This window comes from Malania oleifera, chromosome 7 (assembly GCF_029873635.1).
Source record: "Malania oleifera isolate guangnan ecotype guangnan chromosome 7, ASM2987363v1, whole genome shotgun sequence".
Classification (NCBI taxonomy): Eukaryota; Viridiplantae; Streptophyta; class Magnoliopsida; order Santalales; family Ximeniaceae; genus Malania; species Malania oleifera.
The window spans coordinates 68943279-69015367 of record NC_080423.1 but is presented as its reverse complement, the minus strand read 5'-3'; the positions used below and the strand labels follow the sequence as shown (position 1 = coordinate 69015367).

The 72089-nt window shown below is 36.0% G+C and overlaps 1 long non-coding RNA gene across 1 annotated transcript; it reads left to right on the top strand.

The window, feature by feature from the left end:
- Positions 1-15750: 15750 nt before the first annotated feature.
- On the top strand, positions 15751-46586 carry LOC131160308 (uncharacterized). The gene is made up of 2 exons (XR_009137987.1): positions 15751-16084; positions 46223-46586. It is a non-coding gene; the product is annotated as an uncharacterized LOC131160308 (long non-coding RNA).
- Positions 46587-72089: the final 25503 nt, after the last annotated feature.

Below are 72089 nucleotides of genomic sequence, written 5' to 3'. Positions count from 1 at the left end.
TGACTTTATTTTCTAAATAAGAGATTTTCTTAGTTTTCTTCTCAAGCATTTTAATAGTCTACAAATATTTTTGTTTTAGTTCATCATATGAAAGCATGTCATTCTGATTTTCTGATTTGCTGATTTGAGATTGATGATTGTACCTCAAGGTCATCATGTGCCATTAGACACAGATTTGCAATCTCGTCATCATTGTATTCAAATTTTGAACAGCTTGTTTTGTGCATATCCCAACTGACTTTTAGCGCCTTCTTTTTTTTCTTGGAGGCTTTCATTAGTTTGGGACACTCAGGCTTGATGTGTCCAACCTCTCTGCAGTTGTAGCATGTTGGTGGATCTTCCTTCTTTTTCTTCATGCTTGACTCTCCTCTTTTTGATTTTAAGTTCCAGAATTTTCTGTTGAACTTCTTATTCTTCTTTAAGAACTTCCCAAACTTCTTTGTTAGCAAGGTCATGTCATCTTTTGTATCAGAATCACTTTCTTCACTAGAGTTGTTTGACGATGCCTTAAGTTCTATCGCTTTCTTTGCTTTACTTTGCTCATTCTTCCTCTCATTCATTGTCAGCTCATAGGTGATAAGCGATCCAATAAGTTCATCAACCGACATCTCGTTGAGATTTCTTCCTTCTGCTATTGCCATATCTTTCGCTTCCCAAACTAGAGGTAGTCCCCTAAGTATTTTCCTAATCAACTCATGAGTAGGGTAAGATTTTTCAAATGCATTTAAAGATTTTGTGATGTGTGTGAATCTAGTGTGCATGGATTTAATAGATTCATTAGCAGTCATTCTAAACGCTTCATATTCACTGGTGAGCATGTCTATCCTATTATCTTTTACTTCCTTAGTACCTTCATATGTAACTTCTAATTTTTCCCAAATTTCTTTAGCAGAGTTACATGCCATTACCCTATTAAATTCATTTACATCTAATGCACAGAAAAGTAAGTTCATCGCAGTAGCATTTATTTGTACCGATTTCCAATCTTCCTTTGTATACTCATCTTCAGTTCTAGGTACATTAACCTTATCAACTACTTTCATAGGGACATAGTTTCCCTTGGAAACAATTTTCCACACTTTCCAATCCACGTTTAAAAGGTATATACTCATCCTTCTTTTCCAGTAGGTGTAATTTACACCGCAGAAAATAGGTGGCCTAGTGGACGAGTGTCCTTCACCGAATGGAGTTACACTGATGTGTGTCATGTGATCTTTTTACAAAAGAACTATTAAGTCTATCTAAACCCTCTCTGATACCAAATGTTAATTTAGGTGAAACCCCAACAAGGGGGTGAAATGGGTATTTTTAAATTCTTTCATATTAATTGCCACTTAATCCCAATTTCTAAGTTTAACAAATTAAATACAGGAGTTTGAGGCTGATTTAAATTTATTTTATCAATGAATTCTTTTTACCCAATTAAGTGCGTGTGGAGTTATTCAACATACACATGCAAGCTAGATATTGAAATGTGATGCTGAAAATAAAAAGATAAGGGAAGAGCGAAGGAAAATGTGATTTTACGAGGTTCAGCCAACCTGGCATACGTCCTCGCCTTGAGCAACTCACTCAAGGATTCCACTAAAATCTCTGCTCCTTAAATTGGGATGGAACTTCCTTTACATCCGCTGCTTACAAGAGGCACACCTTCCTCCTCACCCAGTTCACAATCCGAATTACACTTTCAAATCTGCAAAAACAACTCAAAATTCGCTTCTAACAAAGCTAGTGAGTACAATTGAAATTCCTAACACATATCCATATGATTAAACTTGAAGCTCAATATGTATGTAACGATGCAATCGTTAATGAATGAATATGCTTCACCAAATTTCTCTTTTATCAAATCTTCCAAAATATTTGTATGAGTAATAGCTTTGAAGACAAGACGCACAAATATCAAATATGATCTTGTTAAAAAGTTTGTCTTGAATATTATAAAGATCTAAATCAATAAGCTTTCTCCCAAATTTTCAACCACAATATGATCTTTGTAATATGCAAATTAATATATATATATATATATATATATATATATATATATAGTTATGAACTTCTAAGGATATTTGATCAAGTGGTTTTGTAGTATCAAAAATATCAAGTGTTTAACTAAATACACACTTGAATCAAAACTGCTTAACCAATGGAAAAAACCTTTCTCAAGGAACGATCTTGTCAAAACAATCTCTATATGTATATGAACACTCAAGATCAATCTCTTTAATAGTATTCAATAATAAATGATGAGATGAGAAACTCTTGAAAATAATAAATGGATTTACCAAACCTTAATACCAAATAGAAATCAAGATGTGTATATGAAATCCCTTTATTTTTCTGAGTTGATTTGCCCAAGCTTGATGAGTATAAGTTGGAGTGTAGGCAATCGTATAGCAATATGTTCAAATCTCTCAATTCTATTCCAAAAGGATGTTCTCTTCTCTTCTCATTGATCTTAGCTACAGTACTAGGGGTTTAGATGTTCATTATATAGGTGTCTTCCCCTTAGAATTAATCTTAATCATTGGATCAAAAAATAGTTCGCGTGTTCTCTCATTAAAAATTAAATTTTTAAACTTTACCACAGGTTCAAACGACTGAGGGTTAGGGCCCAGATGACTGAAGTTCCTTAGAGCTTTAAACAAATAACCTGGACACAGGGTCAGACGACTGAAGTTGGGGTTCAGTCTTCTGAAGTGTCGGCTTCAGATGACAAAAGTCTGAGTTCAGTCTTCTGAGGTGGTTCTACCAAGTTCTGTGTTTCACCATTAATTCTTTAGGCGACTGAACTTAATCTTCGGTCTTCTGAAGAAATTCTTCAGACGACTGAGTTTAATTTTGGTCTTCTAAAGTTGCATCTTTAGACGATTGAACGTTGAGTTCAGTCTTCTGAAGTGACCAATTCCTAGATTTTTCTTTTAAGTTCAAAAAATATGCTTTGCTCTCTTTCTTGGCTCTTTTATAAAAATATTTTCTAGGGTTTTAAAAATATTTCTAAGTCCATAAATATCCCTTAATGATGTTCATGAGATGCATGAGTTCATTCTAGGGTATATGTTGAGCCTCAAATTAAATCATATGAAGTATGTGAATACATAAGTTCTAAGTACCCATTCCCATGACGATCTTGAACTTGCCGCTTGCATCTTCATTCTTCTACTCTTTCAGTTCTATGGATTGTGCCAAGATATGTATGCTTTAATCTTCACAGCTTCCATGACTTGTCATCCTTCCGTGCATGCTATATATTCTTCCTATTCACAATCTCAATGCACAAATCAAATAACAAGTGATTTTTCATTATCAAAATAGGATTGGACTCATAAAGTCAACAAACATCCTACCTAAGGTTGGCTCATATGATCATATTTCCTATGTCGATTGCTTTGTTCTATGGTGTTTACTAAAGGGGAAGAAACTTGATCTCTCTAGCCTCATTTTGAAATGGATGTGGGGAAAATTGGAAGCTACTAGAGTAACTCCTCCTTATTGAGGTGTGTTGAGAATTATCTTTGCTCAACTCAATGTCACTACCCCTACGGAGTTATTCATCAAACATACTCAATATGACCTTTTCACCTCCACAGCCCTCAAGAAAATGGGTTATGAAAAGTACGATCAGGGTTGGTTCTTGAAAGGAGGACGATCTCAAAGGCCAGCTCCTCCTTATCCTCCTCCTCCAGCACAGGACCAAGGACACAAGCTGACACTCCCTCTTGGGTTATTCCTTTCCATCATGAATTCTCTACGTTCAGCAGAGATATGCGATCAAGACTTCACTCCCTTTAGGAGAATGTCTCTTCACTTCACACTACTTGTTCTTCACTTGATCAACGTCTCACTCGTATCGAGAAGTATCAAGCTAGCTCATCTCGTGGTGTTGAACCTATGGATACTAGTTCTACTCCTCGGAGTGATGCTTCATCTGATGAAGAATCTGAGGAAGGTGATGAAGAGGAAGCTGAAGAGGATAATGATGATGCTAATAACTGATTTATTTGTCATTTTGTGTTGTATTAAGAACTCTCTATGTATTGGCTTTGTTTTATGTTGCTTTGTTTGTTTTTTGTTTGTAGTTTGGCTTGTAACTCTATTGCTTATGACTTTGTGTACTATGACTATGCTCTTTATGTGCTAAGTCTCTTTGTGCCTATGCCCCTCATTTCTTTTTGATTGATGTCAAAGGAGGAGAGAACAAGCAAACATGAGAAAGAAAGATGAGAAAGCAAACATGAAAAATGAGACCATAGCAAATATGTAAAACATACTCTTGACATAAGATATAGCATAGGGGAGTAAATGCAAAAATAAGAACTTGCAAAGAATAAGACTATAAGCATATATGTTGACATGAGCTATAATGCAATTTATAATAAGACTATAAGCATGTATGTTGACATGAGTTATAATACAATTTACCTGATTGTGATTTTTTTTTTTAACTTACTCATATTTGAAATCATCATTTTTTTCATATTTGTTAAAAGGCATGCTTATTGTAAGTGGAAACCTTATCAACGTTCTCTCATCTTTCCTTCTTATTTGTCATCATCAAAAAGGGGGAGATTGTTGTCCTAAAATGGCTTTCTAATCTCATTTTGATGATAACAAATAAATGTTGGTTTAACATGGTTTGTTAAGTGATGATATTTCAAGAAAGCTTAAATGATAAAGTTCAAAAAATCAAAAGAAATGCAAGTTCAAGATCATTAAGTATTATAAAGCACACTCATCTTCAAAGTGATCCAAAGAATGCTCAAATGGACCAAAATTATCAAAGCATATGGAAACCTAAAGATGACTCAAGCTCAAGTCTAAGAGGATTCACAGAAAAGACACATATGAAGAGTTCATATTTAGAGTATTTAAGGCTTTAGGGTGAACTATGTAAGTACTTCATACTAAATATCATGATGAAATGTTTTGAAGCTCATTAGAGGTTGTCATGGACTTAGAGACCATATTTTAAAAATCCCAAAAAATATTTTTTTAAAGTAACAAAGCAAGATGGATGAGAGTTTTTGATAAATGAACAAAAAAATAGAATTTATATATGTTCACGCAACTGAAGATTAACCTCAGGTGCCTGAAGATTTTCCTGAAGTAATTCTGAAGAGGCAGTGTGGGCTCAAGCGACTAACCGTAGTATCCTCAGGTGCCTGACCCTGTTTTATAACTAAAATTACACAGTTTTAAGGAACCTCAGGCGACTGACCCCAAGACCTCAAGCGCCTGAACACTATAAACAGCTATATTTTTAAAAAATTTTAAAATTCAAATTTATGTTTCTTGTGCCCCAAATTTCGTATAAACTTGGGAAAGACTCCAAGTAACTAGGCAACATGAATTAAACATTTTGAGCCTATAAATACATGTTTTCTCTAATCAAATCCACACCAAGCATTGAAAATCTGCTCTCAAGCTAAAATTGCTCTTGCTCTCTCAAAGCTCTCTTACTCACTCTTTCATACTGAGAATTGCTTATATATTCTGAGCTGCTAATCAATTTTCTCTAAGCTCTAACATCTGATTTACTGATTTTCATCAAGAGAAATATTCTGGTGAATTAGTTCTTGAACTTCAATTCAATTTCTTTTGACATTAGTTTTGAAGTATATTAGTGCTTTCAATTGTACTACCAGCTCTATCTGAGAGCATCGATTGTACAAAAGAAATTGTTTCTTATTTCCTTAATGATGCAAGTCATTATTGTTGTATCAAGCGCGGGGTATCGCTTGGAGAGGGGGCTCCACCCTAAAGGAGGGTTTGTAAATGGTTTGTTCCACCTGCAAAGGAACGTGTTAGTGGAATTCTTAGATGGTCTTGCCTAAGGAGAGGACGCTAAGGATAAGTCGTACCTCATAAAAAATCTCGATCTCACTCTCTACCCTTTTCTATTTAAATTTTCAGCATCTATAAATTGTGTTTAAGTGCAGGTAGTTAAAATTGAGATTGAGAAGACCTTTTAATTTAAAAAAGTACGTTGGTTAATTTTTTGCAGAAACCTTAAAGGGAGTACATTGATTAATCGCTTACAGAAATCTTGATTAAAAGAAGCACATAAAAATCATTCAAACAAGGCTTTAATTAAAACTCCAAACTGAGTTTTTGCAAACGCTGAAATAAGGAAGTGTTGCAGCTCTTAAAAATTGGTTGTAGCTCTCAAAAATTGGTTAAGTATTGTGTGGTTGATTGTTTTTAAAGGTATTTGGCTTGTGTGTGAATTGTTGATTGGTTTAAATTGAGCATTTAAAATCAAAACATTTTTATGTGTTTGCTTAAGTATACAAAAGGTTGTAAATTTGTAAAAAAATTTATAAACCCAATTCACCCTCCCTAGTGGGACTATACCTTGACTTTCATGGTCAACCAGCCCTTGAAAGCAGTCAATCGGATCACCCAATGAGACCTAACTAGTCATTAAAGTGAAATATCAAATCGTTTGAAGCCAAAACGATAGGTGAATGAGGAGACTCCAAAATATCAATCCTCAATTCTCAAAATTTTCACATTTTAAAAATTTAAGACCAATTAATCATTGGTTAATATTTAAAATTTTACAGTTATATTGGTCTATTATTATTAAGTTGTATTTATAAAAATAATAATTAAAGAAATCATATACTTTCCTTTAATTGTTGAATTTTTTAAATTTAAATTTTTTTAATCAAAATTTAGATTGGTTGAACCCCTGAGTTCTTGTGGGTTCAAATAGGCTCCGAGTGGGTCTGGTTTTAAACAAATGGGCTTGGGGGTTTTTTAAAACATGGTTGGGCCTGAGTCTTTTAAAATGTGGTTTGGCCTAGTTCTAAAAAAAATGTTTGGGCTCAAGTCCCTTTTTAAAATGTAAATCTTTAGAAAGTTAGAAACATACCAATTTGATTCTTTTAAAAATTTAAATCTTTAAATTATTTATTTATGAATTTAGTTATGGAAACTTTAAATCTTGAAATTTTTAAATTTGTCAAGTGTCCCGCCCTCTCTCCCCAATTTTCTAAATTTTCACATTTTAAAAATTTAAGACTAATTAATCATTGGTTAAGATTTCAAATTCTACAATTTTGTTGTTCTATTATTATTAGGTTGTATTTAGAAAAATAATAATAATAAAAAATCTTATACTTTCCTTAAATGGTATAACTTTTTCAATTTAAAATTTCTTGACTATATTTAAATTGGTTGAAGACTGAAACCTTTAGAATCGGGATTAGTTAGAAACATTACCAATCTGAACCTCTTTTAAAATTTAAATATTTAAATAAATTTATTTATGAAATTAATTAGGGACATTTTTTAATCTTGAAATTAATTTATTGAATCTGCCATACTTTCTTGTGAAGTTCAAGATATGGATACTTTAATCTTCTTCATCATCTTTTTTGCTGTCTTCTTCTTTTCGATTTTTTTTTTTTTTGGTGTACGCACCAATTTTTAGTAATTGTTTCTAAATTCTATTTGTGGAAATCGAACCCAATTAAACAACTGAAATCATATAATTGCTAATTTTTGGATTCCAAGCCAAGGCATGTTTTGATTTAAGGAAGCTATACCACCTAAAATGTTTTGATTTCATTTATGCCTACAAAACAATTTTCTAAAATACAAATTTGGTAAAAATTTTAAGGCTCAATTCAATTGTATAAAAATGTTTTTTTTTTTTTTTTGTAAAATTTTTGAGATTATAAATGCAATGATAATAATGATGATGCACATGCACACCAAACATTATCGCTATTCTCTTGGATAGATTTGGGCATATGAAAATGTTTGCCTATCTCATAGCAGATTTGAGTAATTTATATTTAAAAACCTCATCCTACGAAGAGCGTGAAAGTGTTTATGTCTATCTTAGAGCAGATCTGGATAATTTAATTTTTCTCTCTAAATATTGGACATTAGATTGCATTGAACAAGTTACTAAGGTCAATGCCTATGTTTTTGTATTTGTAGGAAATGGTAGGTTGATTATTTATTTATTTATTTATTTATTTATTTATTATGGTTGGTTGTGTCGATAATGGCTTTTGTAGGTAATGTATTTGTTAAAATTTTCCACTAATTTTTATTAATTTATTTTGTAGACAATCGATTTCATAAATAAGGAAAGCAATCTTGCATGGAAAGTTATTAACGTGATTCCCTTTATTACTTGTATAATCTCCATTGCCTAAACATGCATACATCTTACTAAACTATGTCATACACATAACATAGCTACACTAGATTTCAATGTGGTTATTCCCAAAAAAATTAATGGAATATTCTTTTGTTAGAAATCCGACAATCAATCCAAGAAGAAAAAGGAAATCTAGTGTTATAAATGTGGTAAAAAGGGGCATGTTAAACCGGAGTGTCCGAATTGGAAGAAGGGAAACGCTAAAAGGCACGAGGAGGTTTCGAAATTAGCGAATGTGGTACAAAAAGGAGGTTCAGTTTGCAGCGATGGTGATGTTCCTTCAGTTTTATCATGAACGAATAACTTTACGGATTCTTGGATACTGGACTCGGCTTGTTCTTACCATATGACTCCAAACAAGGAGTGGTTCAGCACTTATAGGTTAGTAAATTCAGGTTTAGTTCTTATGGGTAATGATGTTTCTTGTAAGATCATTGGCATAGGAAGTCTTAAGATAAAAATGTTTGATGGTACTGTGAGAACCTTGAACAATATAAGACATATATCAGGGTTGAGGAAAAGTTTTAATATCACTTGACACTTTTGATTGTAATGGTTTCAATTACAAGTCCAAAGGTGGAGTTATGAAAGTTTGGAAAGGAAATCTGACAGTGATGAAAAGGCAAAAGTTAGATGGGAATATCTACATATTGTAGGGAACTACAGTTGTAGGCGGAGCTGCAGTCGTAGATGATGAATATGATGAGACTGTCATGTGGCATATGCGTCTTGGGCATATGGGGGAACATAGTATAAAAGAATTACACAAGAAGAAACTCTTAAAGGCTCAAAATAACAACATTTGTAAAGGAAAACCCAAAATAACTCACTTACCCTGATTTTGGGATGTTTCCCAAACTCTAAAACCAATGATCAGCTCCTACAGCCTTGTAGAGAACGATCCTACGAACCTCGTGGCGGTTCCGAATCGTCAAACCGGGTCAAATCCGGCCCAAAATCGAAGAGAGAAGGTAGGAAAACCATTTTTAAAGAGAGAGAGTGAAGAAGGTTCGTGAATTACGCTGAAAAATGAAGAACAACTTATTTATAGACAGGGCTTCATTGACGAGACACGTGGATTCATTGACGAGGCACTATAGAGACTTCGTCAATGAGAATATACCTTCGTCACCGAAATTCAGAGTTCCAAAATATACTCTCTTGGGAGTCCTTCGTCGATGAGTAACAAACTTTGTCGTCAAGCTTAGAAGGACACTCGTCGACGAATACAGGACATTCGTCGATGAGGCCTGCTTTTTTTAAAAATCCTTCCTTTCTTCCCCTTATTATCCATTAATCCATTTCATTTATTATGTTTTCTATTTACTTTAATTTCTAGTTCATTACATTCTCTCCTCCTTAAGAAATTTCTTCCTCGAAATTTTACTTTATAATCATCCTTTTAGATGACTTAAACTCATTTACTAATTACCATCATAAAATTCAACATACATATCATCACATAAATCATTTAACCATTAAGTTAAATCACCACTTTCTTAAATATAAACTCATACCTGCCTCTCTGATAGCATCCTCCTCAGCCCAGAGTGTGTATAGTTGGGGTGGACCACCTCTTCCAAGCAATACCTACTGTTTCCCCCAATCCTGATTCTGAACAACTACCATAGGTAATGGTTCTCGGCAATCTTTCTTTATATTCCCTAGCTTGCTGCACCTATAGCAATTCGGAGTGCCAAACTAGCATTCGCCCCTATGCCTCTTATCACACTTTGGGCATACAGAGCCCATTGCTTCTTTCCCTTTCTTCGCTGATCCCTGACTGGCCTCAGACTAATAATTAGATGGTGCAGGTCTCTTCTTCTGCTCTAAAGGCTCAGTGCTGCCTTGGATACTCTTTTCCAACACCGAAGTCTTATCAACTAATTCTAAAAAGTTCCGAACCTAAAACCCAACCACCAATTCGTAGATTTTGCGCCTTAGGCCTTTCTCAAATTTCCTAACTTTGCTTGCTTCATTTGGGATCAGAAATGGAGCGAAAAGCGACAGTTCCACAAATTTAGCCGCAAACTCCACAACTGTCATATTCCCCTGGGTCAGATTAGTGAATTCCTCAATCTTTTCCTCTCGGACAGATGAAGGAAAATATATGTCAAAGAATAGCTCCTTGAATCTCTCCCAAGTAAGAGCTATCCTTACCACCCTCTGATCCTCTAGCAGTTTCGCAAAAAGCCACCAGCGCTTCGCCTCTCTAGACATCTTAAAAGAGGCATAGCGGACCTTCTATTCGTCCGTGCAATCGAGTACAACCATAATCTCTTCTATCTCCTATACCCAATTCTCTACTGCCATTGGATCAAGTCCTCCTATAAAGGCTGGAGGGTTCATCCTCATAAATTCTTTTATGCTCCCTATCCTTCTTCATTTCTACTTTAACTTGATGGACAATACCTCGCAGCACCATAGAGGTATCTATTTCTTCCTCGCTAGAGGTCACTGAATCCTCCCTTCCTTCAGCCTCTACATTCTCATCTCCAGAATCCATCCTGAAAATAGGATAGAAAAGAGATAAGAGTTTCATATCATGACTTCAAATATCATAATTATTAACTTAAATCCAAATAAAATCCAAAATATTTATATAAGGACCAGTCTCACAATTTAGAAACAAAAACATCTAAGGTTTACCATGGCTTTTCTAAGGCCGTCGACTACTTTAGAAAAATCACAGGAAATCGTCGACGTATTTTCACCTCTAAATTACAAAACACAATCCTATACTTCCCTATACCAAACCTATTTCTAAGTACCTAAACTATTCATCTAGTATCCTTATCCTAACTATTTCCTATACTCTGGTATAAATCATTTCCTAAATCCTCAAAATCTCCAAAATCATTGCTCTGATACCATAATGTAACGCCCCGGTCCCTTAAACTCGGGTCTGACGCGTTATACCTAATAAAATTCCTGATAATCCATAATCCAAAATATATAAACGCAGCAGAAAACATAAACGTAATCTTCTTACAACATATACCATAATACCGTAATACCAGAGTTTTCTATTTTCTATCTATAAATCCATAAAAAACCAACCATCACCTGCATTTCCATAAATACATACATCTCCAGAACATTTCAGTATTTTCACAACCATCCTTACTCAACAGCCATAAAACATAAAGACATAAAACATAAACATATACATCCCCAAAATATGCTCAACATATACCCTTTCTTATATAGTCCTCAAAAATGCTAAAATACCCTCGAGCTCCTAAGCCCAACCTCGAGAATGTCTTGAAAAAGAAACATTCATATTTGGGTAAGACACATCTCAGTAAGGGAAGAAACATACATACTAAAACAGCGTGTAACCAACATGAGGTAAATAGATATCATTTTTATTACATTTGCAAATCATCATGTAACATTGAAATCATTTTTTGAACCTACAAAATCACATGCAAATATTTAACTCATGAGATTACCCAAGGATAGGGGTGATTACCCGCCCATACAAGTAGAACCCCTCTGCTCTAATACTTAGGTAACCCTAAGGTCACAACTAAAGCATACCAGGGCACTTACCTTACTCAGTAAGCCCTCAAATGTTAGATTAATCTCGTACTCACACAGTTCAACAATAGCTTACTGGCAAAGGCACTAAGGATAGGGAAATCTACCCACATATACAAGTAGGTTCCCTCTGCCTTAATACGTTATGCAGCTACTACCACATCTGAAGCTACTAGTGCACTTGCCTTTCTCAGCAAGCCATCAAGCGAAGAGTATGCCTCGCCCAATCGTAATATGTTCTACGTACATACGTACTTCTAATATCATAATACGTTACTCTTTCGATCATTATTCAATCATTCACATCAATTCATGTTCATAGCTTAACATTGCATTGCATTTCACTTTAAGTGACTCTTTCCCATTTGTGTCATTCACGTTTCATATTTCATTTCATTGCATTGTCATTCCATTGTCATTTCATTGCATAAAGTTTTCATTTCATTCCTTCGTACTACAACTGGTCTTTAGCCATCATTAGTTAGTCCACATAGAAATGCGTTAGAATCTGCTATAATTAGTCCACATAGAAATGCACTAGAATCTGCTAACATAGCTGTCTTTCAGCTGTCTTACATTTACATGGTTGCATTTAACATATACAAGCAACATTGTCCATGTCATATTTTATTCATAATACTTTACTTGCTTAGCTCGCATCTCATACATTTAACATATATTTGCACAGAATCTCGTGTCACACAATTTAGCAATAAAATTCATACATATTCTTGTAAAATAGGTCAACCAACATTTAACATTTATATGTTGAAAATACATTTCATTCCTTACTTCCTTAGAAAATACCTTTCACTTTCATTCGTTTACTTTCACATATGCATAACCATATAACACATTCCTAGGCTCAGAAAACATGGTTTTACATGGTTTCCATTTTAAATTCACATAAGAACATATATATATATATATATATATATATATATAACATATAATCCACTTTAATTCATGAAAAACCTGATTTAATATATAAATTTCCCCCTTACTTGACTTTCAAACTACGCCTGTAGGATCCCCGAACTGATACCCATAGCATTCACCTAGACCCTGAATCTAAAAATCCTAATTTAATTAAAATAAATTCCAATTAACTCAGATCTTAAGAAAATACTTACTTACTACTTCCTAGGCTCCAAATAACAACATTCGTAAAGGAAATCCCATAATAACTCACTTACCCTGATTTTAGGATGTTTCCCAAACCTCTCAAACCAATGATCAATTCCTACATCCTTGCAGAGAATGATCCTACGAACCTCATGGCGGTTCCGGGTCGTCGAACAGGGTCAAATTCGGCTCGAAATCGAAGAGAGAAGGTAGGAAAACTGTTTTTAGAGAGAGAGAGAGAGAGAGTGAAGAAGGTTCATGAATTATGCTGAAAAATGAAGAACAACCTATTTATAGATAGGGCTTCATCGACAAGACACGTGGATTTGTCGACGAGGCACTGTAGAGACTTCGTCGCCGAGAATATACCTTTGTTGCCCTAATTCAGAGTTCCAAAATATACTCTCTCGGGAGTCCTTCGTCGACGAGTAACAAACTTCGTCATCGAGCTTAGAAGAACACTCGTCGACGAATACAGGACATTCGTTGACGAGACCTGCTTTTTCTAAAAATCCTTCCTTTCTTCCCCTTATTATCCATTAATCCATTTCATTTATTAAATTTTCTATTTACTTTAATTTCCAGGTCATTACAGATTGAGGAAATGGAATTACTACATAAAAATAAATCATGGGATTTGGTGGAGCTTCCATATGGGGAGAGATCGATAGGTTGCAAATGGGTATATAAGAAGAAGGAGGCAATTTCAGTAAAGGAATAAGAGAAATTCAAGGTACGGTTGGTGGCAAAAGGATACTCACAGAAGAAGGGGATAGACTATGATGAGATCTTTTCACCTGTGGTCCGATATACTTCTATCAGGATTGTGTTGTGATTGGTAGCTCATTATGATCTTTATTTGGAACAAATGGATGTAAAGGCAGTGTTTCTTTACGGTGACTTGGAGGAACAGATTTATTTGATATAGCCAAAGGGATTCAATGAACCAAGGAAAGAAAACTTAGTTTGTAAATTGAAGAAATCTCTCTATGGGTTGAAATAGTATCCAAGAAAATAGTATAAAAGATTTGATTCTTACATGATCAAGATTGGCTACAAAAGGTGCGAGTATGACTATTGCGTATATGTGAATAAACTTGATGATGATTCTCATATTTTCTTGTTATTGTACGTCAATGACATGTTGATAGCTACAAAAGATTTAATTGAGGTGAATCAATTAAAGGAATTTTTGCATAAGGAATTTGACATGAAGGATCTTGGTTCAGTTAAGAAAAAACTTGGGATGCAGATTCGCTGGGATAGAACTGCAGAGAGGTTATGACTATCTCAGGGCGGTTATGTGTATAAGGTGTTGGAGAAGTTTAGCATGACTGATGCAAAACTGGTGTGTACACCTCTAACAAGTCATTTTAAATTGTCTACTACAGATTGCCCAAGTTTGGATAAGGAAATCTAGAACATGTCAAAGGTCCCCTACGCTAATGCAATGGGGAGTTTAATGTATGCCATGGTGTGTACGAGGCCAGAATTGACACATGCTATGATTGTGGTGAGTAAGTTTCTCTCTAATCCGGGAAGACAACATTGAGAAGCCGTCAAATGGATTTTCAAATACTTACGGGGTACATCGGAATATGGCATTATGTTTGGCAAGCAACATGGTTGTCCTTTAGTTATGGGGTTTGCTGATGCTGACTATGCAGGAGATATGGGTGACAGAAGGTCTACAACGGGTTATGTCTTCACCCTTGTAGGAGGACTTATATGTTGGAGATCCATGGTTCAATCTCTGGTAGCATTGTTCACAACTGAGGTGGAATATATGGCAGTTGCTGAAGTTGCAAAGGAAGCCTTATGGCTTACCGGTTTGGTCAAAGAGCTGGGATTACAGTAAAATGGAGTGGTGCTGCATTGTGATAGTTAAAGTGCTATTTACTTGGCAAAGAATCAGGTATACCATGTTAGAAGAAAACACATTGATGTGAGGTTCCACAGGGTTCGAGAGTTGATTACTTCAGGTGAACTTGTATTGGAGAAAATTTATACTTTTGAAAATACAGCAGATATGTTGATGAAATCAGTTACTTCTGAGAAGTTCAAATATTGCTTGGACTTACTCCTTATCTCCAAGTGATAAAATGGAGACATACCCAAACGAGCATTCCGAGTTCAAGGTGGAGCAGTCAAATATGTTTTTCGAGTTCTCCTAAGGGGAGTATAATCACCAAGGTGGAGATTGTTATTTATGGTGTGATTTTTATACTTTATGGGTTTATAAATAAAGGGAGGAAAAACATATGGATGTGTTATTGGTGTAGAACAACAGTAGGGACTCGTCGACGAGTAAGATCTCGAGAGCAACAAAAACTTAGAGTTTCTGAGATACGGAGAGCAGATTTAAAGAATCGTCGACGAGTGACTAGACCAGTCAACGAGTGTTTTTCTTTACCTCATCGATGACCCCTATTCTTGTCGATGTGTGTTTTTGAGCCGCGAGTAGTTTTTTGAATTTTGAATTTGAACGTTGGGGGTGATTGGGTAATTGAAAGGAAACCTCCGAAAGACTGTTATATATGTCATTCTGGGCATGTATTGACAGAGAGTGTGATCATTTGTGAGGTGTTTTGTGTACTTTGATATTTCCTTATGAAATTTTTGTGCCATTACTTCCGTGAATATAGGTTTTGCCGAACTACGTAAATCTTATTGTTGTGCTTGTTATGTCTTATTTCCTGGTTGTGATTAATTTGTTTGTTGTGTTTTTATTTCGCTGTGCATCTTTTATCCGATTATTATTCACAACATTTTAGTTTTATAAATATTAAATCAACAAGTAGCTGGTTTCTAATTTTTAATCTCTGATTTTTATTTCAGTTTTATTTTTTGGTTTGCATAATTTTTAATAGTGATAACTAATAATCCCTTAGATTGTGAACAACAGGTTTAAATAGGCGAATTTCAGCGTCATTCATATTTCTTATAAAATATTTAAATGAATATCCGAGAAGCATATAATGATAAAATAAGAAGGAAGGGAACCTCTTCGCGGCGAGTTAGGCCTCAGGGCCCGGATTTCTTGGGGTCATTGCATTTCTACCTTCATTGCCTGGATTCGTTTGCATGTACTAAAAACAGGCCGTTATGTGATGCGCGGCCAACTCATAGAATGGGAAGAGGGAGCTGAAACCTGATTGAGTGAAAGGAAGACGAAAAGAGAAGAACCCACGGGATTCAAAAGTCCTCATAGAAACCTTTCTTCATCCACAGTAACAGGTTAGCAATTTTGTGTTGTACTCGTGCAAACCGGTCTCTATTTCCGATCTGTTTGCTTGTTCTAGTTGTTGGGCTCTCAATTTGTTGGGGGTTGTCATTATTATTATTATTATTAGGGAGGATTGGGTCGCATGTATTAAATATAAGTTTGATTCTGTAAATCGAGGACCCAGTTGTTGTGATCCTCTTAAAATCAAAGAGTAGATTTACAAAATTTTTTTCATGGCCTTCAACAGTTTCATTAGCTTCATTTTGGGTGAACTCTGGCTTGTTTTTGTTTTATTATATCTTCTTTAATGTCTCTTAATTTTTTTTGTTTACTGTATTTTGTTTTTGTGTTGCTCTCTGTTTTGCGGTTACTTCAGATTCTTATTTTTTGATGTTAGGATTGTTCCCCCACTTTTTTTAGCAACTTCTTCCCCCGTCTCAAATTCTTTTGCGTTATTATCGTTTGTGGTGGGAACTAGTTGGCTCTTGAATATGACATCATCTGTGCATTATCTTCATCTTGATTGATTTATTTATTTATTTTGATAACGGAGCAACTCTAAACTATTTTGCAACTCCTTGCCTGGGACAAGCATTGGATATGTGTGCTGGGCACATCACCATCATTTATTTGACGGTCCCATGTGCTTCTGGTCCTGGGATCCACATAATGAATAGCAATGATATGCTGAGTATTATACATGTACCCAGCACAACCAAAAATTTTTCCCTAGTCATTTTTGCCCAGCATGATTTAAAGACGTGTATTGCGGCCCTTCCCATCCCTCGACTGCATCCTAATTTATATGAAGACTAATTAGAGTTGCATTAGAATTAATTACTTCTCTCATAATATGTTTGTGATAGTATGACATAAAGCGTGACCAAAACACTCCTGGCAAACCCACTTGCCTAAGAACTTTGGGCCTGGTCAACTAGCCCAAAATGCTCAAGCCAATTCTTTTGGTAATAGGTTTGCCCAAACTCATAAGCCACACAAATATTCCCTCTGTGTCACATTTGGCTTTCGCAATGAAATGGGCGGGAGTGGAATGAAATGAAAATTTGAATGGCAAGCAAGTGATAAATTTGATTATGTTCCTATGTACAGCCGGGTGAGACACTTTGATAGACTGGAATGGCGATCATGAACCAAATGCAAACAATCACATTGAAATTTGTGTGATAGGGAAGGTTGCTCTTTGTTGATGCCAGATTTCATTCATGACTTCATGTGATAGGGAAGGTTTAATGGTGCTTCAAGAAGGGTGAAAATAATGAAGAAAAAGTTTCTTTGAAAATAATAAGAATAGCACACTAAAAGAACAAAAGATCCTAGTTGCCACTTTTTTTGGGAAGTGAGAAACAAAGAAAACCTAAGATGATCTATGAATAATCTGGTCATGTAGGAGGAAGATGTTGTGCACATCTTGAAATTCATTCAAGGAAAAATTGCCATCATGGGTTAGATGTTTATCCTTAAAAAGGGGAAATTTTTGAAAGGGAATTTTAGGAAATGAGGTGAGAAGATATGTCTCATGTGTCTTAATCACGACATCATTAGTGGTGTGTGGTTTTAAAACCATGTGGTGGCTCAAGAGCAATTATTCTAGAGCTGTGATTAGGAACGGTGAAAACAAGATTTAGTTATCCCCATTGGTCATGCAATAGAGGTTCATTCTTCCTCGAGGATCCCCATGCATAAAGATTATTCTTGCCATCCAAGAGAATTCAAAACGGATTTGAGTTCCGTGAAAACCCATTAATTAGCTCTTATTAGGGTGGCCTTATATACCCTATTTGAAATTTCAAAAACAAGAAGAAAAGGAGTTGGCATATTGATGTTATGAACATTTGAAGAAAGAAAGGATGTTTGAGAAAGCTAGAAATAGCAAGTTTGATGTTGGAGTTGATTTGGAAACATAGGGCACTAGGGATTCCATTCTCAGCCAGAAAAAGAGAACCAAAGATTCGCATTGAAAGCATGTATAAGAAGAAATAGAATTATATTGGATGAAAAGTGATTTTGGGGAATAAGATCATCCTGGGATCCTCTACGTGGGATGAGGCAAAAAGAGATGAAAAGATCTGATATTGAAATCTCCTCGCATGGCCTAATACTAGAGACATTGGAGAAAATTGAAAGAAGAGAGATGCTCAAATGTAGAGAAAATTAGATTTCGATTTTGAGATTGTTGGAGCCGAGGAGGAGCTAGCAAGGAACTAGGGAGTTGAAGGGTAGATAAGAACTCTAATAGTTCAAGTTTCCCTAAAAGATTGGCAATGAATGAGAGAAACCCTAACTAGATTGGAATTTTCTATTAGGAAGGGGCATGGAGAAGGGAAGGCACAACAACATACAAATAGAGAAGTTGCATCCCTATGGATATTATGTAAGTTTGTGTTAGGGGTCCTAAACCTCATTAGGCTTCCACTATTTGGAGAAGTTAGTCCTAAGCCTAGGCAAATGGAAAGAAAACTTGATCCTTGAGAATCCCCTTTATTGCCATCATAGGACCTTAATATCAAGAGGAATGGAGCAACAATCAAAATCTAGGTGGTGCTAAAAAAATGAATGAAAGAATCCTAACCAAGACACTAAACAAATGAGTGATATGATGTTTAGAAGAGAGGTTGTCGAAATTTAACACTACCCTTCTTCTTTTGAGACTAAGTCTGTGGTCTAGGGATTCAATTCTTTCTCTGAGCATTCATTTGGTGGAAAGAATAGAATCCCAAGACTTAGGCAAAGGAGGGAAAACTTGGGTCCCAAGACTTTCACCTTAATAGCCACCATAAACACTACTTAGCTTCAAAAGAAGAGGAAATCAAGTTCAGCCCAAAGAGTCTGGTTGAAGAGAGACTTCAGATTGTAAAAGTGTGCATTAAAAAATAGTATGTAATCAAGCACTAAAAAAAAATGGAAATGAGAGAGTAATGCAGTGTGCGTGGAGGAAAGACACTTTAGGATTAATTGCTAGGATATTAAGTGGCAAAAAGAGATCTGCTCGCATGAAACACACGGAGGTAGAGGGCATTTGATGTAGGACAAGAAGCAAGACCTTGGGGAGATCCATGTTTGGAGACTATTTAAGAAGAATTGGATTGATAATTGTTGGGTTTAATTAGTAGTTTACTATGTCTTTAGTTTAATTAATTAGTATTATGTGTATTTGGGGGCTTGTTTGTAATATTTTTGTATTCTAGGAGTATGTTTGCAATGCTACGTATTTTTAGTGGTATTTGTGTAATTTCATGTGTTTAGAGGCTTTCTTATGAATAGTGTGTGAAAGCAAAGCCAAGTTATAGGCAATTCTTGATGAAGTTGAACTGAATTGAACGTGATTTTTCCCACTCGTATCTCCTCGCTCCTCCCTTCCCCTTCCTCTCTTCTAACTTTTCTATGGCTGCAGAACCTTGATGCTGCCCCTACATTTGGCATCAGAACCTAACTTCAATCTCCATTCTTCCATTTCAATCCCCCAATTGTCCTGTTCTCTCTTCTTTTCTGCCCTGTTCTTCTTCCTGTCTCTTCTTCTTCTCTTCTAATTCTCTCTCCTAATTTTCACAATTCTCTCTACTTCTGATTTCTTCTCTCCTTCTCCTCCTCTCTTCTCTGTTCTGATCCCCTATTCCGTCCCTAATCCTATACTGCTTGGTAGCCTTCTGCCCTCTTTCTTCTTCTCTGTTTCTCTCTTCCTCCTCTTCATTTTCTTCTCTTTAATTTCTCTCCCATAACTCTCTCCACTCTCTTTCTCATTTCTAAATTCTATTGATGTCTCTTGGCGGTTTCTGTCCAGCAACTCTTCCAATCTCCCATCTTCTTCTTTTCTCTTCTTCAGCTTCTTAATTCTTTCTAGCTCTCTCTATTTCTGGATTTCATTTAAAAAAAAAAAACATTGAAAAGCAGTTCTGCAGTTTCTGAACTTTTTCAGAAATTTTAGCCATGTCCCGAATATGAAACACCACTTTCCAACGACCATCCTGCAACGCCACCCATACCATCAAACCCAAAACACCTCAATGCTCCTCCTTCCCCTACACTTTCATTGCCTTCTGATCACTAGAAGAGCCTCATGTGCTGTCAAAAAGAATTCCAGCCGTCGATCCCCTTGAATCCCCAACTTTTGGCGATTTTTTTTAGAACACTGCCACCACCACTAAACTCCTCATCTGTTAATATCCCTTCGACCAGAGTTTCATTGCCGTAGTCTTGTCATTGATGAAACACTTGCCCCACGCGCCAGCAACCCTCGAGTGCTACTTTGAGTCTTCGCTTACTTCTAATTCTGTCAGAAATTGCTCCAGTTGTGAATTTTTGAGCTTTATTGACGATATTTTGACCTGCAAGGTGATATTTTGATGGTGGACACAATATTGCAAGCAAGCGTGATAATTTGGCATGAAACCCTAGAAATTGTCACTCCAGCATTAAAGAATCAAGTTTTGTTGCTGTAATTTGTTAGTTTTCTTTGTGATTTTTTTTTTTTTTCATTTTAGCAGGAAAATCAATATCAAAGGTGAATTGAAGATAGTTTTTAAGAAATTGGGAGTAAGGCTTGTGAGAAATTGTGTTGAAGGGCTATTGGTGATATATAGCTGCAGCATATATATGCTTAAATCTAGCAATATGGTGACAAATTATTGGACAAATGAATGCTGTTTATGATACCTTGGGCACAATTTCAAGCTCTTCCTCACATTTCTCAAGTGTGGAGGAAATGTATGCAAATTCATCATTGATGGAAGATGTCCTATGAACACAGTTTCTAGAAACGGAGTCATTCGTATGCAACTTCATCCGAAACCTCACTCGCTACCTTATGAGATATCTTGGATCGACAACATTACTATACATGTTTGTGAAAGATGTTTAGTTCATATCTAAATGGTGACTATTTTGACAATGTTTGGTGTGTGACATCATATTGTGAACATTGGCCATGTACTACTTGGTTCTCCTTGGTTGGATGATTTGGGTGTGACTGAAGGACATAAGAACACATGTCTTCCACTATAATGGAAAGAAAATCATTTTGAAGTCTACTCTACCAACTAACCAAGACAAAGAATTTGAGATTATTGATCATGTCAAATTTACTAAGCTTGAAGACACCACAAGCAAGGCAATGAATGTGTTTGAAGACATCCAAACTCCTTCAAACATTCCTATTGTAGAGTTTGTCATCCCCGATGAGTTCATTGATGCTAATTGTCAACAAGTCTATGGTGCTACCAGTGAAACGTTTTTCTTGCCTCATTTGAGCACTGGCTTTTGAAAAGTCCAAATTTGTTTCTCCCTTTTTATCCTCCAACACTTCAAAATTCGATGCCGAATTGTTTCTAACTAGGGGAGTGTTGATGTACGACATGAAGCAAGACCTTGGGAAGATCCATGTTGGAGACTACTCGAGAAGAATCATATTTATAATTGTTGGGTTTTATTAGTAGTTTACTATGTGTTTAGTTTAATTAAGATAGTATTATGTGTATTTGGGGGCTTGTTTGTAATATTTTTGTATTCTAGGGGTATGTTTGTATTGTATGTAGTTTTAATGGTATTTTTGTAATTTCATGTTTTTAGAGGCTTCCTTATAAATAGTGCATGAAATCCATGTTGTAGGCAATTGATTAATTTGAATTGAATTGAACGTGAGCTTTTCCCCTTGGTATCTCCTCTCTCCTCCATTCCCCTTTCTTTTAATTTCTCCATGACTACAGAATTTTGATGCTACCCCTGCATCAGCGTGGAAGGTGTCACTGGGTGAATCCTCAACCCGTACTTCCAAGGTCTTAGGAAAATTTAGAATTAGAAAGGATAACCAAAATGGAGAGGGAAAATTATGTACTCCATCAGCTAGACTAACATAAGCACAAATACATGACAGCCCTGCACATTAAATATGCCCTAAGAAAATGACTTTTGTTGAAAACATTTTTCTTGACTTCTATGGACTCAAAAGACCTCAAAAATCCACTCAAAAATACTCTTTGGAACTAGACTCAAATAGACTTTGTAAATAAATTTGAACTTAAGAAACGACACTGTTACTAAGTCATGCACCTAGATAATAATTAATGAATATGATTGCAGCTAACAAGGGAAAAGGTGGACTGTCTTCCAGAAGATATTAATTGATGCATGATGCTTCACTGGTTCAGCTACACATCATTCCCCGCCTACTTAGAAGAAACTCGCCTCAGTTTGAGTTGCCACTTTTAATGATTACCTCTGCAATTTTGGTGATCAGCATATTCTTTTTGGCCCATGTTTATAGTTCCCTTGAGCTTATTGAATGTCCTGTACTTTTCCAGCATTCCTGGCCTCCAAACCTTGTTTCATTGCTGTCTTACTCTTCATTTGGCATAGGTAGCAGCCACTGCTTCATTAATTTCTTATAGAATATATTGATTGTCAATAGCCATATTATGGGGGCATTCAAGGGAATGGGATCAATATGGTGAGACAACTTACTTTTGTTGCAACACCACCCATATCTTCAGGATGAGTAAATGTATCTAGAGCTTCATGTCTTATAACTTGATTTTCAATTGAGGAAACACTTGGTAATTCAATCAAGCCTTTGTCATTTTGAGTGGCATGTTAGCTTGTGTTAAGGGTTTATATACACTGTTGCCCACAACCTAACAGTTTTAGCTTTTAGGTGAAGTGGTATTCTAACATGGTATCAAAGCTAGGTTGCCAAGAAGTCTTGGGTTCTAGTCTTGTTTCCCAATTTATTATTTGTTTGTTAAAAATGATCTTATTCCCCATAATGGGTGTTGTTTATTGTTTGTTTATCTCATGATGTCCACTTGCCTTTGGGCTGCATGTGTGGGGGAGTACTAAGGCCTGATATACATTGTTGGTCCACAACTTAACAGCTTCAGCTTTTGGGTAAAGTGCTATTCCAACAGCTTGTTTTGCCAAAACTAATTCACCACCCTCTATCTTTGTAATTTCAGTCTCTCTAAGTCCTCTCTCTCTCTCTCTCTCTCTCTCTCTCTCTCTCACTCTCATTTTTCAGCTTCTCACAGAGAAGACTCCTTTTCTCATTCTTCGTAGCAACTCCCTCTCTCTTCCATATCCCGTCACCCAAGAAGCACACAAGCAGCACCCTGTACCTAAATTACCCTGATTTCAACCAGCAACATGCATAGCACTCTGAAACATCAAACATTGCTTTGAGAATAAATACACACATGCAGCCAGCTATGATCAAGCTTTGGGTTGGGTATCTCCTTGTGTGTCTTTGGATTGTTTGTGAGGGGGACTTTATAGCTGAGGTATGAAGGAATTGGGGCATGCCCAGATATGCAATAGGGAGAATTTTGGGAGCCTTTTGCATGGGGTGTGTGGGGGGTGAGGATGAGGTGACTTGGGAGTATATTTCTTGCTGTCCTATCATTAGTTAGCAACATGGCCCAATGGGCACTTGATAAAAAGAAAAAAAACAATGCCAATTATTTTTCAAGTTTAGTTGGTGTTGGCCTAACAAGGCTTAATCTCGTTTTGATGATAACAAATCAAGGTTACTTAATGTTTGTTTAAAGTTAAGTTTCAGGACTCAAGTGTTATATGGAGTCAAGTGATTCTACTTGAAGAGATATGTTGAAACTTAAGCTTAAAGCTACAAGTCATGAGGAACATGCAGTTTATTGAAGCATTGATCGAAGCTTAGAAGGATAATGAAAGCTTTGCAACATGAAAACTTAGGAACTTAGAGAGTTTTATCTTGTTTAAGTCTCATGTAAGTACGTCGATACTCAATATTGAAGTTGAAGCTCTTAGGACTTATTATGGACTTAGAGACCTGTTCTTAAATCATGGAAAATATTTTCATAAAGTCTAAAATAAGTTTTTCTAAGTTACAAGTTAAGTTTTGGGACCAAACTTTGAAAAACAAAAAGTGGCTAACGGGTCAGGCGACTAATGATAAAGCATCAGGCAACTGATAGGCAACTGACTTTGTTAATGAATAAACAGAATAGGATCAGGCGACTGAACCATCGTGGCCAGTCGACTGACCTGGTACTGACTATTCTTATGCGCTATTTTTAAAGAGCTCAGGCGACTGACCCAAGGGCTTAATCGACTGATGTCTATGTTTTAAACTTTTAACAGCACTGATTTTGTTTCCAAATTTGAATAATTGGTTTCCAAACTCAGATAAAACTTGGGGGAAACGGTAAGAAACCTTTTTGCTCTATATATAGATTATATTTTCGCAAATTAGGTTATCCTATACACACATACTAATTCAGAATTGGTGTTATACTGCTGAAACTTTTTCGAAAAGGGCTGCTGTGTGTTTTTGCTGAAACCTCACAAAAATCTGATTTGTTCTTTTAAAATTCACACTATACAATCAGATTATTGGTGATATAATCTTGAGCTTCATCTCTTTATTGACTCATTGAAGTATATATTATGCTCTAATGTGTACAAATCTGCTCTTTTGAAGAGTATATCTCTTGTACAAACAAACTTGAGTTTCTTGTTTTGTTATTAACGGTTTAGGGCTTTGAATTGTTGCCTAACGAGAGGGTTGTTCTCGTTAGAGAGGGATCTCCACCTTGAACGGAGAGAGGGGTACTTCACCTGGTAACGAAGTGGAAATGAAAATCCTCAAAGCGGGTTGTTTGAGGTAAGGACATAGGCTGCTAGTTGAACCTTGTAAAAAATCCGGTGTTCAGCTCTTCTTCCCTTACTCTTAAAAATCTTGCAAGATATAACCCACGTGTATGATTTTATATTCATTGGGAACTTGGTGAATATTGGTTTTGGTTGTGATTGAATCAAGTTACTATATTGGCTGTATGGTTGTCTTGTTGGATTGAAAATTCTGACAAGCATTAATCTCTGAATTCTTGAGTGAAAAGCTGAGGTAAAAGGTGTGAAATTGATTATTCTATTGAAGAACAAGTGGTAAGAAAATTCAAGATTGAATTACTGAAATTGTATCTTGAGAATATTATTGACTATAGCTGAAAATCTGATTTTTATATTTGATTAACTAAATTAATTGAAGGATAAGTTTGATTGGTAATTTCAGCTTTGATATTCATATATATCTAGGATTGCTATTGGTATAGTACGGTCGCTGATTAGTTCATTGTGATTGTGGCAATCTAAATTAAGTAGATATAACTAAATTGAAATTCCACCAAGAAATTTTTAAATACCCAATTCACCTCCCTTTTGAGAATACATCTTTAATTTCAGTTGGGATATTTTGGGTTTTCTAAAGTGTGAATGAGTGTGCAAATGGGGTGGGTATGGAGTAATCCAGGCTTAGTATATGGTGTGTGCAAGTGTATAGAAGGGAATCTATGGTGACCAACAAAAGGGATTTTTAGGGGACTTGACCAATGAGCATTTGACACAAGAAATGATCTTTTAATAACAAGGGTTATTTGGAATATTTAGCCGCTGTTGTGTAGCTGCACACACCAAAGGCTAAGATGTTTCAGAATTTGAGACTCTGTTCAAGTATGTGCATGTATGAAAGAGAATGTAAGTGGTCAAAAGAAAGAGATTTTGGGAATTTCTGAAAAAAAAACTCAAAGGGAATTTTCAAATGGTCCAAATTTTAAATCTGTTTTTGAATTGGAATGCATTTTTAACTTGGAAATTTTGCTCTTATTTGTCATTCTTTTGCAACTGAAGAAAATTAAACAGTAAAGGTGAACTGGACCAAAAACAAAGTCGAACAAAATGTGATGAGGGAAGAACTGGGTATTAAGGTCATTTGGTCAAAATGGACCATTGAAACTCTTAGTCCATGAGGTGTCACAAGTGATTTATGTAGTGGTGCAATGCATGAGTTGCTGTGATTGATGCAGAAGATAAAAAAGGCAAAGGGAGGAAAACAATGAGGTGAGAAAAAAATTTAAGATCAACAACAGTGTATTTCTTCGTTAGTCTTGAATTAGAATATTTTTCTTTGTTATGAATTAGATATGGCTTAAGTACATGGCTGGTTCACTATGGTGACTCCTAATTGCTTTGTATGTAATTCAGTTGCCAGGTATTAATATTTATAGGCCTGCAGTTTGCTTAATCTTTAATCAGGATCAAAACCTTGGACAGACATAACAATGGGGAAGCCATTTAATGGGCAACCTGATTGTTTACATCTTTCTTCATATTGGGTAGAGGCTTGAGGTACAGCAGAGAGCCCAATTTGTGTGTTGTTTGTATGTTTGGTGAGTTAGCAGCATATAATCTGTGCTATTGAATTAAAATAAGAATGCTTCTAACCCAAAAGTATTGGGACACTCCATGTTAGCCATAATAGATAAATGAAGCTTGTTTTCTAGAATAATTAATGTTTGTGAAGAATTAATTGTTCTTTTCTGCTGCTGTTGGGAGAAATAGATTGAACCTTAAAACTTTTGGAAAATAATTTCTTGGTGGTTCTTTGATTAGCTATGAGGAGCTTACATTTTGTGGATTTATTAGATTTTATGCTTGTGCAATTGAGACTGTCTGTTGTGGCACCACTAATTTGTTTATTAAATTAGGGATTGACCTTCTTTGGTTCTTGTGGGAAATTGTAATTATTCATTTATCATTGTCTATCTAAATTCATGAATTGTTTAAGCAATTGTTCATTTATCATTGTGTATCTGAATTATGAATCCAAAATGTTCATATTATCGTTTATAGCAAATTGTGATTTATACTGTAGCAGTTATTTGCCAATATAATGGTCATGATGAATTTCATTTATGCTTTTAAATTTCCTTATGTACTATTGAATGAATATACTAGTAATGGCCTCTTAATGGATGTCCAATAATAATGAGGTCCTAGTTTTGTCATAAAAGGAGCTCAGACTAAAACCATAGGATCTGAGATTTGGGTTTGGTTGCCACCTAGTATGGATATTGCTTTTACTTTTGTGTTTATGGATGATGTTAAATATACATCTAGGTTCTAGTCCTACCTATGCATGGGTTATTCTTCAGCTCCCGCTCCCACCTAGTGTGGGCTGTTGTATCCTATTATTCAGGCATAATAATAATAATAATAATATTATTATTATTATTATTATTATTATTCTTCTTGTTGTTGTTGTTTTCGATAATCATCATTACTTAGGCTTATCAAGTTAGAATGTTTCAGTTCAAGGAATCATAACAGGATTGTGGCACAACACATGCTCTAATAATAATAATATTATTATTATTATTATTGTTGTTGTTGTTGTTTTCGATAATCATCATTACTTAGGCTTATCAAGTTAGAATGTTTCAGTTCATGGAATCATAACAGGATTGCGGCACAACACATGCTCTAAAATGGTGTTGGTGAAAGTTGTACGTATGCAGATAAATTGATGAAAAATGAGTAGTAACGCTTACATATTTAAGGGATGATGTTGAGCCATTTCTAAATTTAAAATAAATTTTTTTAGTGAAGAAGTTCAATATTGGTTGAAAATGAATTATAATGCTACAAATGCTTCATATTTAATAATGAAAATGTCATATGCAAAATACTAAGTTAAAGTTTCGAATTGCTGATTTAATGTTCCTGAATGATAATGTGCTATGGGTAAATTTCTCCAATGGTTAGAAACATTGATAAAATTCATTGAGGTCTCTAAACCTTCAATTTTTGCAATTAGTTAACTTCACAATGTACCAATGTCTCCTTTCCCATGCAGAGAAACGCCCTTCTGTTTGAATTGCTTACATGGCTGGTGTAGGACCTGCACACACATCCATTTCTCTTTTTTTTTTTTTTTTGTTTTTTGTAAATTTTTTATATATAATAATAATAATAATAATAATTTGAAAATCAGAGTTTGGGAAGTCATGTATGGTTTGATCGCTGCTATTATCTCTTCGGTGTGCACGCCAGTGGTCTAGTTTGAGAGCTCTCATGTGGTCTTTTAGTTTGGTGGAGTTCCAGCATATTGTGAGTGCTTTCTTGACTATTGCATCACCTATAGAAGCTAGAAGATCTAGAAGTGAGGCCCATATTTTGTTAGCTTATACATAGTTGATTAGTATGTGATTAACCAATTTGTTATAGCGTTGCACAAGACGCGACAATTTGCTATTGCCGACCTACTCCTTTAGAGCATGTCAATTGTAGGAACTTCACCAAGAGAGCCTAAGCAGAGAAAGAAGCAGACCTTGGAAGGTACCTTTGAACAACAAATCACATGGGGAGGTACTTATTCTGTGGCACCTGATCAATAATTAATATCACAAGTGAACATACATGAATTTTATTGAAAACTGGCATTACTGTTAAGAGACCAGCTGATGTTGTTTTTGTTTACATTCCCAACTGGCAGTCTATGGTGTTCTAAAATTCTTGTAATGCAAATCCTTTCATAGCTTCCAGGTTCCTGCAAAAGTTAATATTCCAGAAGATTATATTTTTCTTTTCTCATAAGCGCATGAGCAGCTGTAGCATCTTTGTTTTTTGCAATTGAGAAGAGTTGTTGGTAGAGTGTTTTGAGTGGAACTTGGTGTGCCCGCCTGTCTTCCAACAGAGAAACATTGGTGTCTGTACCTATCTTGATGTCAGCCACTTCCCAGACATTGTCTAATATGCTTAGAATCCCTTTTCAAAAAAATCTTGCCATGATGAAATCTGGACTCACTAGATGACTAGGTTTGGAGTTGGTATCCATATTTTATGCAGACTATCCTTCTCACGTGCTAGTCTCCAAATCCACTTCCTTAAAAAGGCTTTATTCATTGGACTTATGGATTTGATGCCAAGATTGTTGTTGTCTTTAGGCAAATAGGTTCTTTCCCAACTAACCAGTGGGAACTAGAAAGACTGAGTTACCATTCTACAGAATTTGTTGTTGCATTCCTTCTAGCTTGTTGGTGACCCACGAGAGTAGGAATGATGGAGAGGTAGTGTGTGGGCATATTGGCCATTGTGCTCTTGATCAATGTGTCTTCCACATATAGATAAGTACTCTCTTCCACGAATCTAACCTTATATTGAACTTCTCAATTATTAGGTCTCAAGTTGATTTGCTTCTGATTTGGCACTTAGCAAGAGACCCTTGTAAGTTGCAGAGAATTTATCCAATGTACAACATCTTAGCATTTGTATCTAATTCAGTGGGAAAAATTCTACTCTTAGATAGGTTGATACACAGTCCAGTGATCAACACGGTACAATAACTGTCACCATTTGACTTCTACTGACGAGTTTTGGATAAAATAATTGCACACCATCTGCAAAGAACAAGAGAGAAATGTTGATGGAAATGCTAGCTTGCTTGTGTGCTGCATCAAAGTGGTATTGGAATCTTGCTTTGATGATTACTATTGCTGTTGTCCAGGGCTGACTTCCTTCTCGCCACTGCAAAGACATACTTAACCAACTACGCAACTTGTTGCAAGTAACAACCCTCTTTACTTTGCAAACCACAAGGCACCTCAATTGGAGCCCAAAATTGCCCCAGTAAGCCTACTCAAAACCCAATGAAGCCAATGAACAACATCTATTATTAGTTGAAACCCCAGCACCCATTTGGAACCCCATATTGTTAGTTGAAATTCTTGTTTGGCTCCTTGGACTTGTCAATCTCCACTAATGTCTCCCATTTGGAGATTTGTTGTTGCAGTTGGGCCTCCCTCTTGCCATCACCATTGAGCTCCTCCTCTCTACTATCCGTTAGCATTTGTGGCTCTCAGTTTGCAAGTTGGCCTTCATGTGACAATAATAGAGTAAATGGAAGAAATATAGTTGTTGGCAACCCAACTCAACTATGTTCCAAATCTAGTCATATAGTTGCAACTTGCACCTTAGCTTGGTGCGATGCACTCCATTGACCTGGAGTCAAGCTCAGAAACTCTAACTAGCTTTAATGCTAATTTCATGATATCAATAAATCACATTTAAATGGATTGCTTCATGGAGATGGAGGGTGCATATGTAGATGTACCTGATGAGGAGAAGATCTAGTATGTGGCCTTAGCTAGGAGGTATCACATTAATCTCTAGACCTTAGATATTAGTTTTTTTGACTGGTTTAAGACAAACTAATGAACATCAGTAGGCTTAAGCCATAGTAGTCTTGGATATAAATTCCATTCCCAGTTATGTGAACTTCAAATGTTGATCAGAAAAATAAAAAAACAAGGAAAAATGATCTTTGAATGTCATGCATGTTGGAGAAAAGTCACTTAGTTACATGTTATCCTTGACTCTCCATCATAACCTTATAGGTTATTTGCAAAAAGCTCAAAGATGATGATGGGAAGCAATTCATTGTGAAGCTCTTAGATGTGCAGCCAGTACATTGTGGCAAATAAGGTTGTTGCAACATCTCAGAGAAGGTTCTAGAATGGCAAGGGGTGATAATAATATCGATGGTTTGATAGAGTTGTTACTAACCTGTTATTTTCCTAGGTGCGGTTAATTTACCTAATTACTATTCGTTGATTGGTTTCTAAACTAATCCTAAGGTTAAGGAAGTAGTAGTCTCAGTTTGCCTTTACCAAAGTTGGGATTAGGTGTACAGTGAAGGTATTAGCACCCCCTACACGCCCGTTTTATGAATGATACCTAATTAATCATGAATTAACTCAAATTGAATTAGATAGTTCTTAATTAATTCCTAACAATCCAATAAGCATTAAAATTTTAAGAAAGAATGCAAAATTAAGTGTGATTTAGGAATATCTAATAAGATTTCCAAAGGAGGACATCTTATTAGATAAACCCCCCTCAGAACTGCTATGGGTGAGGTCTGAAAAACCTCTTTACCCTTTATTTTATCATTGAGACTCATTTATGCACATGCATGCAAAACATGATATATACAAATATTAAACATGTAAAATGATCATGCAAATGCACTAAATTGAAATAGAAAGGATCTTTAAAACATTTCCAAATTTCCAAAAAATTTCCAGAATTTTTTGAAAATTTTCCAAATTTTCCTGCTTTCTTTGATTTTTAAGGAATTTTATTGAATTTTATGTATTTTTTTTATTTTTTTTATTTTCAATTTTTAGTCTCTTGAGCCAAAGATGACTCAAATAATTTTATTTATTTTTCTAATTTTTCTTGATATTTTTACTATTTTTTTTTATCAATTTTTAAATTAAAAATGAATTAAAAAATAAATTAATATAAAAAAATGGGGTGGTCTAGATGGGTCAGACTAGTCCAACCAATTTGAGCCGATGGGTTGACCTCGTTCAGGGAAGAGGCAGAGGCGGGAAAGTGCTGGAGGCTACCATCAGTGCCATGTGTCAGCCATGCGAGGCGACATGTAGCAGCAATCAGGTGATTTTGATTTTTATTATTTATTTATTTATTTATTATTATTTTGAAATCAAAAGGTGACACGTGCTTGGTGATGTTACAGTGACATCACCTGCCATGTGGTAGAATGGTATTGACTCCGTTTAAAAGGAACACATTGCTGATGTGGCAGCGATCCGACCGTTTCGAGAAAACATAGATAGGACGGCCAGGATCACACGTCATCCCCAAATGGGTGGTCCTAGCAGTGCCATGTGTCACCAACCATTCATTAACACATGTCCCCTTTTTTTTTTTTTTTATGCTAAGTTTGGCTCTATTTGGGGCTTTTTGAATTTTGGGGTGCTGATTGGGAACAAGGGGAATTTGAAATGAAATTAGGGCAGCTTATTAATCCATTCACAAAAATCAAATACTTCGATTAATCTAGTCAAATATTAATCCAAATTTAAAGAAATAGAGAACAAATATTTAGCTTTAGCATGTTCTTTTTTGCTTTTGCTTTACTGCTTCAACTCAAACTCTTCTTCTTTAAATTCCTTACTTTGCTTTTCTCCTTTGCAACTTTCTTGTTGCTTCTCCTTCTCTTCCTCTTGGCAAAGCCTTTCCTCCAACTTCTATATCTCACTTTTATCTCTCTTTTCTTAGTATCCCTTCTTCCTCCCATCCATTCCTATGAAAGAGCTCTATTTATAGGCTAGAGAGAGAACCACCAATCAATTTTGTTTGATCAATCAATTTTAAAACAAATTGATTGATTTTCTTTGACTTATTTACAGTTACTAACCTTTTGCTAATTGAAAATTCCCCCTTTTGATGTGTGCAGGTACATACATTGGGATATAGGTCTACCAAGATGGAGCTATTTTATTTTTATTTTTATTTTTATTTTTATTTTTATTTTTTTCCTTTGATTTCATGTATTTATCATTATTATATTTTTTATTGTACTAATGAATAGTACAAAATAATATACTATATGGATGTTTTTGAAACTGTTGGTGAGAATGAACAAAATGATAGATCACGCTAAGGTAAAGACCCTAGAGGGCATCAAAACTAAAACCAAGAAGTCTAAGTTCTATTATATAAAGCCTCGAACAAAATGAGGTGTCTACAACTGCCCCTCTTGATAGGTTTGTTATTTAGGATGACAGTCAAACCTAACTTTTGACATCCTATATTAACAAATCTATGAAGACATGAGGCACAAGTTTTAGGTCGGACATTATATAACAAAATCTGGTAGGAGAGAATGTGTGGATTTACAAAAGTGCATGTGTGTGTGTATATAACAAAATCTGGTAGGAGAGAATGTGTCAGACATTATAGAGACTAGCAAAACGTTAGTTGGGGGGTGTGATTACTCGCTAAAATTGCGTAATTAGGTGTTTTAATTCATGTATTGAAGCGTATATTTTAAATTAAATACCTAATTACTTTCAATATTTTGACATTGTGTTATATTTATAATATTTAGGTTTTATTGAGTAATTTATGAATTTTTGGTGTTTTTTATCGTAGGATAATTATTGGAAACTAAAACCGACACTACTTCGTAATTGATGCGTAATTTTCTCGTCTAAGTTTCGATTGAGACGATTCGAAATGCTGTGAAAAGATGAGAATATTATCTACAACTTTCGTGTTTAAAACTTCGAGAGATACGGACTCTAGGAGGGTTAAAACTAGGCTTGTTTGCTAGGAAACAAAAAGAAGAAATAAGAAAAATAAAAAGAAAAAAAAAAATAAATATAATATGTTGATTTGACTCGACCATGTAGCTGGGTCTGGACTTCTCTCCAAGTTGGTGCTGAGTAGGGCAACCTTCTCTCTCTCCCTTATATATATTTTTTTCTCTCTTCCAAATAGAATCCGCACCCTCTCTTCTCTCTTCTCTTCTCTCCCTCTTCCTTCTCTTTGCTCTTCTTTTCTCTTCTGTTCTCCTCTCCTCTCTCTTCTTTATTCTCTCTTCTCCCTTTCGGTTTTATTCTCTGTTGCTCCCTTTTTATTTGCTTGTTGCGTGTGGTTGTTGCAACCACCAATCTGAGAGCTTCCCTGCTGTCTCCAGCTGTGCTGCTGCCCTTCCTGACCCGAGACCCTTTCTCCTCACTACTGTCCAGTACTTTTACGGTTGCTGGTGCTTCGTCCTCTCGGCTCCCCGCTGTTGCGTGCCGCCACTGCTGCTGTGCCGAGAAAACCCAAGTTGCTGCTACTGTGTTCCTCTTGCTGTTGTTGTGAAGGAGTTCAAAGCCCCCCTTTGCTAGTTGCTGCTGTGCTGAAAGACCCGAGCCTCCCCTGCTCCTTGTTGCCCCTGCAACCCGAGCACCAGTTGAAGTTGCTGGTGCTGCTGCTCTGTTCTTGCTCCAAACAACCAACTATTCTCCTCCTTTTCAATCTTTCTTTCTTTCATTTAATTGTTTTGTTCTAAGTTTTTAATTAGTTGGATAATTGTATTTTTTTTTTTTTTAGTAAAATTTTCATTAAAGTTTTAATTTTGTTTGGGTGCTATGACTAAGGGTATTATTTTCTTTCTTTCTTAGTTGATATTAGCATTAGACGCAATTGTTGCTTGAGTTTATTTTTATTTATTTATTGGAATTCGGTTTAGTTATTGAAAAAAAAGAAAAAAGAATAACATATAAAAAAGGAAAAAAATATATCTTCTTTATAATTTAAATCAGTGGTCTTCTTTAAAATTTAAATTCTGTTAAGTTCGATTTAATTTAATTTAAGTTAAATTTTATTAAAGTTCAATTTTTTTTTTACTGTGTTTTCGTTTACTATTTAGTTCTTAAAGTTTTGAATTTTTGTTTATGTTCTTGATCGCATTAAAATTAGTTTTTATTTAAATTTGTGATTGATTGAGTTTTTAGAATTGTGTGTTTTAATTGCGTAGGAAAGTTATCTTCTTTAGTTTTTATTCTGAAGTTCAAACGCGTGTTTCAATTCTTGTTCGGCTATTAAAAGTAGGATTTCCGTTTCTCAGTGTTAATTTAGTGCATGTTAGGATTTAGAATTTAAATTGCACGTTATTTTAATTCGTTAAAGAAAATCTTAGATAGACCAGAAAACCCGAATCTGAAATGTGTTTAGTACTCTTTTGTTTCTGATTGTTTGATTGAAATTACGTAAAATTTGAGATTAAACTGCATTCTCTGAGGAGACGATTGGGCCTTTGGGTTAAATATTATACGACAGAACTCCTATACTTGGGATAGCTTTCGAGCTGCTCATTTTTTGAGTGAGTCATCCACCCGGACCCAAGGTGGGGTACTGAGAATATACATGTCCATATGCATATTTTATTTATGTAGTGGAAAACATAACCCAAGTAAACTTTAAGTACAATACTAGAGTACACTATTGTCTCCTAAAAATATGCATATCAACTCCCAAAAATCATCAAATCCTCCAAAATGGAAACATACCCTGATCAATCGAAATCTACTCTGCTATTTCAGAGCTCAGTTTGCCTGACGCCCTAGATTTCCTGAAATGTTAAGATCTACGGGGTGAGACACTTCTCAATAAGCGAGAATAAATTATTATCAGTGTGTGACAATGAATTTTAGTGTATCACAATATTTTAATAAAATTACTAATTTAGCTGAGAAATCATGGAAATCTGTTCTCATATATTATTCTCAAAATATAATCATACTCAACAATTATTTATGTATACAAAGTAACATATCTATCAAAATAAAATCATATGAGTGTATCGTGTCTGTAATGAGGAAACTCATTCATATCGTCATGTAATAACTCCATATGACTGGGTTGTGGCATGAAGGCGAGACTTAACCTTGGTTGGCCTACTAAATTAAGTCAAAATACCTCGTCTGTTGTACGATTGGCTCACCGCAACCTGGTCCGGACACAGGGGTAGTCAACATCTCTCCAAAGGCTTAATTAACTTCCATTACCAACACGCTCCCCGAGCTATGTGGTTGCACTAACTCAACCACTAGCAATGGTACTGTGCTATCATATCATTAAACAATCGGGCTCTTATTTCCATCACTCGTTATACATGAGTTTATTTCCAAAAATTTCCATTTCTCATAAATATGCTCAAACTCATGAGTATCCATGTGTATGTATCACATCTCTTATGTAACTCATGACTCATTTCTCAAAAATATGCACAAGCTCATGAGTATCCATGTGTATGTATCACATCTCGTCTATAACTCATGGTTGTACATTATATCTAATAAAAACATGTCTATATAAAATCTCATTTCATCATTTCGGTTTAAAATATATCTATACATATCTCATATCAACATAGCTGTTTGCATCATATCTGTTTATATCTCAACATAAACCCCATTTCATCATATAAAATATTCAAAAATTTATTTCTCAGTAATCGCAATCGTTTCTCATGCCACACAGATTTTTAATAATATTTAACCATATAATAATTATCCAGTAAAACATTGAATATTTTCAAAACTATCATATAATAATTATCCAGTAAAACATTGAATATTTTCAAAACTATCATTTCAGATATATATACTTGATAAGAAATAAAATTCACATATAATATTTTCATATCATACTTCAATTTAATCAATTAATTTTTTCCAAAAGTTCTGACATAATTTATTCCCCTTACCTATTTTCGAAGAAAACGTTCGTAGGGATCCAAAATCAACGCTTGTGGTGTTTGCAGAAAACCCTGTATCCACAAATCCTAATTTAGTCAACTCAACCCCAGCAGGCATGCCATCCTTGTATTCCTAAATCCACACAAATCAAATAACTAATTAAGCTTAAGATAATTTCCTTACCCTAGTCTTGGAGTGGTGTCTGGGATCCTCAAAATACGAATCTGCCCCGGTTAACATGATGAGGATCGCCACTAGGCCTTAAAACAGTGTTTGATCGTCAAGAGAGAGAGAGAGAGAGAGAGAGAGAGAGAGAGAGAGAGAGAGAGAGAGATTTACAAAGGAAAATGACATGCAACTTTATATAGCTTTCTGTCCCAAAGCAAAACCGTCGACGATTTTCTTAGGCTCTCTAAAACCGTCGACGGTTTGGTCTTTAACCAAACTGAATTTTAACCGTTTTACCTTTACCTGACTGCGATAACATGAAACTGTCGACGGTTTTCTGAGCTCCCATCAAACCGTCAACGGTTTGGTCTACACTAAACCATTTTTCATCTTTTCCTTATTTATATTTATTCTTATTATTTTCAGGGTCGTTATATCAATAATGACAAAAATAATTCCATATGCATTCTGTAACATATTATCATTGCATGAGTAGAGTTAGGATGTGTCCTCAAGTCATGCATCATAATGTTCATACCATACAAATTTCTTTCATTGATTTTGTGAATAGTGTTCATTCTACTTTTCACTCATTCAATTCATTGCCTTCTGTAAATCGAAATGGTTTGTGTTCTACTTAGGGTATAAGGACTGATTCTCCCTAATCCAAGTAGTTATTTTCTAAAATCTTATTTGTATACCTAAGAAATTCGGGTTGTTTTTTTCAAGTTGTGATGCCTACCTCGGAGATCTGGGTAGTCACTGTTCATGTTTTGATTTTCAAGTTTTGATGTTTTTTCTACCTCGGAGGCAAGTCGTATTAGTTCCCAAATCTGGGCAGTTGCTTTCAAGTTATGATGTCTACTTTTAGGCATGTGACATTAGTTCCCAAATCCGAATAGTTGCTTTCAAGTTGTGATGTCTATATCAGAGGCATGTGACATTAGTTCCCAAATCTGAGTAGTCGCTTCCAAGTTATGATGTCTACTTAGGAGGCATATGACATTTGTTCCCAAATTCGAGTAGTCACTTTCAAGTTGTGATGTCTACTTTAGAGGCATGTGACATTCGTTCCCAAATTCGAGTAGTTACTTTCAAGTTCTGATGTCTACCTTGGAGGTCCGAGTAGTCACTTTTCAAATTATGATTTTTAAGCTGTGATGGTTTGGCTTTCTCGAAGGAGTGTGATATTAGTTCCCAAATCTGAGTAGTCATTTTCAAATTGTCATGTTTTGAGTATCTCAGAGACATGACATTAGTTCCCAAATATAAGTAGTCATTTTCAAGTTGTGATGATTTGCCTACCTTGGAGGTATAAGGCATTAGTTCTCAAGTCAGGGTAGTCATTTTCAAGTTGTAATAACTTATTTATCTTGGAGGCACGTGACGTAGTTCCTAAATTCATGGTAGTGATCTCTTCATAGACTAGGATTGTAGTGATCAAGAGGAATTATAGTACTTAAATAATAAAGAGGGAAAAAAGGAAATTAAAAAAAGGGGGCAAAGCAGGTCTCCGTTGACGAATGCGAAGCTTATTGATGAAGGTGTGCTTCGTTGATGAGAAAATACTGAGAGAGTGTGCTTCGTTGATGAGAAAATATTGAGAGGGGGTTTTGGGTGATTTTGAATTTCGTCGATGAGGTGACGTGACTTATCGACAAAGGCCAGTGTATAAATAGGCCAAATCTTCGTTTTTGGTCGAAAACTCACGCACAACCTTCATTTTCTCTCCTCTTCAGTTTCCCATCCTTCTCTCTTAGTTTCTGGGTCCGTTCTTCGCCGGATCGACAATCCGAAGCCACCACGACACTCATGGGAAAGTTTTCTGCATATCTGCTGGAGTGGATCGTCGGTGGGACGAGTTTGAAATTCATCCCAAATTCAGGGTAAGACTTTTATTCTGTATTTGGTCTTCCTTGTAGTTGTAGAAAATGTAGTACGCGTAGAAATACTGAATTTTTGTTTTGGAAAATATTGTTTCCAAGGTGTTGAACGGGGAACCCAAGGTGTCAGATTGATTGTTTTAGGGGCTTTTTTTTGGAATTATGTAAGCTAAATGTTTTATGAAAATATAAGTATAATTTATAGCATTTGATTTCAGAGAAATGTATATATGTAAATATGTGTTGTGTTGAAAAATATTGCTGAAACTGATGAGATATTCTGAATATATGTAAAACCTATTTTGTGTGACATGAGTAGAATTAATGATAAATTACTCTTTTCTCGGAATATGCTAATGGTATGGATTTTTATAATGAAAAATTGGCGCACGGGCCAAGAGTTTTATATGATTTGCCGGTGTACGGGCCGAGTTATGGATATGTTTTGCCGGCGTACGGGCTGAGCTATGGTAATGATTTGCCGACGTACGGGCCGAACTATGGATATGTTTTGCCGGCATACGGGCTGAGCTATGAATATGTTTTGCCAACATATGGGCCGAGCTATGGATATGATTTGCCGGCATACGGGCCCAGTTATGGTAAAATATGAAATGCCGGCGTATGGGCGGATGATTTCAATGATGTATATAAATGTAAAATGATGTGATGATTAACTTGACAATTGCTAGTATGAAATATTCATGTATCATAGTTTGATTATATGTTATATGTTATCAGAACCTGGTTGGTTTGGTTTAGGTTAGCACTTGCACGGTACCATTGATATTTGTTCATGATCATCATGATATTGTGTTAACGTTGCTGTACGGAGTAGCGTGAGGATGGATAGTCGATGTGGTTTTAAAAAGTGTGGACGCCCCTGATGTACGAACCAAGTCTGACAGACCCATCGGACCTACAGATTGCACTTTTGATTTGGCAGTGGTCGGTCAACCATTGTCAAGTTCCGCCTTCGGGCCACACAACCCAGTCATGTGGGGGTAATATATGACAATAGCCAACTAGCCTATCAGGGTTTTCATATTATTATTATATGAGATGAATTATGCTTGTAGAAATCCAGTATGTTCTGCTATGTTATGATTAAACATGTTTTTCCCAGAAATGATTATTACAGTTACTGAATATCTTTAGGCATATGATTTTATGTATAACACATAATTACTCATGTTGCCACACACTAATATTAGTTTATCTCCCTTACTGAGAGCTGTCTCATCCCAAAATTTCATAAACATTTCAGGAGCCCAAGATAGGAGAGCGGATAAAGTTCTGTTGTGGTAGTTACGATTGATCTGCCCTCTCTGAAGGGTATGTATTTTGTGTTAGGGTCAGATGAATTTTTGTGGGAAATGACCATAGGACTCTTTTGGGTGATTTATATATGTAAATACAGTGGATATAACAACTTTGGTGTTGTGTAGGGTATTATGGGTTATTTATGATTTTATGTTTCCCGCTGCTTAGATTTTCGTGCTATATTTCTGCTGTATCCCTAGTACCCACGGGGTCAGGTGGATTATGATCTGTTGGAATTGTTATAACGGGTTTTATTATATAATGAAAAAAAAAAATATAAATGGAAATTAAGCAGGTCGTTACAGTTTAGTATTAGAGCCTAGGTTGTTAGGTTCTATAGACTTTAGAGTGCAGCGGAAATGATACTAGAGTATAGAAAAATGATTTAAGGTTTTGTTCTACAGTCTAGATGCATGATTTTCGTGGTGGTTTCTGTATTTCTCCTGAGATGATGATTTCAGGAAAACCATAGTAAACTATTGTCGGGTTATGTTCCTAAAATTAAGACTGGGGTTAGGAATAAGTTGAGAATGTTGAGATAAGAGGCTAGGTTGAGCGGGTAAATTATAAGGATAGAATTTCTGAGTTGTGTTTGTTAATTTTTAGGATGGATCTAGGACAAGGTAGTGCCTATGCGAGTGGCAGTGATGGGGAAGGGCCTCAGGTGCAGGCAGGATGGAATCTAATGCAGTATTACGTAGTGTGGCTTAGTAGGTTATGGCTGAGATTACTAGGAGCTCCAGGGAGCAGGGTGGTTCGTCGGTTGGTCATGGGTGCACTATAGAGAAATTTATGAAGATGAATCCTCCGGCATTCTCAGGAGGAGTCGATCTTGGAGCCGCTGAGAACTGGATGCAGGAGACCGAGAAAGTCTAAGCTGTGCTACAGTGTATGGAAGAACAAAGGGTCCTCTTCGCCACTTATAGACTGACAGGAGAGGCTGAGAGGTGGTGGACTGCTGTGAGACTTCTGGAGCAGTAGAGGACGATGCCGATAGCGATGACGTGAGACCGATTTAAAGAACTATTCTTTGACAGGTATTTTCGAACTACTGTTAGGGAGGCTAAAGTGGAAGAGTTCTTGAGTCTGAAGTAGGGACACTTATCAGTCCAGCAGTATGCAATGCGATTTATAGAGCTTTCTCGCTTCGCTTTGTATATCGTGCCAAATGAGGTGAAAAAGGCGAGACAATTTGAAAAGGCTCGAGGCGAAGCATATTCAAGCAAGTGATAGTGCTACGGATCTAGGATTTTGCTAAGTTAGTCGATAGAACAGCCTTGACAGAGGTTGGTGAGCGCTTGGATGTAGAGGAACAGGAATCGATGAAGAGATCTGCATCTTCGGGCTACCAGTAGGGTTCTAGACAGGGTCAGTGGAGGAGAGGAAACCATGGCAGAGGACGGAGGCAGGAGATTGGAGGACGTGAGGTTTAGGCTGTTCAGTGTCCTCATGTCTATCAAACTTGTGGGAGGAGACACTGGGGAGAGTGTTGAGCAGACGGAGCTGTTTGCTATCGCTGTGGTAGACTGGCACATATGGTGTGAGACTGCCCTAGACCACCACATGCAGCTCCTACTCTCAGACCATACTGGCGTGGTTATCAAGCGCCACGTGAGGGCCAGCAGAGGAATACGGCTCCAGTCAAAGTGTTCGCTCTGACGCGGGGTGATGTTGAGATGGCGGGTGACGTGGTGAGAGGTGTGGTTAGTATGCTTTCTTTTAAAGTTATTGCGTTATTTGATTTAGGAGCCATACACTTGTTTGTGTCTTCGGGGTGCACTAGACTATGTGGGGCAGAAACATAGTTGTTAGATACCGCATTGTTGGTATCTACACCGACTAGGACAGCAGTGAGGTGTAGTATGGTGCTCCAGGGTTGTTCAGTGGATATTTAGGGGAAAATCTATCTGTCGATTTGATAGTGCTGGACATGTATAAGTTTGATATCATTTTTGTTATGGATTGACTAGCAGCTAACTTTACTAGTATAGATTGCCATGCGAGAGAAGTGATATTCAGACCTCCAGGAAGAGCAAAATTCAGGTTCGTAGGGTCGTGAGTGCAAACTCCACCTTAGCTAGTTTCAACTATTTAGGTGAGGAGACTGCTGCTGAGTGGTTGTCAGGGATTTGTGGCATATGTAAAGGAGACGTCAGAGAATGGATTGAAATTTGCTAGTATGTCTGTAGTAAAAGAGTTTATAAATGTTTTTCCAGATGAGTTACCAGACTTGCTATTTGATCGTGAGGTAGATTTTTCTATTAATCTACTTTCAGGTACAACGCCAATTTTTTAAGTACCTTACTGAATGACACTAGCAGAGTTGGCAGAGTTGAAGAATCAGCTGCAAAATTTGTTGGATAAGGGCTTTATACGACCTAATGTATCTCCATGGGGAGCTTCAGTACTATTTGTGAAGAAGAAAGATGAGTGTATGAGGATGTGTATAGATTATAGGAAGATTAATAAAGTGAAAATCAAGAACAAATATCTTTTATCCCATATAGATGATTTGTTTGACCACCTCCATGGTACATGAGTGTATTCGAAGATTGACCTCAGATCCGACAATCATCAGGTAAAAGTGGAAGCAGAAGACGTCTCGAAGACGACCTTTAGAACTAGGCACGGACATTACGAATTTCTTGTTATGCCGTTTGATTTGAAAAATACTCATGTGGTATTTATGGACTTGATAAATAAAGTCTTCCACCAATACCTATACCAGTTCTTTGTTGTCTTTATTAATGATGCACTAGTCTATTTAAGGAATTATAAGGAGCATGAGACGCACTTGAGACAGGTTCTACAGACGCTTATGGAGAAGAAGTTGTACGCCAAGTTTTGTAAATGTGAATTCTGACTTGAGAAGGTCGTGTTTTTGGGGCATGTTATTTCTGAGATGGTATTTCTGTGGATCCTAGTAAAATTGAGACAATTATGAATTGGGTTAGACCGAAGAATGTCCAGGAGATCAGGAGTTTCTTGGGGTTAGTTGGGTATTACCGTCGTTTTGTAGAAGGATTCTTAGCATTATTAGGGCCTTTGGCACGACTGATTAGGAAGAATATCAGATTTGAATGGGACGACAATTGTGAGCAGAGTTTTCAGGAACTGAAGCAGAGGTTAGTCACAACACCAATATTGATCATCCCGTTAGGGGGTGAGGGTTATACATTTACAGTGATGCGTTCTTGAAAGGACTTGGCTGTGTATTGATGTAGCATGGCAGGGTGGTGACATATGCTTCCAGGTAGTTCAAAGAATATGAAAAGAACTATTCTACTCATGATTTTGAGTTGGCTGCAGTAGTACACGCATTGAAGATTTGGAGGCATTGCTTGTATGGCGAGCGGTGTGAGATCTTCTTCGACCACAAGAGTTTAAAGTACTTTTTCACCTAGAAGCAACTGAATATGAGACAGAAAAGGTGGTTTGAGCTAATTAAGAATTTCGATTGTACCATCAGTTATCACCCAAGGAAAGCAAACGTGGTAGTTGATGTGTTAAGTAGGAAGTCCAAGGAATCAGTGTTGGCAGTTATGGAGATTTAGTATCCGATCATGATGGATCTGGAAAGACTCGGTATCGAATTAGTTAAGAGTGATTCTCAGGTATGTATCGCCAGTTTAATAGTGCAACCTACTATGCAGGAAAGAATTAAAGCTGCTCAGAAAAAAATTCAGAATTAGCAAAGGTGATGGATAGAGTGCAGAGTGGTCAGGGAGAGGAAATCAGTGTTGTAGATGACAGAGCTTTACGGTTTCGTTTCAGATTATGTGTTCCTACCGACACTGAGATTAGAAAGACTATTTTAGAGGAAGTTCACAGATCTTTGTATACAGTTCATCCTAATAGTACGAAAATGTATAGGGATGTGCGAGAGTCGTACTGGTGGGGTGGTATGAAGAAAGAGATTGTCGAGTATGTAGCCCAGTGTTTAACGTGCCAGTAGGTAAAAGCCGAGCACCAGAGGCCCCCTGGCAGTTGCAGCCATTATTTATCTCAGAGTGGAAGTGGGATCATATATTTATGGATTTTGTGACAGGACTGCTGACGACGTTGCATGACCAGAATGCCATCTGGGTGATTGTTGACCGTTTGACTAAGACCGCCCATTTCTTACCTATCAAGATCAGCTACTCCCTTAACCGTTTGATAGAGATTTACATTCAGAAGATAGTTCGTTCTCGCGGGGTGCCACTATCTATTGTGTCAAATCGAGACCCGCGTTTCACGTCACGTTTTTGGAAGAGTTTACAGGAAACACTAGGGTCTCAGTTGTCTTTTAGTACGACATTCCATCCTTAGTTTGACGGGTAGATTGAGAGGACGATACAGATATTGGAGGATATGCTTTGAGCGTGTGTATTAAATTTTGGGGGTAGTTGGACTCAGTTCATGCCACTGGTGGAATTTGTGTATAACAATAGTTATCAGACCAGCATTGGCATGACACCGTTTGAAACATTGTATGGCAGGAGATGTCATTCTTCTTTATTTTGGGATGAAGTGGGTGAGCGGTGAGTTGTGGGGCTAGAGTTAGTACAACAAGCGTGTGATATAGTTCGATTCATCTGAGATAGAATTAGTGTAGTTCAGAGCCGACAGAAGAGTTATACTGATAACTGCCGTGGGGAATTGGAATTCGATGTTGGTGATCATGTATTTCTGAAGATAGCTTCGTTGAAAGGGGTTATAAGGTTCGGGAGAAAGGGTAAACTTAGCTCTAGGTTTATTGGCCCATTTGAGATTCTAGATAAAGTGGGGCCGATTGCCTATAGGCTAACTTTGCCACCTACATTATCCAAAATGCACGACGTATTCCACGTTTCCATGTTGAGGAAATATGTCTTAGACCCTTCTCATATTATTAGTTACGGTGAATTAGAGTTCAGTGATTCACTAGTGTATGAGGAGGTGCCAGTACAGATTTTAGATAAGAAAGTGCGGGAGTTATGTAACAAGAACATTCCTCTGGTAAAAGTTTTGTGGAGGAATCATACAGTGGAAGAGGTTTCCTAGGAGTTCGAGGAGTAGAAGTATCCGCAATTATTTCAAGAAGTTTAAGTAGTTAGGTAATATTTCTTTTGTAGGTAAATGTAATAGTTAGTAAGTAGTATTTTTATTTTGGGGGAATTTCTTTTTTTATATATGTAATCTCCTAAGATTTGGAATGTAACCACGGTATTCTTTCGCCATAAGTGAAGGTAAATAATAAAATAAGTAGATCGTTTTGCCTTTAAAGGATGATAAGTTGTATAGATAGCAAATTTTGAGGATGAAATTTTTATAAGGAAGGGAGAATGTAGTGACCTAGAGGAATTATAGTACTTAAATAATAAAGAGGGAGAAAAGGAAATTAAAAAAAGGGCCAAAGCAAGTCCTCGTCGATGAACGTGAACGAAGTGACATATTGGGCTTGTCGACGAAGGTGTGCTTCGTCGATAAGAAAATACCGAGAGAGGATTTTAGGCGATTCTGAATTTCGTCGACGAAGGCCAGTGTATAAATAGGTCAAATCTTCATTTTTGGCCGAAAACTCACGCACAACTTTCATTTTCTCTCTCCTCTTGGGTTTCCCATCCTTCTCTCTTAGTTTCATGGTTTGTTCTTCACCAGATCGACAATCCGAAGCCACCACAACACTCCTGAAAAAGTTATTTGCATATCTGCTGGAGTGGATCGTCGGTGGGATGAGTTTGAAATTCATCCCAAATTCAGGATAAGACTTTTATTCAATATTCGGTCTTCCATGTAGTTGTAGAAAATGTAGTACGTATAGAAATACTTAATTTTTGTTCTGGAAAATATTGTTTCCAGGGTGTTGAATGGGAACCTAGCAGGGTGTCAGATTGATTGTTTTAGGGGTTTTTTCAAGAAGCAGGTAAGGGGATAAACTAAATTAGATTTTTTATGAAAATATAAATATAATTTATAGCATTTGATTTCAGAGAAATGTATATATGTAAATATGTGTTATGATGGAAAATACTGCTGAAACTGATGAGATATTTTGAATATATGTAAAACTTATTCTGTGTGGCATGAGTAGAATTAATGATAAATTATTGTTTTCTGGGAATATGTTGATGGTACGGATTTTTATAATGAAAAATCGGCGTACGGGCCAAGAGTTTTATATGATTTGCTGAGCTATGGATATGTTTTGTCGGCGTACGAGCCAAGTTATGGATATGATTTGCCGGTGTACGGGCCGAACTATGGTAAAATATGAAATGCCGGCGTATAGGCCGATGATTTTCATGATGTATATAGATGCAAAATGATGTGATGATTAATTTGGCAATTGCTAGTATGAAATATTCATGTATCACAATTTGATTATATGCTACATGTTATCAGAACCTGGTTGACTTGATTTAGGCTAACATTTGCACAATACCGCTGTTATGTGTTTATGATCATCATGATATTGTGTTAATGCTGCTGTATGGAGTAGCATGAGGACGGATAGTCGATGTGGTTTTAAGAAGTGTGGACACCCTTAGTGTATGGACTAGGTCTGGCAGATCCATCGGACTTTCAGATTACACTTTTGACTTAGTAGTGGTCGGTCAACCATTGTCAGGTCCCGTCTTCGGGCTACACAACCCAGTCATGTGAGGGTAATACATGACAACAGTCAGTTAACCTACGAGAGTTGTTTTCATATTATTATTATATGAGATGAATTATGCTTGTAGAAATCTAGTATGTTCTATTATGCTACGATTAAACATGTTTTTCCTAGAAATGATTATTATAGTTACTGAATATGTTTACGTATATGATTTTATGTATAACACAGAATTACTCATGTTGCCACACACTAGTATTAATTTATTTCTTTTATTGAGAGGCGTCTCACCCTAAAATTTTATAAACATTTCAGGAGCCCTGGATAGGAGAGCGGATAAAGTTTTGCTGTGATAGTTACGGCTGATCTGCCCTCTTTGAAGGGTATGTATTTTGTGATAGGGTCAAATGAATTTTTGTGGGAAATGACCCCTAGGACTCTTTTGAGTGGTTTATATATGTATATACAGTGGATATAGCAACTCTGATATTGTGATGGATGGTATTGTATAGGGTATCATGGGTTATTTATGATTTTATGTTTCCTGCTACTTAGATTTCCATACTGTATTTCTATTGTATCCCTGGTACCCACAGGGTCAGGTGGATTATGATCTACTGGAATTGTTATAACGGGTTTTATTATATAATGAAAAAAAAAAAATATAAGTGGAATTTAAGCAGGTTGTTACAAGGATAGTTAACACTTCACTCTCTAAGCTTATTGAATTGACCTAGATTCTATACACTTTTTGTAAATTCACACATTCTCTTTTGCTATATAATGTCTAATCCAAAATTTGTATCTCTTGTCTTTATAGATTTGTTTCTATGGGATGCCCAAAGATAGGTCCTCTTGTCATCCTCAGTAACAAACCTATAAAGATTGGTAGTTTTAGACATCCCATTTTGTCTAGGGCTCTATATAACAAAAATCGAACTATTCATTAACTCAAATTCATATTTATTTGTACAAATTCAAATAAAAATAAATAAAATGCATAAAAATAGAAAAATGAAAAAAAAACAAGGAAAAGTTGGTGGACCAGCTCCTTCATGCTTGAACCTGCATACATAAAAAAAGATTTTAGTTAGAAATGAGGTAATTGCAAATCAAAGTTAAAGCAAATAAAAATCAATCCATCTAGTTTCAATTAGATTAATCAATCAAATTCTGTTTGATCAATTAGAATTAATTGATCAATCAAAATTAATTGGGTTGTTCCCTCCTGGTTCTATAAATAGAGATTTTTAGAAGGTTGGGGGAGGAAAAATAGGAGAAAAGAATTGAATACTGAAAAGTGAGAAAAGAGGAAAAAGTTGAGAGTTTTGAATCGTAAAAGAGACGTGTAGAGATAGCAAAGAGAAGCAGCAAGTTTGCAAAATGAAGGATTAAAAAAAAAATGAATAAAAAAAAGGTTATTACCCATTTCTTTTAATTCTGTTGTTTTAGGTTGGCTATTAAATTGTTCACAAATTAATTGAGAATGAGTTCAAGCATAATTCAAAAGGATTAGTAATTTCTAAGATCAAATCTTTAAACTGAATTCCTGAAATTTTAATTAAAAATTTTTGCAAAAATTTCCAATAATAGATTTGGGTATTTGACTCGGATATGAAATTTTCACCCAAAACCCAAATACCTACATCAGAGTCCAGGTCTAATAATCAAGATCCGAATACCCAGGTCCGACCTGGGGACCCGGGTCCAAAACCATTCACCCAAGGACCCTGGATCTGGATTGGATCCAAAACCTAGGTCAACTTTAACCTAGGTCCGTTGACTCATTGACCCAAACCCATTAGACCTAAGACTCTTAAACCAAGTTGAAGCACCAACCTAGCTTGAACCTAAACCCAAGTCCATTGACCCTATCTTAGACCCATTTAAACCACATGGACCAATTCATGCCCAATTACCTAAGCTAGAATTTAGTCTCAAAATTAGTCTTTAAGAGAGAAATTTCACGTTGGGTTTTGAATCTCAAAATTTAAATTAAAGTAAATTTTATCTAGTTGAACTGACAAAAAATTTTGTGATCTTGAGGAATTTTGGATGATTTGAGGAAATTTCCTATAAAATTTTGTGAGGCAGAAGTTGATTGTCATTTAAATTTCAAGGATGGTGGAAATGGAAAATTTTTTACAGGAATGATAACAATTTTGTGAAAATTTATTACCGTGGATTACCATGTTAGATTACCACTATATTTAAAAGTTTTAAGTGATTAGGTTGTGAGCCAACAATTTATATTCAGTCAATTTCTATAGGCTACAACCTAAAAGGAGTTTCAGTAAAAGTTTATGCAAATGGGTGTGCAACATTTTTGCCTGATTTATGAGTATGACATTTTTAGTTGTGAATGTGTTTTTTTTATTAATCACTAACACTGCTGGCAATTGCTTTTGTGAGGATTCCACAACTGTTGACTCTATTCTTCTTTGGTTCCTTTGTTGGAAGAAATTGTGTTCCTTGGGTTCATTAAATGTGTGAACAAACACTTGTGTAGAGGGAGGGAGATGGTTTATATTATAGTGAAATATTATTACACTTTGATAATTTGTATTATTGTGGAAGGTTACTTTTTGACGTTTCTTCTACCATATATTTGATTTCATGATAAATGGTACCTTAGGAAAAACACATTAGTGATTGTTTCAAATGGTTGTTGATGCATTCTTTTATTTATGGATGGTTTATATTGCCGTGGGAAGTATTTTTATTGAGAAAAAAAATATTGTCATGGAAAGTTAATTTTTTTTGAAAGTTTAAATTTTATTCAAAGAAGTAGTCTTGGAGGACCTGCAAGTCGCTTGTCAACCCTGCTGAAAAACGAAAACATAGACACCAGAAACAACAAATACAATGTGAATATTGTTAGAATCAAAGAGGAGCAAAAAAATTAGGAAAAGAAAAGGCTTACATTGAAATATTAGGGTTCTATAAGAGATAAAGATGATTTATATAACCTACAAGAATAAAATGGAAAATGACTATTCTACCCTGATATGATACAAATAATTATTATTACTAACATCCCCCCCTCAAACTCATGATGCGGCAGCAAGAAGCATCAATAATTTGTCAACCAAAAAATGAAAGCGCTGGACGGTGTGGGACTTCATAAAGAAGTCAGAAACCTGCATAGAGGAGGGAACAGAGGGCAAAGTAATGGTCCTTTGCTGAAGGTGGTGTCTGGTGACATGACAATCAATTTCAATGTGTTTGGTCCGTTCATGAAACAATGAATTCCTCATAATCTAGATAGGAATCCTATTATCACAATACAGAGGAGTATGAGCAGAAAATATAACACCCATATCAGTCAACAACCAACGTAACCACACAATCTCATTCGTGGTAGACGCCATCACATGGTATTTAGTCTCGGTGGAAGAGCGTGAAACAATTGCTTACTTTTTGATTTTCCAAGAAATAGGGGAGTCACCTAAAAATATGCAAAAGCCATTAGTGGACTTTCGATCAGTAGGATTAGTAGCCCAATCCACATTAGAGTAGGCACAAAGCTTCAATAACGAGGTCGAAGAGAATAAAAGACTCTGATAGAGAGTCTCTCGAAGATATCGCAAGATGCGTAAAACAGCTGGCCAATACACAGATGTAGGTGAAGCAACAAATTGACTCATGATGTGGTCAAAATAAGTAATATTTGGGCGCGTAATAGTTAGATAGACCAAACTACCAACAATAGTACGATACAAGGTGGGTTTAGGTAGGAGAATACCATTAGTGGGAGTGTAACAGGCATTAACCTCAAGAGGGGTATCAACAATCCAACTATCAGTGAGACAAGCGCAGTCAAGAGTATTTGTAATATACTTCGATTGAGAGTGCAAGTAACCTTTGCGGGAGTAGGCTACTTCAATTCCCAAGAAGTAGCGGAGTGGCCCCAAATCCTTCATGTAAACTCCTAAGCCAACGTCTTTTTCAAGTCCACAATACCATCAACATCATCACCCGTAATAATCATCATCAACATACAAAGCAAGAATAATACGGCCAGTGGAAGTACGCTAAACAAATAAAGCTGAATCATGAGCACTTGAAGAGAAGCCAAGAGAAGTGACAACCATTGAAAACTTCTCAAACCAAGCTTAAGAGGCTTGTTTGAGACCATATAAAGCCTTCTTGAGTTTGCAAACCTCACCTGGGTTGTGAGAGACACCAGAAGGAGGTACCATGTAAACTTCCTCCTTCAGATCCCAATTCAAGAAGACATTTTTAACATCCAGCTGAGAAATAGCCCACCGACGAACAGAAGCTACAACAATAAGAGCACGGAAAATTGTCATCTTGGCAATTGGGGAAAAGTCTCCTCATAATCCATACCATACTCTCTGGTAAAACCCTTAGCAACCAAATGAGCTTTGTATCGCTTAATAGAACCATTTGACTTCGTTTTGATCTTGTAAGCCCAACGAGAACCAGTCGATTTCTTACCAGGAGGGAGTGACACCAAGTCTTAAATATGAGTTTTATGCAGCGCAGAAAGTTCCTCAGCCATAGCCTGTTGCCAAAAAGGATCACAAGCAGCCTCCTTATATGAGGTAGGCTCACAAAGTGGGTGAATAGCTGCTAAAAAGGAAGTGAAAGAACCTAAACAACAAGAATAAGCAAAATTTGGTAACTGAATGGACTTACGAGTACGCTTGGGATTGCGAGATTGATGAGAATCCATAACCACAGGAGATTCTTGGGGGATTGCAAGAGGGGCATCACCATCACCACCATTTGCATCGTCATTACCACCACCGTCGCCACCATTTTCATCATCAGAGAAAGGGTCAATACAAATAAGGTATGACTGTCCCATATGAGGAGAGCTAGTAGGAACAGTAAAGAAAGGAATGTGTTCGAGGAAGACAACATGACGAGAGATATATTGTTTTTGAGCAACATGATCAAAACACCTATAACCCTTATGTCCCTCTCCATAACCAAGGAAGACACACATGGTAGAACATGACGATAATTTAGTATGCTCAATAGTGGGACGAAGGACAAAACATAGGCAACCAAAGACTTTTAGAAAGGAGTAATTAGGGGGGGGGGAACCCATATAATTTTTCCCAAGGGGAGAGACCAGAGTTGTGGGATATGGGGATTCTATTAATCAAGTATAGTGCAGTAAGAACCGCTTCCCCCCATAATTCACTAGGAACCTTAGCAGATAAGAGAAGAGAGCGAGCTGTTTCAACAATATGACGATGTTTTCTTTTGACAACGCCATTTTGTTGAGTATCAGTACAAGAAGATTGATGAACAGTACCATTAGAGATGAGCAACTTAGAAAGTGCCTTTATAAGTGTACTCCCCACCCAAATCGGAACGAAAACACTTCACTATAGCAAAGTGCTGAGTACGAAAAAATGATTGGAAGGTATAGATATGAATGAAATCAGATCGATGTTTCATTAAATAGACCCAACAATACTGAGTATAATCATCAATAAATGAAACATAGTATCTAGACCCCCCTTTTGTGTCAACAGGGATAGGACCCCACACATCATAGTGAATTAAATCAAAATGTGCAACGAACTTAGACATGCAGTGATTAAAAGCTAATGCAGAAAACTTTGCCAATTTGCAACCACTACAAATAGAAATATCATGTATTTGTAAGTCACCCAAAACACCACTAGATGCCAAAAAATTTAAACGAGAAGCTGACACATAACCAAGTCTAGAATGCCACAAATAAAAAACAGAAGATGGGGAATTCAAGCTGAAAGAGGAAAAGTCTACTCCCGATGCTGGCTCATGATCAAGAACACACAACTCATCCAAAACATATATGCCACCCTCTCTATGGCCTATGCCAATTAGCTTCTTGGATTGAGGATCCTACACGACAAGAAGTAGAGGAAAAATTAATAGAATAACCAGCATCACACAATTGACCAACAAAGACAAGACTCATGATATGGTTAGGAATGCAATAAGCATCTGAAAGTGAGAAATTATGAGTATGAATGGAACCAACACCCTTTAAAGTCATAGAAGTGCCATAAGCAGTTAGCATAGAATTTGAAGAACATAATGGATGTATAGATGCAAATGAAGAGAAGTTAGGGGACATATGATGAGATGCACCAGAATCTAAAACCCACAAAGAGGGGGATATGCTTGAGGGAGTAGACGATGACAAACTTACCGCAGATGGAGTGGACATGACATATGGTTGTGAAGCAAGAAACTACTGGAACTGTTCTGCAAGGGCACTCATGCGAGGATCAAATGAGGAATCATTTCCTGAGTTATCCAACAAAGGGGCAACAACTATTGTATTAGACTGGTGCCCTCCTGGTCGCTACTACTGGGACATTGGGTCTCCTGATCACTAAGATGGCTTTCCTCCATTTTGCCACGACTGTGAAGTTTGAGTCTTATTCAACAATTTTGGACACTGAGCCTTCCAATGTCCCTTCTCCTTACAGAAGTTGCACTCATTGTATGGGCAATGCGAAGATTGATTCTGAATGAAGGTAGGTGGTTTGGAAGGAACAACCAAAACAGATGCAGATGGGGGATATGTTCCTTTTCCAGTTGAGATTTGAGATGAGTCTCCTCTGCCAACAACTCATTGACCACCGAATCAATAGAAGGCAGTGGAATGCGATGTAAAATCGATCCATGAATGCCCTCGAAATCATCACTCAGAGCCATCTGGAATTGGACCAATCGTTGCTCTTCCCTACGGGTAATATATGGAGCAAACTTATCTAATTCCATAGATTCTGTAAGAGCCAGTTGATCCCAAAAATCAGTCATAGCGGAATAAAAATCCAGAACACTTCTATCCTTTTGTGCAAGTGCTTGAATATCCATCTCTAATTGATACTGAACAACAAAGTTAGACCGAACATACAATCTTGCCAAATGGTCCCAAACCTCCTTAGCAATTTCATATTTCTCCAATTGAATCCCAATGCGACTATCAATAGAATTATTGATCCAAGTAATAACTTTAGAGTTATGAGTATCCCACGCATCCAATAAGTTCTTATATTTATCAACCTCGTCCACAAGTTTACGAGCTAGACGTGAGACATAACTTTACATCTTCTTACCTTTTAAGAAATTTCTCCACATAACTCCAATAAGAATAATTTTTACTATCCAACCGCACACTAATAGATTGTAGAGAATCATCTTGTTCACTAGTCATGACGAATAACAACAAATATACTCAAGATATAAGAAACAAAGTAATTTGAGAATGACAAGAGTGAAACCAAACCTGTCAATACCAGGCCAAGCGAGAATCCAAGAAATCATGAGTCAAACCTGAACCAAAAGCAAATCACGTCCAAATTCACCAACAGTTAGAATTTTCTAGAAAATCAAAATCGAACCATACGGACAAAGCATAACCAATAAAGGAACAAATTCAAATAGTATGTTTGGAAGCTACTGCTGGAGTCAAATTATAATAACAATAATAAGGGAAGACCAGAAGTCACTATATTTTTTAAAAAAAAAATCTAGTTACTGCAGCAAATAACTATGGTGCAAAACCCAACGCAATGCCAATAATCTAATGGTCTTGGTTCTACATCTCTCACGTAGCTACGGAAACTGTGAGTGCGCATGTCCTTCTCCTTGGAACTTCTATACGCTTCCTGCAGCAAATAGATTTGGCATAAAACCCAATGCAATTCCGATAATCAAAACATTTTCCAGTGCAGATCTCACAAAACCCAATGCTGTCAATTGATCCAAATCCAAAATCAAAAAATTGAAGCAAAAATGCCCATACAAATCTTAAGCCAAAACCCAACAACGTAACTAGTGAAAATAGCAATAAACAATCTCCCAACGCTGTCATCGTCTCTCACTGAAGTCCTCGCGCAAGACCAATCCTGATGCCACCTTTGGCCGCCAAGACCAAGCTCACCTCCCCAGGAGACAACAACACGGGAACAACGCGACGGGAACGACCACGACGGGAACGACGGGAGAAACACAAAGTAACCTAATAACACTGCTCTGATATCATGTTAGAATCAAAGAGAAGCCAAACAATTAGGAAAAAGAAAAGGCTTACATTGAAATGACAACACAGTATGCCAGTTAGTTTAGTTTTATCAGTTGGTTTTCATTCTGTTTTTTTGTTTCTTCTCTTTTCTTTCTTTTCTATCTTCTTCCTCTGGTTATATATACAGAGGCTTCAGTTTGTAATACGTACAGAGAGAAATAATAGAAAGTTGATTTTCTCCATTGTTTTGAATTCAATCTGCTACACATTCTGTTTCATGGTATCAGAGCAGACAAAAAAGAAAGCTGCATAGCATCACTGCAATGTCTACTTCTTTCATTTCAATGAATTATTCAAGTGAGAAAAACAATTTATACCACTTACATAGTGGTGATTCACCAGGTACAATACTAGTTTCAAATGTCCTCACTGGGGAAAATTATTATACATGGAGTAAATCCATGATGATGGCCTTGAAAGCAAAGAACAAGATTGATTTTGTAAATGGAACAATTGTTCGTCTAGCTTCAACAGATGCTTCAAATGCTCTGTGGGAAAGATGCAATAACATGGTTTCTTCTTGGATCATCAATTCGGTATTGAGAGAGATTGGAGCCAGCATCATTTGTTCCAACATCGCTACGGATATGTGGCAGGATCTCAAGAACAGGTTCACGCAAGGAAATGGACCAAGAATTTTTCAACTTCAAAAGAATTTATCAATGTTGGTTCAAGAAGACATGTCGGTAAGGGATTACTATACAAAATTTAAGTTTTTATGGAACGAATTAGCTGACTATAATAAGATTCCCACCTGTTCTTGTGGTGTACTAAGAACATGTACTTGTGATGCCATTCGGGAATTCTTGAAATATCAGGATAAACATTATGTAATTCAATTCTTAATGGGATTGAATGAAGTTTTTTCTCACATTAGAGGGCAGATTCTAATGATGGAACCCCTACCTGAAATAAATAAAGTTTTTTCTTTAATGGTCCAAGAAGAAAAGCAAAGAGAAGTCTGCAAACTTGGGGTAATTGACACAGTCTTACGAGTAAAGTGCTAGAATCAAAATTTTCAGGTCACAAGTTTGCTTCTGGAAATTAGCAACCAAGGAAAGCAAAATTGTTTTGCACTCATTGTGGTTTGAATAATCACACAGTTGACAAATGTTATAGAATACATGGCTATCCTCCAGGTTTTAAATTCAGTAATTCTCGGCAAAAAGGAAAGTCTTCATCAGCTAATCAAGTTACAAGCCATCCTCTTGATACAACCTTTGAATCTTATAATAATTTACCTTTCTCTCAGAGGACTGTCAGAAATTATTAGCTCTAATCCACTCACAACCTAATAAACCCATTAGCCATCAAACAGCCAATGTTATTTCCACTAATCCTCCACAGAACACCCAAGGTATGATACTTTCTAGTTTTTCTTTGAATTGTTCAGTAACTTCATCAACATCTCAGCATCATTGGATTATAGACACTGGTGCTACATACCATATTATTTATTCCATTGATAATTTTACTTCTATAACAGAGTTTTTGAACACTACTGTTATGCTTCCAAATGGAACCATTGTCCCAGTTACTCACCTTGGCATAGTTAAACTATCTGAAAGTTTAACTCTTAAAGATGCACTTTGTGTACCATCTTTTTCATATAACTTGCTTTCAGTTAGTAAGCTTACTTCATTTTAGAAATGTGTTTTTATTTTCTTACCTGATGTTTGTTTTATTCAGGAATTTACCCCATGAAGGATGATTGGGATTGCTAGAAAATCTGCTGGGTTATACATCTTGCAACAATCGACTGTTAATGCTGTTGAATTTCCACCAACATCCAATATTGTAAACTTTGTCATAAACTCCAAAGTCTGGCATAACAGATTAGGACATCCTTTTATGTCCCGATTGAATTTTCTTTCAAAACATGTATCAGATATTACTTTTTTAGACAAAACTATTGATCATTGTACAGTTTGTCCTATGGCTAAACAAAAAAGACTTCCTTTTGAGAATCATTCATATAATAAAAGTTTTTCTTTCAATCTTGTTCATGCTGATATATGAGGACCATTTTCTGTTCCAACTCATAATGGTTTTAGATATTTTCTTACTCTAGTCGATGATCATTCTAGATTCACTTGGACCTACTTAATGAAAAGGAAATCTAAAGTTCAAAATATATTTATTGCCTTTTATAATCTAGTTGAAACACAGTTTGAGACAAAAATAAAATGTGTAAGATCTGATAATGGTTTAGAGTTCAACATGATAAATTTTTTTCATTCAAAAGGAATTTTGCATCAAGTATCATGTGTAGAAACACCTCAACAAAATTCTATAGTTGAGAAAAAGCATCAACATCTTTTAAATGTAGCAAGATCTTTAAAATTTCAATCAAACATGCCTTTGATTTTTTGGGGAGAATGCATAGTCATTGCAACATATCTTATTAATAGACTTCCATCCTTAATTTTGAATAACAAATCTCCACATGAAGTCTTGTATAATTCTATTCCAGGATATAAATATTTAAAAGTTTTTGGATGTTTATGTTATGCATCAACTCTTACCCATTCCAGATCAAAATTTTCTTCAAGAGCAAGACAATGTATCTTTAGAGGGTATTCATCTGGTATAAAAGGTTATAAACTTTATGACTTGGAGCAGAAATTTTTTTTTGTTTCTCGAGATGTCATATTTCATGAATCTATATCTCCTCTCATCTGATTTTAATAGGACTTTGAGACATGACATTTCAATTCAGTCAAATACCATTTCAGAGAATCCAGTTCTAGTTCTTTGTAAGCCAATTTCAGATTTTTCTAAGCATATATTTTTTTTTAGAACCATTGTCATCAGCAATTCCACCTGTTACATCTATTCCTCCTATTTCTTCTTATACAAATATACCCTTACATGATGCAAATCAATTTCCACCTTTGCAAAAATCCACTCGACAGCACATAATGTCTGCTATCTGCAATCATATCATTGCAACTTAGCTACTTCTGCTTCTCAATCATCTCCCAGGGATCCTATTGTATCAGGTAATACACATAGCATTATGAAGTTCTTTCTTATTCTAGATTATCTGATTCACATGGAGCATTTTCTATTGCTATTTCTTCTGATTTTGAACCTTCATTTTATCATCAAGCTATTCAACATGCTCATTGGAGAGATGCTATGTCTGCAGAATTATCTGCATTAGAAATGAATAACACCTGGATTCTCACAACACTACCATCTCATAAAACTCCTATAGGGTGTAAGTGGGTTTATAAAACAAAATATAATTTTGATGGTTCAATAGAGAGACACAAGGCATGACTGGTTGCTAAAGGTTATACTCAATTGGAAGGTTTGGATTTTTTTGAGACTTTTTCTCCTGTTGCAAAGATGGTTACTGTAAGGTGTATATTATCACTTGCTGTGATATACAATTGGCATATATTTCATCTTGATGTCAATAATGCATTTCTGTATGGAGACTTAGATGAAGAAGTTTTTAAGAAGCCTCCTCTAGGTTATCTTAGCAAGGGGGACAAAAGAGTGTGTGAGTTGCAAAAATCTTTGTATGGCTTGAAGCAAGCCTCAAGGCATTGGAATTCTACGTTTACTTCTGTGTTGTTTACATTGGGTTTCTCACAATCTAAGGCTGATTATTCTTTGTTTACTAAGAAAGCTGTAAATTCCTTCATTGCCTTGTTGCTGTATGTTGATATACTTCTAGCCAGTAGTGATCTAGTTCTTCTTCAACAGGTTAAAAGTTCACTAAGTGCTGAGTTTAAGTTGAAGGAGTTAGGGCCTGCAAAATTCTTTCTTGGAATGGAGATAGCCCAATCGAACAAGGGCATATCTTTATCACAAAAAAAATAAAAATAAAAAATTGTTTAGAGTTAATTTCAGACTCTAGATTGCTAGTTGCAAAATCTGTTTCATTTCCTATGGATCCTCATACCAAATTATCTAAAGATATTGGTGACTTGGTAGATGATATTTAAGCTTATCGTAGACTTATTGGAAGTTTGTTGTATTTGACTCACACCAGACCAAATATTACATTTGCTGTGCATCATCTTAGTCAATTTTTGGATACCCCTCGCATTCCTCATTTATAAGCTACTATGCGAATCTTGCGATATCTCAAATCTGCTCCTGGCCAAGGATTATTTTTTCCATCATCATCAAAGGTTCATATAAAAGCTTTTTCAGACTCAGATTGGGCTAGCTGTTTGGACACTTGCAGATCCATTAGTGGATATTGTGTTTTCATTGGGGATTCTCTTGTCTCATGGAAATCTAAAAAGCAACAAACCATCTCACATTCTTCAGCTGAAGTTGAATATAGATCAATGGCATTCACAGTTTGTGAGATTATTTGGATAAAAAATTTACTTGCTGACTTATATCATTCTCATCATCAACTAGCTCTCTTATTTTGTGATAATCAAGCAGCCATTCACATAGCAAGTAATCTAGTTTTTCATGAACGTACTAAACATATTGAAATCGATTGCCATTTGGTTCGTAAGAAATTGCAAGAGGGTCTCATTACTACTTTACATGTTTCTTCCACTCATCAAATTGCAGATTTAATGACTAAACCTTTGGGTTATCAAGTTTTTGCTTTACTTTTATCCAAGATGAATGTGCACAATATTTACACATCATCTTGAGGGGGACTATTACAGCACAGTATAGTAGTTAGTTTAGTTTTATATCAGTTGGTTTTCATTTTGTTTTTTTGTTTCTTCTGTTTTCTTTCTTTTCGATCTTCTTCGTCTGGTTATATATACAGAGGCTTCAGTTTGTAATACGTACAGAGAGAAATAATAGAAAGTTTATTTTCTCCATTGTTTTAAATTCAATCTGCTGCACATTCTGTTTCAGAGGAGCCAAACAATTAGGAAAAAGAAAAGGCTTACATTGAAATATTAGGGTTCTAAAAATTACTTATATAGCCTACAAGAATAAAAGCGAAAAGGACTATTCTACCTGATATGATACAAATAATTTATTATTACTAACAAATATAGCAGACTTGCACCACGGAATGCTGAATTGATGCAAAGAAGTCTTCCCAGCTTACAACATTCAACTTGGGAAATCTTGATCAATAAGTTTCTCCACTGGATTGGCAACAAAGCGTCCTGTAGCAGCCGCCCCATGAGGATTTGAACAGAGGCTATTATTTTATAATATGCGGAAGTGATTCAACAAAATCTTCCTAGCTTAGATTCAAGAGGTTGGATAATGTTATAGACAATAGGAATAAATTTTGTAGGATTTTCTGAAAGGTAAGCACAGCGTCCTTGAAGAGTCTTGAAATGTTCTCAAATTACTTTCTAACCAGATTTTCAAGCAAATAGCTGTTCGAATGGAGAGTTTAATTTTATCATATCAAAAGAAGAGTGATTGTGAAATCATTTGAGTGTTCCAAAAAGGTTTCTTCTTGTTGATTGGTGAGGTTTCTTCTTAATTTAAACTCTTCTATTCTATATATAATTGGAACTTTAGTTTCTACTCTTTCAAATGAAGACATTTTGAGAGGTTTGAGATTACGACTGCATAAAGAAAGGGTCATTTTAACTGGTAATAACAGTGAGATATGTGGTGGTTCATTATTGAGGTTATATTGTACCGTCATAATTTTCATCCAGGAAGTAAAACCATAGTATTGCATGGTCACCCAAAGATGGCAAGGACTGTGCTTTACTACATAGTTTTAATATTTATTGGACAAAGTAATTCCTCTCTTATCCACCACCCAGCTTGGGTTTTTTTTTTTTTTTTTTTTTTTTTAATTATTAATTTCTGATGCAGGAATTCTATTTTCCATTTTCAAACAATCTTTGAATTATACATTGTACTTTGGTGCAGTATTTATATCATCTAGGGACTAGATTACTAAGATGAAATTTGATTGCTGGAGTTACCATGGGGCAACCATCCCTAATCCCCTTCATTAAGTAAATATTTGTTTAGGACCAGATTAGGAGAAGAAATATATTCGTTCTTTTCGAATAATGGGTAATTGACTTCGCCTGTGTTACCCTTCCCCTTCAATCTAAAATGATTTCAGATAGAAAAACATGTATCATTGATCTATTTTCATATGATCAGGCATTGTAAGAGGACACCCTTGACCTGAATGATTAACTGAATCAGTGGGTTGGGTTATACGCTAAAGCCACTCAGCGATGGTCCCTTTATGCTGTGATGGTGGAAGTATGCAGATTATAAATTAAAACAATGACTGTCTATAGAATTGAAGCTTATTGATGTGTTGTCATATGATCAGGCATTATAAGATGACACCTCTGATCTAAATGATTAGCTGAATCAGTGGGTGGGTTTCTCTTTTGAAGCCATCGGCAGTCTTCTCCTTGTGTTATGATGATGGAAGCATCAGGTTAAAATTAAAGCATTTACATTAAGGAAGCTTATGGAAGCAAAAATCGCTGCTTAAATATATTGAAATCAGCTTTCCATTTGTCAGGGATGCAAGCTCTCAAAATTTGCTTTGTGAAAGAAATGGAAGTTATTCATTCTCCACATTACATTTGTATATTCTACATGAATCATTTGTCCATGAATATAGATTCTGCGGCAACTCAGTGTAGCACTGTAGCTTGCTTGTTTGCCATTTCTAATGAAAACAAAATCATTTGTTCAAGAGCAATCGGTTTTAATTCCACAATGCTAATTGATTTCAGGACTGATGCCGACAATACTGCATATGCATGTTATCTCTGGTTGACATGATCATTTTTAGGCTCCCATTTCAAATTTACCAATCCAAAAACTGACATGCATTGAATGATTGATTCCTATCCCGCCGTCGTAAAACAACTCAAAAGGCTAGGTCCACTGCTATGGTTAAAAATTGACAAGCGTACAGTTCAAACCAGTTATGAGAATATTAGTTTTAATTCCAAACAATATCCCTATGTTTGGTCGGGAATGTCTAATTCTAAAAATAAATTAATTATAATAGGCTAGTATAATTAATTGCATAAAAAATTATGTTGATACAAAAAATAAAAAATAAAAAAATGTGAAGCTATTTATTGATCCAAGGAATAGACAATGAATAACTATTCCCAAATCTTACTATGGGAATGTCTATTTCTTTTTATTATATGTTGAATGAAATAATAAGGAACACATAGGAATAGCTCTTACCTACATTCAAATTTTTTTTATTGTATTCCATGTTATTGCAGGGAGGAGCTTTTTGGTAAACTAAACGAGCCATAAGGTTACTTTTGGCTTGTGGAATACTTATTCCTAGGAATAGGATGGAATGCAACAAAAATGTAATGAAAATTGTGTAAGGATACAATAATTTAGAAAGACATCTTCAAAAGTTTATGTTATTTTCTTCAACATGGAATAGGAGAGGAACCGGCACTTTGATAGTGAAGTTTGGGAATAGTTATTTTTTTTCTCTATTTATTTATTTTATGAATTCATAATATTTTTTGTATTCATATTTGCATTAGTGTAGCAACACTTTTGTTTGTTTTTTTGTTTTTTTTTTTTTTTTTTTGTTTTTTGGGTGTAAACTATCAACTTCTTCTAGGAATTTACATTCTGTGAACCTATGTAATTAAAAAACTAGTGAATTTGTGTTTGAATGCTTGGAATTATAACATTAGAATAGATGAAAAAAATCCAAATTGGAAAGGGGGGGAAAAAAAATAAATATTAACTTTATTTTCTAATGTACAACAAACAGCTTCACTTTGAAGTTCCTTCTAATTTTGTTGAAGCTAAAAAAAAGTTCTATTCAAGTAGTTGCAAACAACGGCACTGACACATGATCTTGTTAGTGTGAAGCTAAGAACAAAAGCCTCAGGAAGGGGAGAGAACAAAATTTAAAACTTACGAAGAAAAGCTCTTCACAACAGGGGCTGGGGACTGAAATTTGTGCCAACAAATTTGTCTCCAAGCGTAAGAAGGCTCGTCTCTCGATCTATTAGAATGTTGATTCATTGCGGCATCCCAGATCCCTTGTGGAGTTTGAAACGTATTTTGTAATTTAATTTATGTTGAATTTTGTGTGTGTGTGTGTGTGTGTCTAGTGTATGATTGCTTGTAAATCGTATCATCTAAATTTGTTCCGCACACTCCACTACTCAGCTCTTGGAAGTCATGAAAGGTAGAGACAATTTAATTTGAAATTACGTTGAAATAAAAGAGTCTCTTAAGAAATTGGTAGAATGAAGATCGAATCCCACCTTCATTAGGGTGGTTTGGGGAGTTTTTGGGTAAGTGGGAGAGGGTTGCCCCGTTGAGTGACATCAACGCCTTTATTCATTCCCACCAATGGAAAAAGAAAAGACGCATGCGGTGTCTCAAAATACGTGTGGACAAGTTTAATGAACATGAGATAGAAGGTGGCTTCAATGGAGAAAATGGTCGAAGCGGGTCTGCATGGTTGGCAAAGTGCAACTAAGATATGACTACTCCGGTAAGGAGTGATGTAACTTTGTTTCAAAGTTTTGTTGGGACAGGTTTTGGAAGAATGTAGGTCCAGTTCACAGGAAAAGACTCAATGGGGTAACACACATCAAATATTTGAAAAGCAAAAAAGAATTCATTCAGTGGGCAAGAAGCAGTCGTATAAAGCTAAAGCTGTCTTCACCTGGGATAAGAATTATCCCATGCTTGGTTTCTATAATCACCGGAGGGTTAAGAGTCCCTAGAAATATTTGCTGTTGGAGTAATCATTTGGCATGCATACTTTAACCTCTGCACCACAGTGCCCTCAAAGGGTGTCTTTGGTTTAAAGGAACATCCACACCTGTTCATTTTTTTTGGTTTATTAGCTTGCTCTAAATTGTCTTCTGCGTCCAAACTGTGGTCTAATCTTAACTATCTCATCCCGCCTTATATTGTTTGTCATCTTTAGCATATAGCATACAAAGAGTACGTTCTTGGTCCATTCCAGTGGAGTGAAAATGGAATGTTTCATTCTTGGACCATCTTTTGGATTTGAAGTTGATTTAAATGTTGCAATTCAATAAGTAAGTTCATTTCTTTCTATTTAATTTCTCCTACAAAGGGATAATTGGTCATTTTCAAGACTCTTTTAACATCCATTCTAGCCAACTCTATCGCTACTTTATCAATTTGCCTGTCAACTTAGTTTCTTTGTTTAGATCATTGACTGGTATAGTGGTCGAAGTCACCATCTGTGTGCATGATTTCAACTTTCAGGTGCTCAGACTGGTAATCTCCCTCTGTATAAAAGTTCTAAAAGTTGGGAACTATTGCAAGGCACTCCTAAGACCTGCTTAGTGAGATATGTCATAGGTTGTGCTTACTTTTCATCATTTTTGCCCTTTTGGATGGTGTTGTCAAAAATCGATGATTATCTTCTCAATAGCTTGATATTCAATTAATTGTCCCATAGTTTCAAGTCTTGATCTAGTTCTTTCTCACTTTATATAATTGCTAGAAACTTTTCCAAAGCAGTACTCTGATGACCTGGTTTGCTTGCAGCAGTGACTTATGTTCAGGTTTTCGCCATTTTTCTATTTTCTAGGATACTAATTATCTGAAAACAGTGCTTACGTGCTGTAGTTTCTTATTCCATAACTTGTTCTTGATCGTTGCACCTTTTGCTATGTACTAGTGGCATCTAGTCGTCCCTTTTGTCAAGATATTTGTTCTGTATAAAATGATCAATCAATTTAAGTTCCTTGCTGTATATTTCTAGCAAATTTGTTGACACTGTTATCTGGATTTATAGTATAGGACTGAAAGTAACTGGTAAAAGATGATTACTGAATTATGGTACATATCCAACATAAGTGGGCGCAGAGAGAGTTAAATATATATATAGAAGACAATCATTTTTTTTCCACTACAAATTAAGTTAGCGAAGTGTTTAGTTGTAGGATACTATGGGTTTGCATAGGATTATTTTAAATAATTCAGTGTTAGAAGCAGATAGGTCGAATTCCATTATCTATTGCTTAAATATCAACAACAAAAGTATATTTCTAAAATCAGCAAACATCAAAATCCACAAAAATGATACGATGCAAGTGGGGAAAGATATAATCATTTTTCTTTTTTTTTTGAAGTTTGTGGTACCCTAGCAGTGGCTCCCATAGCCCTCCACGGTAAACTAACCCCCTATCCCCAAAATCCCTACCTCTCTAAAATTGGGAGGAAAACTCACATTCAAACTGTGCATGTACCCCAAAGGGTGCTTGGATGCAAACCCTAGGTTCGGATACATATAATCATTTAAATTCGCAAAAGATTGGGTAAAGGAGGATGAGAGTTTGTTCATGATGAATTATTTTTGTTGCCTTATAGGTTGGATGTGGATTAGACCCACTACAAAAATTGAGTCGAGCATTATCATGACATTAAAATAAAGTCAGATATTTTTTGGTAGAAGGGTCTAAAACATTTTTGTCGAAGCAAATGATTTACAGTTTCATATGAGGATGCACATACCCCCTGTGAAATTTCGTTCTGTAAAAAAATTAAATGTAATGGAGAAAAACATGATAAACATGTGGAGATAAGATACCAAATTCTAAAAAAAAAAAAAAATTGAAAGTAAAAGTTAAAAAAATTGAATATGAGTATTTAAAATTTTAATGCAAGAAATCAAATCAGCCAAAGATAGTAGGATAACTAGGAGTGTTTTGATGACTGAATTACATTTGTTTTGTAGTGTTCTATGAGGCAGGTTATTGGGGCAATCTGTAACGCAAAGTCAAGGATAATTTTGTTAGAACAACTTTTTTATACCATTTCGTACTTATTTATATAAATGATAATGTATTGACATTTTTCCATTAGTTCAAGCTTTCTTGTTTCATATGGGGACTACAAATAGAACTGGGCATTTACATATGGATTCAAAAATGCAATTGGGTTAAGTAATCTTAAATCAGTCTTTCAAACCCATGTTTATGGCTAGAAAGAACTTCACAAATTTTTCCAGGTGCGTTTCTTGCTGGTCGCAATAATCCCATATGAATTGTAAAATAGGACCTATTTGAAATGATGTTTTTATCGAGTTCACATGATGTGCTCTTTCATGGAATTATCACAAAATGCATTTATGTTGTATTTGAGAGCATAAAATTCAAGCATTGGATTTAAATTTATGTGGATTTGGACAAAATATAATTTTGTATTGCATTTCGCCCAGAGTTGGCCTGGTTGCTGTTGTTGTTGCACTGCATTTCGCCCAAATTCAGACTGCATACAACACCTGGAAGGTTGGAATGTAAAAAGTCTGTCCCAAACCAAAGAAGTACCAAAATCTTGCCTGGGACAAAAGCTTCACAAACTGAAAATTGTAAAGCAAATCAAAATTGGGGACTGTCAGATACCTTGCCTAAAAGGGAGTTGTAGTTAGAGCCATCTATCCTAGCCAACCTAGGCAGGTATATTTGCAAATACAAGAAAGCACCCTACCTACATGGGGCATTGAAAACTAAGACGAGAGTACTACTTGAACCGCTCACTGCCATGTCAGTGTCAATCACATTACCTCAACGCTCCGAATGAAAGATGGGTGACATCTTCCTCATTACCTTGATTAGTTAAAATTTTTTATCCCTAGTCATGCAATTTGTTTCCTAATCTTCTGTATTTTGTGGCATTCTTTCATATCAGTAGTACTGCCAGCACACAGTATAAAGAAACAGGCTTTTTCGCCTTTTGTGATGGAGCCAAACACTCAATCGCCTTGAAGCCTCCAGAATGCATTTATAGTTCTGCAGTCTTTGGTTCATTGCACTTGTATTACAAGTATGCCTATCGTATGACCTATCTTTAATTATTTACCATTTAAATGGCTAATAGTAATCTGCCACACCCCTTTTCTAATAATATATGTGTTTAACATTTCTAACTGTCAATGGTAGAAACAAATGTGTTATGTAGATTGCCGAGTCTAGGCACTTTTTACTTTCCTTGTAGATACGTGGAGGAGATGGAAATAAAAGGCAAAGACGCTTTTGATAGTCCAGAAAGCCCAAACACATGGAGACCAAAAATCTAGTAACTTTTAATCTTAGGAATTTCATTTAGACCTCTTAAGTCCAAATCCTGGTATTAAGTATGGGTTCATCAAATGGGTTACTACGTGCAACTCATTATTTATTAGTTGACTAGCCAACTTTTACTTGATCTAAATCGTAGAAGTTGAATAAACTCTTATGCATGTATATACTCGTGTGCATGCGGTACGATGACCCAAATTAGAGGAGACTTCTAATTCTGGAAGAAACCCTAATGCTATATTTTAGCCCAGATTAGGAAACTTTTCCTTTTGTTGGATCTTCCTGGCAAAAAAAAAAAAAAAAAGATTGTTCATGTAATGAAGGTAAAAAGGACCAAAGGTGCTCATCTTCAATGATATCACGAATCATTGATACTTTATAATTAAGTAGCGTATTCCAAAATCAAAGCATCTGACGTGAAGAAAGCCTGTTTTAACATTTCAAATTTAGCCTAATGATTGTGACTTTTCATCCATGACTTTTCTTTAATGATCTTTATCTCTTTTAGGCCAGTTTTGGGCGTTTGACCAAAAAAATCTCCCCACCACTGCTTCTGTTTTCTTAGTTGATAACTTGCTTTTCCCTGGTGCATTATTAGTTAGCGTACATTGATTGGGATTGCTTTAATACAAAAACTATGATATTTGATTTAAAGAAAACTGCAATTCAAGTGTTTTCTTAGTTTTAACTTCTATTTTTTATGCAGTTAGTGCAGGATCAGTTGTAAATTAGCTAAACTTCACTACAAAAGCTGAAAAGCACTGGCTTTGATAGGTTAAATGATTGCATTCATACTATGCTGATGGAGAGGTGAATCTTTGACCAGAACTACTTTCTTTTTTTTTTCTTTTTTTTTTTCAGTTAGCTGATTTCACTTGTTTTCAATAATAGAGCGCTTTATATGATGAAATGGGTTTGTTTTCTGGGTGAGAGGGATTGAGATGCTCATTGGAAAGAATGGCTTACTTTGCTTCGACCAAATGACATATGTGGTATCAATCATCTTCCTTTCTAAATTAGTACATTCTGTCAATGGCCCCAAAAAGTACTATTAATCAGTGCAAAAGAATGTGGAATGAAAAAGGGGAGCTTTAAATTTTTGGAAGTTTTTGAAAGGAAAAAAAAAAAGGGGTGGTGTGGGGTGGGGTGGGGTGGGGAGAGGGAAGGATGAGCTATTATTTTATTGGCTAGCTTAGCTTGTTGCTAGTGCTGTGTTGTTTTCATGAAATGTAAAGCTGGCCTAAAAAGCAGATGAAAAAGGGTTGGCGTCTTCTGCATGCCAAAAACTTGTTGAATGAAATGAGCGAACCAGAATAAGGCGATTAATCTAAAGTTACTGCTAAGAACAGAAAGAAAAGAGAAAAAAGGGAGAAAGGAGTTTGAGTGCACGAGTGCATGTGGGTCTTTAAAGAACACGTTTTGCTTGTACAAGTTGTATATCATTCTGACTTGTTTGATTGCATGCAAGTTGGCAGCAATGGGCATGAGTCTTCTAATTACCAAATAATCGTGCACAGCTTGATTCTGAAGTATTATTTTAAAGGGGCTCATGGGGTGTTTATTTTTTCTATTAATATTATTATGCTACTGAAATGTATAGTATTTATACGTGGCATGATATGATTTTGATGATAATATGTATGAAAGAATCCCTTTATCTCTTATGATAAGTAATTTATCAGTTTATATATAATATACACACACATATATTGAGAGAGAGAGAGTGAGAGAGAGAGATGGCATGGTATGGCTTGTTGGCTTTCATAATAATACGTATGAAAGTATCATTGACCTCTAATGATGAGTAGTGCCCTTTTAGTGGATATAGATGGGTGTACACAAACGCATACATGCATGGATGGCACGGTATGCTTTTCATAATAACAAATATGATAGAACTATTTATGTTTGACAATGATTAGTGATCTTTAGTGGCAATAGATGGTCACACACATGAAGGGGATATTGACACAATAATAAAGTTATCACTATGTTAGACCTTGTATGCCTGACTTGGAGACCATTGTGCTGAAATCAACTAAGTATAGATCTAAAACATGTATTCTAAGTTTACTTCTAAGAGCCTAATTTTCAGTTGAAGAGGAGTTTTTGGACACTGTCAACTCTGGAAAGTCCACCTCAATGTCACAGACATATTGAAACTAACGCCACTAAATTTATTCCTCCTATGCCTGACTTGGAGGTCACTCTGATGAAATCAACTAAGTATAGATCCAAAGCATGTAATCTAAGTTTGCTTCTAAGCATATAATTGTAAGTTGGGGAGGAGTTTTTGGGTATCATCAACTCCGGCACATCCATGTCAATGTCACAGACGTGTTAGCACTGACCCCACTTAGTTTGGGCCTCGTATGCCCCACTTGGAGACCTGAGTGCTGAAATAAACTAAGTATAAATGTAAGGCATGTATTCCATATTTGCTTTTAAGCGCCTAATTTTTAGCTGGGGATGAGGTTTTTGACACCATGAACTTTAGTATGTCCACCGCAAACTCATGGACGTGTCAGAACTGACTCCGCTCAGTTTGGATCATGTATGCCCGACTTGGAGACTATTGTGTTGAAATCAACTAAGTATAGATCTAAGACATATATTATTTAGTTTGCTTTTAAGCGTTTAATGGGGAGGAGTTTTTGGGAACCGTTAGCTCCAGTACATCCTTGACCTCTAATGATGAGTAGTGCCATTTTAGTGGATATAGATGGGTGTACAAAAACGCATACATGCATGGATGACATAGTATGCTTTTCGTAATAACAAATATGATAGAAGTATTTATGTTTGCCAATGATTAGTGATCTTTAGTGGCAATAGATGGTCACACACATGAAGGGGAGTTTGAAGCAATGATAAAGTCACTGTGTGACTAGGAGGTTATAGATTTTCGAGACATCAAAATAATCTTATAAAAATATAAGACAAGAGTGTAAAAATTTTGTGATTGACTGTCATTTATAACTATACAAGTCTCTTATATAAAATGTATGTTTGTAGTGTTCGTGGTTCCAATGACATGATGTAAGATTAAATTATGTTTGCAAAAAAAAAAAAAAAAAAAAGTCTTACATGGGACCATGAAGAGGGACCATCACGATTGGATCTAAAGTTTGCTTATGTTGCCTTGCCTTTCTTTTGCCACCAACATGCCTTGGTCAAAGTGGTCAAAATAGATAAATTTTAAAAATCTGAGTCGTTTGACTGAAGCTCAAGCTCATCTAATAGTGTTTAAATTCTTTTAGTATGGTCTTTCAATTTGACATGGGAGATTATTTTTATTCATTTTTTTATTGCTTGCCAGCATACAAAAAAGTAGTGTCCAACTATTTGGTTTGCTCTCTCTCTCTCTCTCTCATATGAGAAATCAGGGAGATATTCTGCTTTGATTAAATTTTTTTCTTGAAGTTTTACTGTTATTATGGATGTGCATGTGATGTGCAGGTGCCGAGGAAGTAAGAGAGAACTTCACCAAAACTTTTCATGTGAAAAAAAAAAAAAATTCAAAGACAGAAACCCTTCGGTTTATGAGAGTATGGAATTTACACTTTTTTTTTGGTTGGTAAAATGGATTTTAGATTTCGAGTTTGATTGTGTAGGGTTAAAGTTAGATTGAATATTTTTTTAAACTTACACAAATTAAATTTAAGATTTAAAATTTATGCTATCCTAATTCTGGATTTAGATGTAATATAAAATTTTATTTAAGTTTATACAAACTCAGATTTGAGCCACAAATTTATAGTTTTGAACAAGATCTAAGGGTAGCCATAAACCTTCAACATGCACCTCCATTGATCCCACCGAGTCCCAGTGGAATCAAAGTGGAATCAGAAAATGTGGAAATGAATTTGGAACCCTATTTCCTCTCCATAACCTTGTCGGCTTCTCTATGATCGCTACCTAGTCAGTGGATTCTCACGCAGAGAGAGAGGGAGAGGGAGAGGGAGAGAGAGAGAGAGAGAGAGAGTAAAGTAATAATAAATATACGACGGATCCCATTGCCTGTTTCGGCCTGTAGGAGCTGCCTCAAAAATTCGAGCACTAGGTGGACCGGAGGACCCAGTAGGTGCCCCCGCGCCTATTACCGGAGAGGTGTCCTAGTGCACTTCACATTATAGGACACTCACCATCTCCTTTAGCCGTCACCCAATTTATTATGTCTCCAATCAAATGCCCCTTCCTCCGGACCCTGTTCATGCATTTCGTAAGGGTGGAGGGGGTCCAATGTCCCAATCATTCATTTTTCGCATGGGTGACGAGAATGAGCATACCACACTTAGTTGCTCGTTGCCATTGTTGCACCAATTGCCACTGCGACGTCATGCCTTGTCGAGCCCAGATGATTGGAGAGTGATTAGACACCCATTTGGTCCCTGTCGTTCTATGTTGGTGCTCCACTTACCCACAACTATTGCCCTCTCTCTCTCTCTCTCTCTCTCTCTGGTAAGGACATTTTTGTCATTTGATATGCTACAATCAATATGGCTAGCTTTCCTGTGTCCTCAAGTGTTCTCCACGTTTTCTCTTCCATTGGGAAGTTTACTGGATCGTAGTAATGCAATGAAAGTAGTTCATTTTTTGCTTCATACTCCTTTTATCCTTTTCCTAAAGTTTGAATAGCTTAGGAGTTTTAATATGATTGTCATGAATCATTGGGGTTGTCAGTATTTTGAGGCTTAGTGGTTCTAAATAAACTTTGCCAATAAAGAGTCCTTTACTCGAAAGTTCGAGGTTTTAATTGTGAGATTTAGGTTTAGACATAAAACGAGCTAGTTGTGCATTATTTGTCATGTGAAAGTCAAAAGTTTTGGTTTTGAGTTTGTTCCTATCTTTACTTTCGCATACACATATTTATACACACAAACATGAGAGAGAGAGAGAGAGAGAGAGAGAGAGAGAGAGAGAGAGAGAGAGAGAGAGAGAGAGAGAGAGAGAGAGAGCTTCTGTAGTTTATAGATAATACATGTGCAAAAGATTTATGCATGTTATTTGCATCATTCTTGGATATGTATTATAGCTTACTTGGGAGCATGTTTTTGAGAATTTACACAATATTTAGTATGTTGAAATAAAATGAATTAACACTAGAAATAAGTGAAAATTTGTTGACCTAGTTGGTCATATCCTGGTTTTGATAATGACAAATACACTTGATATTGAAGTTTGTCATGAGCTTGAATGTAGGTTCACTTTACGCGTCAAATTGAATAGATTGCTATATTATGATGACATATGGTGATCACATGGAAGATTAAAGAATATTGTGTTGTATTTGTAATTGTTTTATTATATTATTCATTCAGGATTGTAATTTAATTATGAACCGTACCACAATTGTAGGATGACATGCTCAAAATGACCTTAGTTGGACCTTAGGTTCCCACACTTAAGTGCACAAAGCCCTAACATAGTTCTCATATTATCAGGGGATATTTTAAAACAAAGAAAATGACCTCAAGTAAAAATCAGAAGGCATTCGGGCGACCGAACCTGGCAATTCAAATTGCCTCGGTCGATCGAACCGTGGACGGGTCAAAAAGTTGACCTGAGTTCGGAAAACCAAACAAAAAATGAGCGTATCTTCCACGGGCAACCAAACCTATATTTAGAACTTTCCCATCAACTTGGCAGCCCGAACCTCACGTTCAAAATAGTCTCGAGTGACCGAACTTATGAGTTTGAAAAACCTAACTTTAGACCAGGAACCCGAGTCGCAGTCTTTTTGAGGAATCACCTCATTCAGAAATCTGAAATAAAATTCAGGCACCTGAACTTAAAAAATACTTTTTGTCACTGTGTCTGTTCGACAGATTGAACTTTAGCTCGGCCACTCGAAACTCTCGAGTTGGTTTATTTTTACCCTCGTAATTTGGGGTTAGATAGGGATACTTTTTCAAAACACTTTTAAAACATTTTTAATAATACCCTATGTGTCCCCACCGGTCATAATTTGGGTCAAGTCTATATATAGGGTCTCATTTGCAAAGATTAAGACCGATTAGCAAATAAGATTATCCAAAAATCCTCTTAAATCTCAAGTGCTTATTTTCCTATGCTAAGCCCGTACACTCTTTATTTTTCTATTCCCTTGATAGATCAA